This window comes from Rattus norvegicus, chromosome 5, assembly GCF_021556685.1.
Source record: "Rattus norvegicus strain SHRSP/BbbUtx chromosome 5, alternate assembly SHRSP_T2T, whole genome shotgun sequence".
In the NCBI taxonomy this organism is placed as follows: Eukaryota; Metazoa; Chordata; class Mammalia; order Rodentia; family Muridae; genus Rattus; species Rattus norvegicus.
The window spans coordinates 148,756,354-148,827,172 of NC_141538.1; the positions used below are offsets into that span (position 1 = coordinate 148,756,354).

At 49.7% G+C, this 70,819-nt stretch overlaps 1 protein-coding gene and 1 long non-coding RNA gene across 2 annotated transcripts; one reads left to right on the forward strand and one right to left on the reverse strand.

Moving 5' to 3' along the window:
• Positions 1-1,186: 1,186 nt before the first annotated feature.
• On the forward strand, positions 1,187-46,323 carry Nkain1 (Sodium/potassium transporting ATPase interacting 1). The gene is made up of 7 exons (NM_001427136.1): positions 1,187-1,552; positions 37,389-37,526; positions 38,973-39,053; positions 42,204-42,401; positions 43,739-43,799; positions 44,261-44,342; positions 44,495-46,323. Exons 1-7 carry the CDS (start codon positions 1,499-1,501, stop codon positions 44,502-44,504), a joined length of 624 nt encoding a protein of 207 aa, NP_001414065.1. The 5' UTR covers positions 1,187-1,498; the 3' UTR covers positions 44,505-46,323.
• Positions 39,354-44,653, reverse strand: LOC134479033 (uncharacterized). The gene is made up of 4 exons (XR_015621158.1): positions 44,523-44,653; positions 44,245-44,370; positions 43,864-43,899; positions 39,354-42,594 (listed from the first exon to the last, which is right to left on the reverse strand). It is a non-coding gene; the product is annotated as an uncharacterized LOC134479033 (long non-coding RNA).
• Positions 46,324-70,819: the final 24,496 nt, after the last annotated feature.

Below are 70,819 nucleotides of genomic sequence, written 5' to 3' on the forward strand. Positions count from 1 at the left end.
GCTGAGCAGAACACCGTAAGGAGAGAGACAGCATGTGTCCAGTGCTTGGGTCGTTGAGGGCTGACTAATCGTCCATAGGAGTCTGAGCACACTGTCAGCATAGAAGAGGAACTGGCCCAGGCTCGCCGGGAAGCGCCAGGGGATCCCACAGGGGAACCAGTCTACCCAGGCTGGATCTCCATGGTCTGGCTTTTCTTTTGTGGGAAACAGGACTCTGGAGACTTTGATAAAAGCTGGGGCCCAGTCTCCACAGAAAGTTATGCTCTGCTTATTGTGTTAGGGACTTCCTGGACAGACTCCGGGAAATCTAGCTAGTCATGGAAAATGGTTAGACACGGCTGCCATTCCCCACCAGTGGCTGAGAAGATTCTCTACTGCTATCTCAGTTGCTACGCTGCGGTGTGCGTGTCTGCGTGTGCGTGTGTGCATAGTGCGGGGGAGGTGTTCTGAGCATGTGCGATGGTTGACTCTGGAAATAACCTAGGAGGCCTTTTGTTTTGTCATTGTTGACAGTACTAGGGATCAAATCCAGGGTTTTTATGCATCCTTGTCTTGCGTGTTTTAAAACTCGTTTATCGCCCTGGGTTCGGTCCCCAGCTCCGAAAAAAAGAAAAAAAAAAAAAAACAAACTCGTTTATCTGGGATTTGGGAGGCTGAAGCAGGAGGATCTCCGCGAAGCCAACCTGGAGGTCAGGTTTGTCCCGTCCCTGACGTTCATGAAGATTCATGAGAACGTAAGAGTGTTTCAATCGCACTCTGGCTTCCAGAAACCCAAGATATATCAGGAGAAGGAAAGAAAGAAGAAAATGTGGCCAGGAAACCAGGAGGGCTGGCGAGCTGGGCTGAGAGCCCAAATGAAAATAAAGGGCAAAGTTAGAACTCTAGGACTCTCCAGGCAGGGTGGTTCCAACTCCCTCAGCTGGTCAAGCTAAGGGCTAACGCTCGGTTTACAGGACTGCCTCTACAAGGGACTTTTATCCTACTTTGTTCCTGAGGCTCCCGGTGGGGTGGTCCAGAGAGGTAATGTGATCTGCCTAAGGTGACACAGCTCGAGAACAGCAGTCTGGACGCGACCCAGAGCTGCCAGCGCGCAGGACCCGCACTCTTCCACTTCGCTCCACGCCCCTCCCCTCCCCCGCCCCCTCGCTCTTCCGCCCCTCCCTCGCCTCCCTCCGGGGTGGCGGCCGAGCCACGTGGTGGGCCGGGAAGCGGCGGCTGCCGAGCGCCCGGGCGGCTGCCCCAGCTGGGCAGTGCTGCACCGCGCCGCGCTCGGTGCCTGCGGGGGCCGCTGCGCGCTGGCCGGCGCCGCGGGCGGGAGGTGTGCCGACGGCCGGCCGCAGACAAAGGAGGCGCGGCGGAGCCCGCGCGGACCGGGCGCACCATGCACTCGGGGTGCGGGCGGCCGGCCGCGGCTCTGGGGACCCGGCCCTAGTCGCCGGCCCCGCCGCCCCGGGGCGCCATCGGGACGACGCGGCCCCGCGCGGCGCGAGGAGGAGCCATGGGCAAGTGCAGCGGGCGCTGCACGCTGGTCGCCTTCTGTTGCCTGCAGCTGGTGAGTCGCGCGGAGCGGGGTGGGGCAGCGGCGGTGCGTGGGCGCCACCCGGGGTGCGGGGTGGCCGGGCGGAGCCTGCCCCGCGCGGGCTGGCTTGTCCCTTTGTGTGCGCTCCTCGCCTCAGCCCCGCGCTCGCGCGCACGGTCCAACGCTCCCGGGCTGCACGCGTCCGTTCGCACTGTGTGCGTGAGCTCCCGCTGGGGGCTGAGCCCCGGGACTGTGGCTCCCTTGGGGCTGGGGGTGTGTCCGAGGTTGGTCTGTGCACTCAGCGAGGTCCCTGCCCGCATATTCCCCTCCAGATCTCTGGTTCCATGAGTACCTCATCCCTCTGGGCTCCGCCCCTGCGAGCGAGCGTCTCACATAAAGTCTCTTTCTGCCCCTGTGTATGTCTCTGGAATGTTTTTAGATCTCTGACCATTTCTGCTTCACGTTTGGGTGGTGGGACCTGAGACTCTTGAGAACCATCAGCCGTCCTTTGTGCTGCTTTCTTGCCTCCCAGAACCCTCCTGACCGGGTGGCCTGGGATGGAGAGCTACCTCCTTGAATAGAGTAACTAGGAATTGATGTATCTTGGGTCAGCTTGGGGCAGGCACCGGACCCACTCTGTAGCTTTAGTCTGGCTGCCGAGTCCTCCAGCGTCCCATGAGCCATCTGTTCTAGCAGCAGTGGGGTGGGGTCAGGTAAAGAGTTCTCTGGTCCCATTGGATGAGGACACTTGAGTGTCCTGGGAAGAATCAGAGCACCTGGGGGCTCTGTGCTGGCCCCAGTTTGAAGAAAATGAGGTCTTTGACTGGAGGGCAGCAGAGTGAATCCAGAGGCTAAGAGTAACTGGGGTCCTGGCCTATGTATTGGGAGGAGGGTGATAGAGGAAAGACAGGGAGGTCTCCTGGAACTGTGGTCCAACATGGCTTTGCTTCTCTAAACAGCATGAAGTCTGAGGAGGAGCCTGGGGCACTTGGGCCTCACTCCTGTGGATCCCATGATCTGGATCTGCCTTCCGGCCTGCACTTGCCAACTGCTCCTCTCCACAGGGGCAGAGGGTGGTGGGGAAGCTTTGAGTGGAGCAGGTGGCCTCTGTCTTCCCACCCTTCCTTGAGCCACCAGCCCCACGCCTGCTAGCCACAGCATTGTCCTCTTGGGCCACACCAGAACCTCCTCTCCCCCCGCCCCCATATTGGTATCCTGATGATTTCCCCCTCACAAGGCCACCTGGTCTGTCAGGCGTCATTCTCAAGGACGGTAGAGGGGCTTAACCACCAGGTAGGATGAAAACACCAGAAGGGCAGAGGTAACTCATTTTGTTCCTGCTAAATCTCCAGCAGCTGGACAGTGCTTGACACCTCATTAATATCTGTAATCTAAACAAGAACCCGTTATTTGGCAGATCTGGGCTCATCGTAGAAATAGTCTCCTTTATCTATTTTCAGGACCGTAAAATGCCAAGAAATCTTTAAACTTTTTAGAGAATTCCTCTTCTTTATTCTTTTTTAACGTATTATTATTTTTTTTTAAATCTTGGTGCATCTGTGTCTGCATGTGTAAGTGCAGGTGCCCAAGGCATCCTGAAGAAGCCATCCTGCCCGCTGGAGGTGGGGGTTACTTACAGGTGCTGTGGGCTGAGACTCAAACTCAGGACCTCTGCGAGCGAGAGCAGAGCCTTCTTAACTGCTGAGCCGTCTCTCCAGCCCCCAGGATGTCTCCCTGTTTTTTGTTTGCTTGTTGTGTTTATTCTTCTCGCTTGTTTGAGACTCGTTCTAATTTCGGTCCAGGCTGGCTTTGAACCTTCAGCCATCTTCCTGCCTCAGCCCCCTGGGTGCTGGCTGGAATTACAGGAGGTCTAGCTTAACTTTGAAACTACATGTTTTTGTTTGTTTGTTTGTTTTATTTTGTTTCAAGACAAGGTCTCTCACTGTGTAGCCCTGGCTATCCTGAAGTTCATTCTGTAGACCAGGCTGGCTTCCAACTCACAGAGCTTTACCTGCCTTTGCCTCCCAAATGCTGGAATTAAAGGTGTGCACCTCTACACCCAGCTTAAACTTCATTTTTTTTTTTTTGAACTTATGAAACGAAGAGAGTATGTTATGAAGTGAATGAGTACTCAGAGAATGGAGAATGGTGAGTTTTCTTCTCTCTGTGCCTGTAAGCAGTTTGTCCCTGGCTCACTCTCGAGTGCTGTTACTAATTCACTGGGTGCCAGCTACTCTTGGGAGTGCTTTTCCCTGAGTTAACTCATTTAACCTTCATTGTGACCCAGTGATGTAACTTGCTCAAAGGGATCCAGGAACTGAGAATCAGGCATGGGACCAGCCAGCCTCCTCTGTTGCCTTAGCTACAGCCTAAGTTGCTCTGGCCTTGGTACACTGGGGCCCGTAGGGAGATGCTCACCCACCTTGGGAAGCAGAAGTGGTACAGGGGGCTCTCCCAGCCTCTAAGCATTCCCAGCCAAGCGATGGCAGCTCTTCCACCAGCACAGAGCTAGCTTAGGCAGAACCTGGGTGGGATTCCACTTCTCCCACTCTTTGCCTGGGTGGCTTGGGCAGCTTGTGCAGGCTACATGAGACAATTTAGGAAGTGCAGGGGGCGGGGGCGGGGACTTGAAAATTGGTCTCTTGGCTCTGTTGCTCTGTCTGAGCTGATGGCAGAGAGGGTCCTTCCAGCTGTCACTAGTCCCCCAGAGCCCCCTGCAGCCTGGCAGCTTCCAGAATGCGCTCTCAGGATGGTGAATGTGCCAGCCTAAGGGGAGAAGGAGGCTCAGCTTCCTTACCCAAAGGGCTGAGGTATTAAGGAGGCAGTTAGATATTTTTCAGCTGAAAGCGTTAAGAGAAAGGATCGTTTTCGTTTTCTGATGGAGTTTAGGCATTGTGACGAAGCAAGCCAGTTGCAAGCCCTTCCGTACTGGGGTAGACTTGTTTGGGGCAGAGGGTAGAACATGGGGGATGAAGCATTGGAGGGAGTTGATCAGGACTGTGCCACTGATGTGCACAAGTACGGGGGAGTAATTGAGGTTCTGGGGTTTGAGCAAAGCCACCTGGGTTCCAGACTTCTCTGTCACCTAGTCACTTCCTGGCTGTGTGATCATGCATAAGTGTCTGTCTGTCTGTCAGTCTCTCTCTCTTTCCTGCTTGGTGTTGTTTTTTAATTGGTTTATTTAGTGTATGTGTGCAGACGCCACCGCATGCACGTGGAAGTTAAAGGATAACTTAGGGGAGTCGGTTCTTTCCTTCCACAGATCAAACTCAAGTTGTCAAGCTTAACAGCAAACACCCTTAGCCTTCGAGCCATCCTGATGGCCTGTCCTTGGGGTTTTTTGGGTTTTGTTTTTGTTTACTTTGTCTCAGCGTTCCTCTGTGTAGCCCTGGCCATCCTGGACCAGGCTGGCCTCCAACTCAAGAGATCCCCCTGCCTCTGCCTCCAGAGTGCTGGTATTCCAGGCCTGTGCCACCACCACCACTCTGTCATGAACAGTTCCTCTGTGTACGTGTGTGTGTGTGTGTGTGTGTGTGTGTGTGTGTGTGTGCATAAGAGTGCACATGTGTATGTACTATAAAGGCCAGTTGGTGATCTCAGTGCACCCCTAGCCCCGTCCACATTTTCTATCTCATGGTGTCTCTCATTGACCCTAGATCTCACTGTATTGCTAACCCAGCAGGCCAGCAAGCCCCAGAGATGGCCCCGTCCCTGCCTCACACACACAGCTTCCCCTAGATTTTTCTTTTTTTTCTTTTTTAAAGAATTGTTTATTTTATGTATAGGAATACACTGTCGCTGTCTTCAGACACACCAGAACAGGGTATCAGATCCCATTACAAATGGTTGTAGTTGTTGGGAATTGAACTCAGAACCTCTGGAAGAGCAGTCAGTGCTCTTAACTGCTGAGCTCTCTCTCCAGCCCCAGATTTTTTTTATGTGGGTATTGAGGGTTCAAATCCTGTCCTTTCACATTTGTGGCAAGCAGTCATTGTATTAGCTGAGCTGTCTCCTGACCTCCAAGTTCCTGATTCTTGGGGTTACTTATAGGGGCTGCCACACTGGAACTATGCCTCAAGCATCGCAGGGGTCATGTGTGCCTTTTGCAGGAAGTGGCAGGTACTGGGACCATGAGCTGAGGGGCAGGAGGATTGGGTTCTAGCCCAGCTCTGACCTTGACTTTGGCGTGTCTGTGCATCACCCCTCCACTGTGTCTCCTGCTCTGTTTAGTTTTTGTGTTTTCCCCATCTGTGAGGTGTGAAGAACTTGAAGCTTGGCTCCTGGGCTCCCAGCTCTGCCTGACTGGGGGACCTGAGAGGACATCTGAGCAGGTGTGAAGGTTTTGTTCTCAGAACCTCCCAGGACCTTTGGCTTCCTGGGTTCTAATCACTGTAGCTCGATGACCTTATTAATACGGCTCACTCCCAGATTCTCGCTCATTTGCATATTTCTTCTCCCTACTCTCCTCCTTCCCAGGCTCCCATGGCCACTCGGTTCTTCCGGTAAGGGAATGGGATGACCGGGGACGTTTGCCCGGGAGACTCAGTCATCGGTTTCTTCATCATCATCATTACGGTTGCGGTTTCAGGAGGCCTGTGCTAACCACTTCGTATGCATTACCTCATTTAAGCAAATGAGCTTACATATGTAAAGTGCTTGGCAGAGTGCCTGGTACATGTTAAACGATCAATAAACGCTAGCCATTTCCCTGCCTCTACCCTTCGCATTATCGTAATTCCGAGCCGTGGGATGGATGGCTTCATTATCCCCTTTTCCAGATAAGGAAATTGAGGTGCCCACGGGTGAGGAGGTTTGCCTGGGGTCACCAAGCTAGTGACAGAACTTGAAGGCCAGCCCTCTTCTACCTCTTGGGAAAAGCTCACTATGTCTACAGTCCCAGTTCTAGTTCCTCGTCTTGAATGAGGTGTTCCGTGGTCTCCAGCATAGCGCCCCACGGTGTGCTAACAACAGCTTCCTACTGCGGTGGTTCTTGTCCCAACCCTGTGTGACCTTGGACTGATTTGCTGTCCATGGGCCCCAGCCTCTAAGTCTCCTTCCCACCTCACAGAGTGGTAGAAAGGCTTTTGATTCCAGATGCCAGACACACAGTAGGTACTCAGAAAAATATTGGCAGCGTTAGCTCTTTTTTTTTTTTTTTTTTTTTTCGGAGCTGGGGACCGAACCCAGGGCCTTGCGCTTCCTAGGTAAGCGCTCTACTACTGAGCTAAATCCCCAGCCCCAGAAAAATATTGGAACCATCCTTCCCTCTCCCCCTTCCGGAAAGCCATTCACTTTCCAGAAGGTGCTGGGTGGGTGAGGGGAAATAACTCGACTTCCAGCTGAGCCGAGAGTAATGGTGTGAAACACGGTCCAGCTGATGGATGTCGTCATTAGCGGTAGTGATGGTGAGGATGGGGGGAGGCGGCTCTGAGGGCCTGGGCTCCACCACAGCAGCAGCTGTGAGCTCTTGGCTCCTTCTAAGGAGCCGACTCTTTGCCTGAGGCTTGAGGTCCTTGAGCTGGCTTCCGAGTTGGGGGTGTGAAATTGTCCGGGTCACTTCTGTTCTTTAGTCCCTCGTGGATGGAATGGAAGTTTTGGGAGATGGAGATGGGAGATGTACTCCCTTGAGCAGATGGACAAACTGAGGCCCTCCCTTCGAGGGGTAGGAATGGCAGGAGTCGAGAACCAGGCAAGTGTTGCTGCCACCCTCTCACCTATAAAGTAGTTAGGACAGCACTCTACAGCGTGGCAGTCTGGGGATGTGGTGACGGGATGTGGTGACAGTATCCTGTGCGAACCCGGCTGGGACCTGGCGGGAAAGCGCACTGTGCACTCTGATGCTATTTAGCGGGTCACTTGGCTCCATCTCTGCCCAGATCCAAGGTTTTAGTACTCAAGGTCATTCCCATAAATGATCCATGTTTATCCAAGTTTGTCACGGTCCTCGACAGCTCTCTTTTCCTTATTTTCGGGGGGGGGGGGAAGGGTTGAGACAGGGTTTCTCTGTGGAGCCCTGGCTGTCCTGGAACAAGCGCTATAGAGACCAAGCTGGCCTCGAGCTCAGAGTGCTGGGATTAAAGCCACCGCTGGCCGCTCACGTTCCTCCCTTTTACCTTTTAAAAGATTTATTTTTAATTCTGTGTATGTGTGAGTGCAGGTGCCCTCAGAGGTCAGAGGGGTCAGATCTGCCTACGGCTGGAGCTCAAGGATGTTGGGAGCCACCTCGTGTAGATGCTGGGAATCTAATTCAGATCCTCTGGGAGAATAGCAAGTGTTCTTAACCACTGAATCATCTCTCCAGCCCTCTTCCTCCTCTTCCTCCTCCTCCTCCTCTTCCTCCTCTTCCTCCTCTTCCTCTTTTTCCTCTTCCTCCTCCTCCTCCTCTTCCCCTTCTTTCTCCTCTCCCTCCTCCTCCTCCTCCTCCTCCTCCTCTTCCCCTTCTTTCTCCTCTCCCTCCTCCTCCTCCTCTTCCCCTTCTTTCTCCTCTCCCTCCTCCTCCTCCTCTTCCCCTTCTTTCTCCTCCCCTTCCTCCTCCTCCTCCTCCTCTTCCCCTTCTTTCTCCTCTCCCTCCTCTTCCTCTTCTTCCTCCTCCTCCTCCCCCGTCCTTTCTCCTCCTCCTCCTTCTCCTCTTCTTCCTCCCCTCCTCCTCTTCCCCTTCTTTCTCCTCTCCCTCCTCTTCCTCCTCCTTCTCTTCCCCTTCTTTCTCCTCTCCCTCCTCCTCCTCTTCCTCCTCCTCCTCCCCTTCCCTTTCTTTCTCCTCTCCCTCCTCCTCCTCTTCTTCCTCCTCTTCCCCTTCTTTCTCCTCTCCCTCCTCCTCCTCCCCCTCCTCTTCCTCCCCTCCTCCTCCTCCCCTCCTCCTACCCCCTCCTCTTCCACCTCCTCCTCTTCCCCTTCTTCCCTTCCTCTTCTTCTCCCTCCCCCTCCCCCACCTCCTCTTTCTGTGGTTTTTTGTTTGTTTGTTTGTTTGTTTTAATTTCGTTTAGTTTGGTTTTTTTGGTTTTTCAAGACAGGATTTCTTTATGTAGCTTTGGCTGTCTTGGAACTCACAAGCTGGCCTCAAACTCACAGAGATCCTCCTGCCTCTGCCTTCCGAGTGCTGGGATGGTGTTTGCTGGTTTTAAGACAGGATCTCATGCATCCCAGGCGGACCTTAAGCTCTGATCCTCTTCTTTCCCTGTCCCAAACGTTGGTGTTATAGGCATGCACCATGCCCAAGTTGATTTCCTTACGTGGAATCTGTGGGACTTGCTGGGGGAATAATTCTATGTGGTGTCTGCCCTGAGTCTGAGTCTGGCATTGTGTTAGATGCCTGTCCCTTGGCGTTATCTGGTGTATTCATGACTACGCCAGTAGATACATGATAGGTCACGACTATAAACTAGCACTCAAGAGGCTGGGACAGGAGGATTGTTGAGAGTTTTAAGCCAGTCTGCTCCATATCATAAATTTCAGGCCAGCATGGGCTATGGAGTAAGATCCTGCCTTAAAACAAACAAACACGGGGGCTGGAGAGATAGCTCAACGGCTAAGAGACTGACTGCTCTTCCAGAGGTCCTGAATTCAATCCCCAGCAACCACATGGTGGCTCACAACCATCTGCAATGGATGTTCTCTTCTGAAGTGTCTGAAGAGAACTACAGTGTACTAACATATAAATAAAATAAATAGGGGTTGGGGATCTAGCTCAGTGGTAGAGTGTTTGCCTAGCAAGCGCAAGGCTCTGGGTTCGGTCCCCAGCTCCGAAAAAAAAGACAAAGGAAAATAAATAAATAAATACATACATACATACATACATACATACATACATACATACATACATAAATAAATAAATAAATAAAAACCAAACAAACAAACACACGCACGTGCGCCAGGTGCGCCACCTGCCTTTAATCTCAGCACTGGGAGGCAGAAGCAAGAGGCTGAGTCTGAAGCTACAGAGTGAGTTCCCAGACAGACAGAGCTACATAACAAGACCCTGCCTCAGAAAGCACCAAGCAAAACTCGACTTGATGGTACATATCTCTAATCTTAGCATTCTAGGAGACAGAGGCAGGAGGATCTCTGTGAGTCTGTAGCATAGCCAGCCTGGTCTACGAAGTGAGTCTTGTGGCTCCATAGCAAGACCCTATTTCAAAAGGAAAACAAGACAACTATAGAAGAGGCCAATAGGATTCCTCAGCTGGTAAAAGATCCCCAGTAACCACATAGGGGTGTCGAGAGAGAAATTAATTCCACAAAGTTGTCTTGACTGTCATTTGTCCCCCATGGCACATATGCCTCTCCCATCACGTACATACACACACACACAAATATTATTTTATTCTGTGTGTATCGGTGTTTTACCTACCTGTATGTATGTCTGTGAACCATGTGTGTGCTTGGTAACCACAGAAGCCAGAGGATGGCTTCAGATTCCTGGAACTGGAGTTATAGATAGTTATGAGCCACCATGTGGGCCCTAGGAGTTGAACCCACATCCTCCGGAAATGCAGCCAGTGCTCTTAACCGCTAAGCCATTTCTCCATCTCCTACAATAATAGTATTTCTCACCAGGGGCCAGTGACATGGATCGGCTGGTAAAGGCATGTGCTACCAAGCCCGCTGTCCTGTGCACATGAAGCCTTGGGTTCGGGCCCAGCACCATATAAACTGAATGTGATATGCTTTGCACACTTCAGGAAGTTAAGGTAGAAGAATCAGAAGCCAAGGTTATCCTTGACTGCCTCTGAGGCTAGCCTCGGAAGAGGAGGAGGAAGAAGAAGAGGAGGAGGGGAGGAAGAAGAGGAGGAGGAGGAGGAAGAGGAGGAGGAGGAGGAAGTGAGGGGGAAGTGGAAGTTCCAAGCCATGGAGTATCAATGAGTGCCTTGTGCCTGACTTCCCCCGGCCCTGACCTAGAGAGCAACGGGGCAGTATTCAGAGACTGATACAGCGAGCCTCAGTACACACCTGCTCTCTGGGGACACTCACTTCTTCCAGCAGGGTGGGAGATTGAACACAGACAGAGGCTGTGGAATGAGCTGTTGGCCATGGGTGTAAGTTTCCGTCTCCTGGTCCTGCATCTCAAAGCTTGTGGATGTAAGGGGACAGCTATGGATTCGGGGAACACAGGCTTGAGATCAGTCTGGGCTCTGAGTTCCAGTCCTGTCTTTTTGTAACCAAGGGCAAGACTATCTCTGAGCTTCCACCTGTACTGTTCTAAACTGAGGTAATCATGACGTGGCCTCTGTGCCCTAAGGAAACCCCTTTGAGTGCAGAGAATCAGAGGCAAAAAGGCTCTGCTAGTCTGAGGTGCCGTGGGGCAGAAAAAGCCTGTGCCCGTTCTTGACGGTGGAGGAGCAGGATGGAGGAATGGCTCTATTTGATCAAGTGGACTTGCCGAGGCGCTGCCTCATAGGACTGCAGGACGAGTAGGACCTGAAGTGTGAGTGCATCCTCAGCTGGGACCTGGAGTCCCGGTCTGTGAGATTGGAAATTGGAAGAGGGTATTGGACTTCATAAGTGTTTTGAGATTCAATGGAAGCCCAGCTGGAGTGGACAACTGTGGGTTCAAGGGCAGCCTGGGCTACCTAGACCCTACCTCAACCTCATCCTATGCTCTTCCCAAAAGAAGCCATTGGCCGTCTGGGTAGGGGCTGGTAGCCAGTTGGTGAATAACTTGTCTACAGTGGTGATTGAGAATTTGTGTGCAGAATGGGTAACTTCCTGGATATATATGTGTGTGTGTGTGTGTGTGTGTGTGTGTGTGTGTGTGTGTGTGTACACACGCACACATACTATTGTTTTTCCAAGACAAGATTTATCTATGTATTCCTGGCTATCCTGGAACTCACTCTGTAGACCAGGCTAGTCTCAAACTCAGAGATCCACCTGCCTCTGCCTCCCAAATGCTGGGATTAAAGATGTACGCCACCATCACCTGGCCTGATATATATTTTATATATATTGGATATTGGATATGTAAAAAAAAAATCTAAAGATGACTCGGATTTCTGGAACCACCAGATGTTGGGTCTCGAGAGGACAGTACCAAGTAGCATAAAATCCCGTAAGAAATAGTGAGAAGTACATTCTTAGGTCCCTGAAGCCGTTTCTTCCTGACCCCTCTCTAACTCGGGGCCTGGTGGAGCTCTGGACTGTGGAATCAGAAGTGTGGACTTTTTCCCTTCTGCCTGAGAAGAGGGAACCCGGAGGTTCTCGGAGTCAGGTTAGCTCCTAAGTCTTCTTTGCTTTGGGGGGGGGGGGGGGGACATGTTCTGCAGCCCCAGCCTGAACCAGAGATGTGGGTTTTCAATTACACAATTAAATGCACAATTAGGCATAATTACCAGTGCTCCGAGCCCGAGACTGCTCATAACAGGCGTGTAATCTACTGCAGCCTCTGTTTATACTACGCCTCGCGCTCCCTAATGATGCTGAGATGCCTTCACACCGCACTGTTGCCATGGAGATGAGCCTGCCGCCACCATGCAAAGCTGACAAATGGTACTGTAGTCCCGGACCCCTGGATGGTTTCCACAGCCTCTGCAGCCACCTTGGAAGTGCAAGGGCTAGCTAGGTGGGTCAGGAGGGTAGGTCAACTCTTCCTGTCCTCTAACAGTCCTCCCTGTACAATCGAGCATTGGATCCATCAGGAGATCTCCAGTGGCCCTGAGCCACTAGGGAACTTCAGATCCCCTCCAGTCCTCCAGCCATGAGCAGGATGATCCAATCCTGTGGAAATCGGCTCTGGCATCTCTGAGTCATTGAGAGGCCAAGGTCTGGACAATCCTGATGTCGTGGGCTTTCAGATTATCTGGCTCTTTGAACTTAGACAACCCCCTACCCTTTCCCTGGGGCTCTGTTCCCCCATATATGAAATGAATCACAGGGTCTCTCCGTAGAAGTTTACCAGGCATTTAGGACACACCGTGAGCTGTAAGTACACTAACTGCTCTAGCCCATGGATCTATGGTGCCATGCACGGTGGACGCTGGCATCCGAAGACTACTGCAGCCACACCGGGCAGCAGCAGGGCTGGGATCCAAGGCCAAGGCCTCGGGCTTCACCAGGGCCATGTCAGGTCATCACTGCAGCTTTGTTTTCCCAGATCAGAATTCTATGAATGGACAGAAGCACAGAGCCGCATCTGCCTGTGCCCAAAGCGGGGATTCCACATGGTGGTTTCTTCTTTTTTAAAAAAGATTTATTTATTTTATGTATGTGAGTACACTGTCACTTTCTTTAGATACACCACCAGAGGAGGGCATCAGATCCCATTACAGATGGTTGTGAGCCACCATGTGGTTGCTAGGACTTGAACTCAGGACCTCTGGAAGAGCAGTCAGTGCTCTTAACCACTGAGCCATCTCTCCAGCCCCACATCATGGTTTCTTAAAAAAACCACCACCAACAAACCACGTGGGTATGAGCCTTTTACCTGTGTGCACCACTTGCATGCGGCGTCTGCAGAAGCCACAAAGAGGAGTCGGATCCTCTGGAACTGGAGTTACAGATGGTTGTAAACCACTATGTGGGTGCTGGGAACGGACTCGAGTCCTCTGGAAGAGTAGCTCTTGCTCTTGACATCTGAGCCATCCCCCCAGCCCCTTATACTGTGGCTCTTAGCAGAAGTAAGAATAGGTTTGAAAGATTTCCTTCCATTACCGTGTGCCGAGGATCCCCTGGCCCAGCTGCTGCGAAGGTGAGACACCCAGCACTGTTCGGTGATCATGGAAAAGAAAGTGGATGTAGTTATCCTCCCAGCCTGCCCTCCCTAGGTCACTAGAAGCAGAGCCTCTTTGTCTTTGTTGAGACGGAGTCTCCTGTAGCCTAGGTAGCCGAGGGTGACTTTGAACTCCTGATCGGCCGCCTCCTGCTCCCGCCTCCCAAGTGCTGGGCTTACAGGTGTGTGCCACCACACCTGGCTTTTCCTTTGGGTTTTGCGTTCGAAGCATTATGATATATTTATTGTTATTGCATGTGCGTGTGTGACATGTGTACATGTGTGCCACAGTGCACGTGGGTGGAGGTCAGAGGACAACTTTATGGACAACTGATTCTCTCCTTCCACCTTTGTGTGGCTTCAAACTCAGGTCACCAGACTTTTCCTGCAAGCACCTCTTCCTGCTATGCCATTCACTGGTCCAGGAACGTGTGTGTGTGTGTGTGGGGGGGGGTGGGGGTGGTTCGGTCCCCAGCTCCGAAAAAAAGAAAAAAAAAAAGCTAGCTCTCCAGCCTCCTCCCCACTCATAATATTATCTGTGAGCACCTACTAGGTGCTAGCTCCTAGGAACACAGAAGGGTTAGACAAAGTAGGTCACTTAATTCACGGTGTCGTATTGATCAGAGCCTTGAATCGGTGTAACTTGGATAGGGTATCGTTCGTTTATTCTGTTCTGGGTTTGGTTTTGTTTGTTTGTTTTCTTTTGTGCTGATCACTGAGGTAGACCCTGGCTCTACCTGAGAGCCACTCTCCCAGCCCTGCCCCTTAGTGACCTGGTCAGTAAAGCAGACAGCTGTTTGTTGCTTGCACGGTGCTGGTGGTGTTGGCGGTGTTGGCAATCCTATCTGGCGCTGGATGCTGGGTACTAGAGTGAGGCTTTCCTGCCCTTCTCTCAAACCTTCTCCACACATCCAGTCATTCCCACTCAATAGATGGAGCAGCTTGTGGCCCAGAGGCTTAAGCACTCTGTTCAGGGCCTCATAGCCCCTGAGGGGCAGAGCAGACATCCAGTGACCATGTCTCTCACTCCACCAAGGCGCCATTTCTCAGGAACATCCTGTCAGCTTCCCCAGAGAACACAGCGTTTGGTTGGAGGGTCAGTTGCCCACCTGGCAAAGATCAGGACTGTTCTAAATTTATAAGTTCCTAATAGGAACATGAAAAACTGATCTGTCTCCCTCCCTCCCTCCCTCCTTCCCTCCCTCCCTCCCTCCCTCCCTCCTTCCCTCCCTCCCTCCCTCCCTCCCTCCCTCTCTCCCTCCCTCCCTCCCTTCCTTCCTTCCTTCCTTTCCTTATTTATTTTGGAGTGGCCACAAACTCCATCCCGGTGCTAAGCAGGAAAACCAAAGCCTAGAGATGATTTGTGGTCTGCCCAAGACTGCCTTCTAAGTTAGGGGTAGCACTGCAACTGGAACCCAGAGTAACACTAGGACACTTGTCTGAGCCGTCTTTATAAGCCCTTCCAGTTTGCTATAAGATGAGAAGGATCTGTTGTTTGAGATGTAATGTTCTGTAGCCCAACCTCAAACTCGCTGTGGGTGACGATGACCTTGAACTCTCGATCCTCCAGCCTCAGCCTCCAGAGTGCTGGGATCGCTGGTACAGCCACCATCAGTCTATTACAGGGAAAGAGGAGTCTGTCACAGGGAAAGAGGAGTCTGTTGTCAGTGGTCTATGTGCGTGTTTGTACACACGCCAAGCTGCCCAGGACTGCAGACTGAAGCATTCGTGGGGCAGACTCTGGCACGGAGAGATTTGTGGATCAATAAACATCCTTTTTTGCTTCCTCCTTCTTCATTTATTCATGAACTCTGAACTCCCAGGCTCCCAAGAAACTGCCTGGAAGAAAGCAATTAGGACGGAATTAGAGCCACTCCTATGGCCAGCAGGGGTGGGGCAGCCCTGGGAGTTCCCTGCAGCCCGTGCAGTGCAGGCTCAGCTTCAGCTCACCCAAAGAGAGGAAACACCCTCGGCAGGGACGAGGACTGCTCTCAGAGGAACTAAAGCACTCAAGTGCTGCTCTGGGCTCGGGAGGAGGGCTCTCTGCATTGCCGTGCATCTCTGATGAGGCATCTCCCTACCGGTCTGTGTGCTGAGCTCCTGGGCTCACCCTATCAGGGATCCCCAGCCATACATTGCAAGGAAATGTAAAAGCCCCTTAGCGCCTACTTTCCAGCAAGCCCGCTTAGCACGCCATAGCGGATGAGGACTGCCAGGATGGCAGGACATTATGAATCGCCTGGAGGGAGCCATCTACCAGCCAAGGCTCCATTCACTGCCAAATGATTAATATTAATAATAAGCCGTGTGTGATGGTGTAAGCCTATAATCCCAGATCTCTGGGGACCAGGGCATGAGGATGGAGAGGTTGAGGCAGGTCTAAGCCATATAGAAAGACCTCGTCTCAAAACCCAACAGAGGTAGAGCTTAGGAGGTGGGAGCAAGAAGACCACTAGGCAAATGCCAGCCTCAGCTACGGAGAAAGTGTGAGGCCATCCTGGGCTTCATAAGACCCCGTCTCTAAAGCAAACAGTTATAATTATAAATTGGCCAATACTTACTGAGCTTTTTGTTGTTCTTATTGTTTTGTTTTGAGATAATGTCTGGTGCTAGAGAGATGGCTCAGCGGTTGAGAGCACTGACTGCTCTTCCAGAGGTCCTGAGTTCAATTCCCAGCACCTACATGGTGGCTCACAACCATATATAATGAGACCCAATGCCCTCTTCTGCTGTGTCTGAAGGCAGCTACAGTGTACTCAAATAAATAAATAAATAAATAAATAAATAAATCTTTGAAAAAAAGATTGTGTCTCACTGCTTAGTGATGGCTGGCCTAGAACTTGATATATAGACATGGTGGCTTCAAATTCCCAGGGATCTGCCTGTCTCTGCCTCCCTAGTGCTGGAACTAAAGACATCGAATACCATGCCCAGCTTCTGAGACATTTCTGAGTTGAAACATTTCAGCTTCTAGGACATTTCATCTGCTTGTCACCTACACGGTGGCCCATTGGCGAGGAGAAGCCACCAGGATTCCATGCACCTACTCTGTGAGGAACAGAAAGACAAAGACAGAGCTGGCTGGCAGGACTGGCTCCATTTTCTCACTTTTCTGGAACCTTGGGTGATAGCACCATTGTGTAGACATTGACTCCGATAGACAGATGGGGAAACTGAGGCTCAGGACATGACAAAAACTGACGGAGGTTGGACCCCGAGCTTCCTTGCTGAGGGCCTTGGACTCTGTTTAGTGTGCCCTTCCTTGGGACTGGCACATCCCTGTTCCACTTTCAATGCCTGGTGCCCCACCTCTGGCTTGAGTCACCATCCCCAGGCTGGCCGCTACCCTGACCCCAGCACTCTTGGCAAAGGAAGGCCAAGGCCTAGAGGATGAGAGTCCCTGGCCTCTTGAGGGGTGGTCACCATGGCTACCAAGGTTGTAGCCATGGAGATAGCCCCCCTAGCCCATGGTCGGAGACCAAGAGGTTATTGCTTCCTGATGGGGAGAGAAAGGAGCCACCTGGGACCTAGATGGACAGCTCAGGTAATGAGCTGGATGGACTCGGGCTGGTAGTTAGTGGATTTCCTTTTGCAAATGGAAGGCTATGTTGGGACACTTGGAGACAAGTAGCCTTTCTTCTCTCCTTTCCCTTACCTACCTTAGGGGAAATTGCCATGACAACCAGCTTCCCATCATTGACCTCTCTGCGAGACCCTGCCCCTTTTCTCTGAGTGACAGGTAGTCACCCTGGCAACAGGCCTTATGCCCAGCAGGGGCTGTGACTTGCCTTGGCCCCTCCCTTTCAAGTAGAGAGCTGCAGGACAATCTCCAGATGGCTAGCCTGGGCTACATAGAGTTCCAGGCCAGCCAGGGCTACATAGTGAGATCTTGTCTCAAACAAAAGATTTCTAGATCCTATCCCCTAGAGTTCCTGGTTTAGTAGGTCTGGAGTGGGACCCTTCCTTCTGCACTTCTAACAATTTCCCAGGAGGCAGTGCTGAGGCTCAGGTCCAGATACTAATCAGAATCAGGAGTCTGGACTGTGGTCCACCCGGGCTGTCCCGCTGAGCCGCCTTCTCCATTTACTTAGTCTGAACATGCTGGGGTGTGTTTGTGTGTCTAAGCTAATGTGTGCTCTCTGTGGCTCTGCTTGTGGAGGCCAGAGGACAACTTTAGCCAGTTGCTTCTCCAAGCATGTGGGTTTCGGGGATCCAACTCAGGCTGTCAGTCATTCTGTCCCGACAGCACGTGTCTCTATCTCACACCAAGCCATCTCCCTGGCCCTGGACTCCAGTCTGCACCTCCCACCATATCCCTGTCCCCACGTTCAGCTGTGCTCATCTGACCACAAGGTCATCTTGCCTTCGCCATCCCTCGATGTCCCCTCCTCATCTGCTAGGCCAGCCAATCCGTCTTTTTCTCCTCGACTCCCTGTTCCTACCTCCTCCCCAGGTTTAAATGGGATCCTTTCCCAGAGCCTTGGCACCAAGCATAGCCCGCTGAGTGCCTTTGATGATGATGGGGTCTGTGAGTGAAGGGCTTCATGGATCGTTTGGCTGGTGACTGACACACTGGCTGGTCACACTCTGTGCCAGGTGCCGGGGCTCAGAGGTGCCAATGATAATGTGGAGATACCCTGAGTGCTGGACCAGGAGAGAGAGGGATGCGGGACAGGGAATGTAGCTCAGGCAGGAAGGTGCTTGCAGCATAGCATCAGTGGTAATCTTAGCTCTCAAGTGGGGGAGACAAGAGGTTCAGAAGCTCGGGGTCATCCTCAGCTGCAACCCAGTGAGTTCAGACCCAGCCTGGGCTTTGTGAGACTGCATCACAAAACAAAACAAAGGGCAGGCAAGATGGCTTAGTGGGTAAGGATACTTGCCGAGAAATTCTTGTGTGCCCCCCCCACCCTGTAGTTAGGTTCCTGGAACCCAAGTACAGGTGTAAAGAGAGAGTCGATTTTACAAAGCTGTCCCCTGACTTCCACATGTGTGCCGTGTCACACGCAGGTGCCCTTGTACAATTTTGAAGGAGGAAACATGGAAATGGGAAGGGCTTCTTAGATGCTTGGGATGGTCCTCGTAGGACCAAGAAGTCTGTATGGAAGGAGGGCATAGACCCTCTCAGGCCATTGTATTCGCTCCTTGGACCAACCATGGAGCACACTAGACCATACAGGAGTTCTCTGGGCTGTACCTGTTCTGGGGTGGAGCTGAGACTTGAACTTGGTATTCCTGATGCCAAGCCCCAAGCTCTTCAAACCCTGCACTGCCCCCATGTAACCTGAGACTCTCCCCTGAAAGTGTCTCTGTGCTCTTGGCAGACATCACAGTCCTTACAGGGGACCTGGGCATTAGAGGAGACCTCCTCTGGCCATGCCCCTTGCTGTTCGACTAGGGCCTACTCACTCAACAGCAGAGCCAGCTCAGTAGAGGCAAGCCAGCTGCTAGGGGGTGGGGCAAGTCACCATTGCTGACAGTCGCCCTGTGTATGAGGCTCTTTCCAGAAGTGGCAAGGCTGCCTGAGACTGTTCTTCCCCAATATCCAGAGATGCTCCTTCCCCTGGGGCAGGACTCTACAGCTAGAGAAGTGGAGACTGGGCCTGGCTTTCACACAGTCTGTTGTCTTAATTCGTTACTTTTATTTCGGTTGTTTTATTAGAAAAGGGTCTTGCTATGTAACCCAGGCTGGGCAGGAACTTAGAATGAGGCTGGTCTCACACCTGCAGCGATCGTCCAGCCTATGCCTTCAGAGTCCCAGGATCACCGGCATGGTCCATTCCACCCCGCAGTTTGTAACCTAAACGTTCAGATACAAATAAATGTGTGGGCCTCTGTTGCTAGTCTTCCCCGAGACGTCAGGGAAGGGCTGGACTTGGGGGTACAGTGCAGGCATAGGCTCTCCCAGGGGCTTGATCAACCTCAGGCACTGCCAGCTGCTCAGCCTGTCACTGCCTGTCTGCTGGCCAATGGCCCTATAAGCCTCTGAGTGGACTGCTGTCCCCGAGCTGCCACAAGCTGTCATCCCCAAGACAGGCCACCAGGGACAGGCATCCTCTGCTGAAGTGAGGAGCTGTCTGAGGCTGTGCTTGTGGGAGCCTGGGTTCATCCAACAGGAAGTGGGCATAGCAGGGATGGAGAGGCATGGTCTATGAAGGCTCACTAAGGTCCAGTGCTGGATGAGGGACCCACATGTGCCCCTTCCCCTGCCCAGCTTCTGCTCTCCCCATCCTCCATGAGTGGCAGTCTTTGTTCAGCCTGTCTGAGCTAGTTCCTTGTCCATCAAGTGGAGGGGCTGATTAGCCACACCTGACATCTAGGTTTTTTTTTTTTTTTTTTTGGAGCTGGGGACCGAACCCAGGGCCTTGCGCTTCCTAGGTAAGCGCTCTACCACTGAGCTAAATCCCCAGCCCCCTGGGTTTTTTTTTTTGTTTTGTTTTGTTTTGTTTTTTTGAGCTGGGGATCGAACCCAGGGCCTTGCGCTTGCTGGGCAAGTGCTCTACCACTGAGCTAAATCCCCAACCCCCGACACCTAGGTTTTTGTCTCTTTGATTCAGTGGTTTTTGACTTTTATATTTATTTGTTTGCTTGCTTGCTCGTTTCGTATTGTTTTCAGTTAGGTTCCTGGTGCTGTAGTAAAACGCCATGACCGAAAACACCTCGGGGAGGAAAGGGTTTATTTGGCTTATACTTCATCACCAAAGGAAGTCAGGACAGGAACTCAAGAAAGGCAGGAACCTGAAGGCAGGAACTGATGTAGAAGTCACAGAGGAGTGCTGCTTACTGGCTTCCTTATAGAACCCAGCTCCACCAGCCCAGGGTTACACTGCCCTGAGTGGTCTAAGCCCTTCACCAGCAATCACTAATCAAGAAAATACTCCACAGTTTGCCTACAGCCAGATCTTTCCTCTTTAACTTTTTATTATTTGTGACTTTCACATCTTGCACCCCAATCTCACTCATCTCCCCGTCCCTTCATATTCACCCTCTGCCCTCAGAATGCCCCCCAAAAAAACGACAGGAAAAAAATCTCATTATGAAGCTGAAGTGTGTCACAGTGTGTCCCACAGAATACCATTTTATCCACGCTTTTTTACTTGCAAATCTTATTGCAATGACTCCTTGGTCTGGAGAGCCTGTGGCTTTGGGTTTGTAAGACAGGCCCTTGCACATGCTCCGACAGATGGATAGATGTTGGGTGGACCAGCTCAGAGCCCTGGATCTGGGTCTAGGTGTCAGCTGAGGTCAGCCCACCAGCTCTCCTGCACCCACACCACCAGGGGGAGCTCTCCAGCACTGCCCTGGTTAGCTCACCCAGTGCTGCAGCTGGCAAGGGACAGGGGCAGCTCTCTCACTCTCATACCCTCAGGGCTGGCTCACCCACACCCACACCACCCGGGGTCAACTCTACTGTGTTGCCCAAGCAAGGTAGAGGGCCACTCCCCTCACCACTGTAGGTGGCCAGGGGCAGACCCAGCTCTCCCTCACCTCAGGGGCCAGCCCTCCCATCTGCTGCCTGACTACCGCAGGTTGGGGTGGGGCATCTCTCCCACACCACAGCACAGCAGAGGAGAGAAGGCCATCTCACCAGCACCCTTGCCACCAGGGCCAGCTCCACTGTGCTACCTGGGCGAGGTGCAACTACATAGCCAGGTGTTGTGGAGACATTTTCTCTGTTGAGTTTCCCTCCTCCTCTCATATGACTATAGTGTCAAGTTCTCTGTGTGTGTGTGTGTGTGTGTGTGTGTGTGTGTGTGTGTGTAAGAGAAAAGGAATGTGTCATACATGTCATGGTGCGTATGTGGAAGGAAGGTCAGAGACAAACTTGTACACATTGATTCCTCCTCCGTGAAGGTCCTGGGAATTGAACTCGGATCATCAACCTTGGCAGCAGACACTGCCATTTCTGAGCCATTTCTCGGGATGGAATTCTGTAGCCCAGGCTGACCTCTTGCCTCAGCCTCCTACGTGTTGGGTTATAGATGTGAGTTACCACGTCCAGCTGGCATTTAACTAAGGCTTTGCAAACAGTGCCTAGAGTAATCTTGGCCTTAATACACCATCACCACCAGGCTCTCTGAGGTATGTCTGTGAAACCTGTAGTCATGACTGCTGGATAGTTTTCCCAGGCACAGGGTCCTGGGATACAAGAAGGATCCGTGACACCCTGACAGCATCCCTGTAGCACAGGCCCAGAGAAGGGGACAAGATCCACCCTTTTCTTTTCCTCATTACTCCAGGGATGATGAGGGCCCTGGCATCAGGGATCCCTTAAGGACTGTCCTAGAAAGTTCATGCCATTTCTTTTTTTTTTTTTCCCGGAGCTGGGGACCAAACCCAGGGCCTTGCGCTTGCTAGGCAAGCGCTCTACCACGGAGCTAAATCCCCAACCCCTGTTCATGCCATTTCTATTGGAGATCCAGTTAAGAACACAAATTCAGACAATGACCTGAACAGTGGAAGCTCTTCTGGACGACTGGGCAAGAGTCTGCTATTCAACCTTACTATGTGGTCTTGGTGTTCCTGGGAGGGTTCGTGGGGAAGGGCAGGTGATCCACAGCCAGGAAGTCTGACGAAGAAGTCACAGGATCATAGATATTCCAGGGATGGAGGGCTCCAACCCACTGACACCTATGAACCCAGGAAGGGATTCCTGCAGGGAGAGAAGCTGGAACAGCTCACAGGGCAGTGAGTGTGATAAGAGCTGGGACTTCCAGCCAGAGACCCTGGTGGAAATCCTCAGAGCCCTGTGACCTTAACTGGTGACTCTATGTTTCAGTTTTCCCAAGTGCAAAGATCAGAGTCTGCCCCGCATGTCTGCGAGAGTTAAACGGACCAAGGCTTTCTAGAACCAGGAAAACATGGCATAGGGTGTTGGCTGTTACTGCCTCTTCTTGGCATTCCACAGCTGTAGTACAGTGCCTCGTGCAATGAGCCCTACTCAGTGTTAGCACACAATAGGCTCATGAAGTAGGCCTCCCTTACCTGCCTCCCTTTGGCCTCCTGTATAGCCAGCTACTTCCCCCACCTCCAAACAGCACTCTGGCTCAGGGTCAGGAGCTGATTGCAAGAGGTGGCTGGGCTTTGTCCTGTTTGCCCCTCTGGCACTCCTCATCAATCTCCAGGCCTGCCCAGGGCAGATTGTAGGCGTCTGGTTAAGAGTTTGGGCTCAGGGCACACCACCTGGCTGGCTGAAGATTGCCTCTCTTAGCCCTGAGATCTCAGGCTAGAGCCTGCCCTCCGTTGAAGGGTGGGGTGACGACCCTTCGTTTGTAGTTGTGCGGGCTGAACCAGACAGATAGGGTATGCAAGCGCTTGGCACAAAGCCTGATTCCGGCAGCGCGTGCAGAATCTTAGCCTCTGTCATTACGCTGTGTTCAAGTTCAAAGCGGAAATCTGTCAAGCCTTCTCAGTGGGATATCCCCTTGGGATGCCCTGTGCTGCCCTCCCTTCTCCCGCAGCCGCATCTCACACTTGTGCACACAGACCCCAAATAACTTTTCACAGGGCCAGACTGGAATGAAGCACCCCACCCCTCTGGCAGGTAGATAACCAGGGAAAGTCGCTGTGGGTATGGGGGACACTCCCTCCGTTTATTCATGATTGAGTCCTTAATGCTAATGATTCGAACACCTATGCAAATAAGTCTTCAGCCTGTGGAGGGTAAGGGCTGTGCAAAAGAAAGGGTGCCAAGAGATTAGGCTCGCTCATCCCTTCAAGTCTCCACGCCGCTGTCGTCCACAGGGCTAATACTAACGTGTCCCAGAGCATCGGAACCTACAGTCTGCACCTTCAGGGCTGTCCAGATGTTGGTGTCTGCTGGGATCCCAGCCGGGGCTGAAACCATTACTTTGGCATCCTAGGGTGGAGGGACTTTTGTGTACCTTTGCCTGCCGGCTCCTGACACCCAGTGCTGTTGCCGGGCAGAATTCCCCACCTGGCTCTTAGGCAGAAGTGGTTGCTGTTGCCATAGCAGTGAGGCTGGTTTTCATCAGCATCTCCTTCCTGGGAGCCTCAGCCAGGGATAGGGCGCTTTGTTCCCCTGCTCAGGTCATGGGAAGTGTGTCAGCCAGGAGGGGTGACCCCACACCAGGTGACTGATGTTTCCAGAGTGGCATTTAGCCCCAGACCCAGGCTGCTTCTGTGCTCTGCCAGGCCGGTCCTCCAGACACAATGGCCCTTCCCATTGTGTGTGTGTTCTCTATGCCCCCGGCTCTACCCAGGTGGGTGTGTTCCAGGCTCTCCACAGGACCTCAGTGTTAATCCATTGCCACCTCACTCAGGCAAGCCAGCCTTCCTGACCACGCCCACTGCAGCTCTCTTCCTGAACACTCTTCCTTCTGAGCACTGAGCAGAGTCATTTTGCTCACTAGGTGTGTGTGTGTGTGTGTGTGTGTGTGTGTGTGTGTGTGTGTGTGTGTGTGTGTCCCGTGTGTGTCTGAATCTGTGATGAGTCAGGGTATTTCTTTGTGTAGCCCTGATTACTCAATTTGTAGAGCAGACTGGTCTCGAACTCACAGAGATAGATCCACTCTACTTCTGCCTCTGGAGTGCTGGGATTGGGGGGTGTGCGCTGCCGCCCGCTCATTACATATTTTTTTCTTTTTTTTCGGAGCTGGGGACCGAACCCAGGGCCTTGCGCTCGCTAGGCAAGCGCTCTACCGCTGAGCTAAATCCCCAACCCCTCATTACATTTTTTAAAAATGTCTTTTGGGACTGAGAATCATATAGCCCTGGCCAGCTTCAGACTGACTCTGTGGCTCAAGGGGGCCTTGAACTTTGCATTCTTCCGTCTCAGATCCTGTGAGTTCATTTTTGGCTGCTTGTGACTTGGGTATCCTAACAAAGGATCTGTCATCTAATCCAAGGTCACACTTTTGTTTTGTGTCTTTTGAGATAGAGTTACCAAACTCTGGCTGTCCTGGAATTCACTCTGTAGACCAGGCTAGCCTCATACTCACAAAGGTTGGCCTGCCTCTGCCTCCTGAGCGCTGGGATTAAAGGTGTGTGCTTCCGGGGGTTGGGGATTTAGCTCAGTGATAGAGCGCTTACCTAGGAAGCGCAAGGCCCTGGGTTCAGTCCCCAGCTCAAAAAAAAAAAAAAAAAGGTGTGTGCTACCATATCTTGCTAAGCCTATGTCTCTTGTACCCGCCCCTGGGAGTGCCCAGTGCCACACTGCTGGGAGGAGGCAGGGCAAAGTCTTCTGATACAGGGGAGTACACCGTGGTTTCCAGGGGCGTCTCTGGGGACTGTGGGGGTCTGAGATCTATGTTTTCCCTGGTGCCATGCAGAGAGGAGGCAGAGAGGAATCTGGTCTGATTGAGAGCAGAGAACTGGAGGGGCTGGCGGAGAGAGCCTTCCTCAGGAGTCTTAGGCTCGGCCCTTTCGTAGAAGACCTTCCCCTTGGTGGTCCTCAATGAAGCAGCTCTCTGAGACAATCCTGTTGTGGTGGATGTAAGCACATACACTTTATTCAGAGTGAACCAGGGATTATGTGTAGGTTTATGGCCCTGCTCTGTGCGCTCAGTTCTCTCCTCCCACCTTTATGTGAATGTCAAGGCTTGCGCTCAGGCTGTCAGGCTTGCGTAATCTGGCGGGACACATGACTACCTGCTAAGTCGTCTTGCCAGCCTCAATTTTGGTCTTTTTGAACACTAATGTTATTTAGGCTTCCTTAATACCCATACGATCTTTTTTTAAAAAGATTTACTTATTTTATGTATAGGAGTACACTGTAGCTGTCTTCAGACACACCAGAAGAGGGCATCAGATCTCATTACAGATGGTTGTGAGCTGCCATGTGGTTGCTGGGAATTGAACTCTGGACCTTTAGAAGAGCGGTCAGTGCTCTTAACCACTGAGTCATCTCTCCAGCCCCCCACCTCTCCCAATATGGTTTTTTTTTTAAATCATTCATTTACTTTATTTATATGAGTGCATTGCCACTGTCTTCAGACACACCAGAAGAGGGCATCGGATCCCATTACAGATGGTTATGAGCCACCACGTGGTTGCTGGGAATTGAACTCAGGACCTCTGGAAGAGCAGACAGTGCTCTTAACCACTGAGCCAACTCTCCAGCCCCCCAATATGGTTTTTAAGACCAGTGTATCCACTTCTTTTATTTTTTGAGACAAAGTTTCACCGTATAGCTCTGGCTGGCCTGGAACTCACTATGTGCTGCCTATGCTCTGGACCACCCACTGGCCGGCCCTGTTTGCCCTTGGGGCTTGGAGGCGAGGTGGTGCAGAATCTACAGCACAGACTCCAGAAGCAGTGAGAACATGGAGCAAGCCCAAATGAATTCCACTGCAAACTTGTTTAATAATCCAGACGGGTGCCCTCTATGCCCTCACCCGTGTCCCATTGGTCCCAAGCAAACATCTCTTCCAAGCAGCTGTCCCTGATTGGCAGGCATTGTCTCTGTCAGCCATTCTTAGTCTCTCAGGCAGTCTTCAATTAGGTCCTCCTGCAGGAGTTGCCTCTGCGGCTGCGTGCCTCCCCTCTCCCCCCAAACCCCGTTTATGTAGAGGTGGTCACCACCATTCCTTCTACAACTTTGTAGACCAGACTAGCCTAGAACTCATAGAGATCCACCTGCCTCTGCCTCCCAAGTTCTGGGATTAAAGGAGTGTCTACCACTGCCCAGCTCCCTGTCCGTTTCTTTAAAAACAAAGGTTATGGTGTTTTAATGGAGACTGGGGAGAGTGTGCAGTTCAACTTGGAAAATAAGCCATCATAAGGCCATTAACACACCCTCCCAGCCATGTTCGATGGCCGAGATGTGTTTTGCTAGCTCTAGCCATTTACTGGCCATGTGGCCTCTGGCAAGTGTTAAAACCCTCCCTCGGCCTCCATTTCTCATCTACAAAAAGGAGAAATTTAAAAACTGGCCATTTTTGTTCCGGGTTTCCCCCACCTCATCTCCACACCACTTACGGCTCCTGCAGTCCTAAACTCTGCCATAATTAATTCTGTGCCTAAGTGCCAACTCCATTAAGGTACTTTCTGTCAGGAGTTTTTGGCTTAATTATAGGGTGGTGCGCATTATACTTAGTCAGAGAATCTGATTAATCACCGTTTTATTTATCTGAATGTTTGTCTGTAGCCAGCATCTCTTGGGAGGTCTTTGTGCTGAGTTTTCCTGGCTTAGAAGATTCTCCCACTCCCCCTGCCTTCAGGGCTCCTCTTCAGAGGAGCCTTTCCTGCCTGCCCCAGAGCCTGCTGGGAGCCTGCATTTGGAAGCTGAGCCTTGAGAGTCCTCATAGTCTAGTTATAGGAAAATAAGCAATTGTGCAACTGCCGGGAATGGAGAATTCTGGGAGAGTTGGACCCCAGACCTGAAAAAGAATTCTGTATGTTGTTGTCCTCAGCTTTCCAAGAACACCCTACACCTGTTCATCCCATCTCCCATCTCCAGTCCAGCCTCCTCAAAAGCCCTAACTTCCTTGGCTGTCTGCTTAGAATTTCTCTGCCCCCGGAACAGATGGCTTATGTCAAGAGAACACGTTAGGTTCCCAGCGCCTCCGTCAGATGGCTCAAAGCAGCTTGTAATTCCAGCTACTGGAGACTGACGCCCTCTTCTGGCCTCCATCAGTACTGCACTCACATGTGTGCAAACATACCTAAAATAAAATCTCGAGGGAAAAGGTTTCTCTGCCCCTTAGACTATCAGATGAGCCCTTAGCCTGAGGTCCAGCCTCAACTTCCCCTTCTTGTGACCTCTTGTTGCACCCATCCAGTTAGCTATACTGTCCCAGTGTCATCCATACTATTCCAACTTGCCCGGGATGTCGTTTAGCTCTAAAAGTGCTTTGCCCCAAGAAACCCCATGATCCAAGGTAATCTGGAGCGGTTGCTGCCCCTGCCTTGGGTTCAGGGATTCACCGGCAAATGCTTGTCATCTATTGCTTTCTTTTTTTTTTTTTTAAAGATTTATTTATTATATATAAGTACACACTGTAGCTGTCTTCAAATACACCAGAAGAGGGCATCGGATCTCTTTACAGATGGTTGTGAGCCACCATGTGGTTGCTGGGAATTGAACTCATGACCTCTGGAAGAGCAGTCGGGTGCTCTTAACCGCTGAGCCATCTCTCCAGCCTCCATCTATTGCTTTCTTAATGTCATGCCCTATTTTTGCTTCCTTATGCAAGATCACCCCTCAAAAGAAAAACCTTGCAGACTGAGCCTCAGACCACACCCCTGTCTTCCCTCTTTTCTCCTCTACCCAGAAGTAGCCTCATACTGCCTATATATGTCTGCAGCCTGCCTCCCATCAGGCACATCCCGCCCTCTTCTCAGACCCTCTTGTAATGGCTACACTGTATCCTGTCATGTACAAGCATGGTGCTCCACCAAATTCAAGTGCCATCTCCCTTCTGAAGCCTTCTTGGACTCTCCAAAGGGGTTCCAGGGTTTTCTCTTTCCGGCCATGGTCCTTTCATTGTGTGGGGCAGTCAGAGGTGTTCAATCTCAAGTGTTTCCTAAGGCCCCGTCTACCTTGTCTGTTGCTGTTGATTTGTTTGTTTTAATATGATCTCCTTTTTAAAAAGTTTTAGAGGTGCCTCGTTAGCGCAGTAGGTAGCGCGTCAGTCTCATAAAAAGTTTTAGGAGGTTTTCTTGTTTTTATTTTATGTGTATGGGTGTCTTGCCCATGTACAGGTGCACCATGTGCATGCGACACCCTCAGAGGCCAGAACAGAGTGTCAGATCCCTTGAACAAGAATCCCAGACTGTCGTTAGTAGTGATGTGGGTGCTGGGAATTGAACCCAGGTCCTCTGGAAGAGCAGTCGGTGCTCTTAACCACTGAGCTATCTCCCTAGCCTCCTACCTTGTTTTTTTGAGTCGGGGTCTCTCACTGGGACTTGAGGCTCACTGTTAAGGATGGCCCTCGAGCCCCAGGGATCTGCCTGTCTCTACCTCTTCAGCCCTGGAATTGTGAGTGTGCACCGTTGGACCGGAGAGATTGCTCAGTCGCTGGGCTCACAACTAAAAGGGTGAGCATTCGCCAGGATGCTCAGCTGTCTACATAAGTTCTGGGCATCAGACTAGGTCTTCATCCCTGTGAAGGAAGGACCTTCTAGACTGAGCTATCCCTACCCCACCCCAACCCTCCCTATCACCATCTTAATAAGAATGTAGTGAATTCATTTAATTTTGCAACTCCAAGAAGTAGGGAGGCCAGAGGATTGAGAAGCTGAGACTTACAGGGGAAAATGAACCCGGGCTCACACAGCGGGCATCAGAAACCGGAACAGTCTGACTTCAGAGCACCTTCTGCCTCTCGCTGTCACAGTAAACTGCTTCCTGCTGTCCAACGTTAGTGGTGCTGCAGCCGGAGCAGAGTTAGGGCCCTCTGCTCCATGGGTGTGGGGGAGGGGTGGTAGCGAATGTGCTACCTCCAAGGCAAAGCCCATAGCAGGTATCCAGGAAGAAGTCAAACACACAAGTTGGCAGTCAGGTTTGAATCCATCATGGCAGTACCTGGAAATGAGGGTCCAGGTCCAAGCAGGAGACATCCAGGCGGGAGGTAGGGGCATTGCAGCTCCAGATTCCGATGCGAGCTGTATAGGGCTTCTGGGGGCTTTTCCAGGTACAGAGTCAGTGACAGAGGTGACAGTTGGGTAGTCCTGGAGTTGGGAAGTGAATCTAAGCGCTTCGAGGTGTGTAACCTTTTCTCCATCTCCAGAGGAGGAAACTGAGTCACAGAGGCAAGTCTAAAAACCCTCTGTGCTACCTCCCTCTACGGCCTCTAAGGGTTTACCAGATGGTGAGTGAAGAAACAGGCCCCGTGAGGATAGGGAGGGGTACTTTGATTTTTGTCGCTTTTCCCCTTACAGTCCTGCCCTGGGCTGTTCTAGGGTTTATGTAAATTAATGTAGATGTATGTTAATTGTATCACTACCAGTCTGCATGCTCTAATGGAGCTGCCAGCTCAGAGATATAGTGAGGCAGAATTGTCCAGAAGGGGCCTAAGAAGCCCCCCAGCTGAGAACGGGGTACGGGTCAGTGGCCACTGAGATGAAGGGCTAGGGTTGCCATGGATACAGAGGCCAAGGCCCTGCCTCTTGACAGAACCAGACTGGCCAGATCAGCCTGCTGGGCCTCACAGAAGCTCCAAGCTGGTCTCTGAGGATTAATTATCTGGAAGGTGATGGCCAACTGCTTTCTAGCTCCCCCCTGACCCAGTCCAAGTGGAGGACTGGGCCACAGCAGGAGGGCCAGAGGACAGACAGATGGCCGTCCAAGGTTTGGATACAGAGATCTGAAGTGAGAAAGAGAGAGCCTATTTCCAGAGCAGAAGGACCCCTCCAGCAGGCCTCTTAAGGCGCAGGATTCTAAAGGCTGGAGCGGATGGGCGGGCTCAGTCGCTAAGCCCAGAGAGCCTGTAGCACAGAAGCTTAAGCCAAAGAGTGTCTAGACCTGAGCTTTCTTTGGTGTCTTCATATGTGAGCCTTCCACAGCTCTGGGGCCTCAGTCTTCTGGTCTGTATCTTGGGATGGAAATGTAACATGGACATGAAGATTAATATACACAGCATCGGGCTGCAGCTCAGTGCGTAAGAGCACTGGTCGTTCCTCTAGAGGATATGGGTTCAATTCCCAGCACCCACATGGCAGCTCACAACGGTCCGTGACTCCAGTTCCACAGGATCCAAACCCCAGGTGTGCATGTGGTGCACATAACTGTGCATACAGGCAGAATACATAGAACAAATAAATCTTTTATATATGTGTGTACATATCTGTATAACATGTGTATATGTGTTATGTGTGTGTGTATTATACATACATACACAGCAGGTACTTAATAAAGTACTACACTAAGGTACACTCTTGAGGTTGTCTGTCCTGGAGTCTTTGTCCCTTTGTATGAGGACACTACATTTGTCCATGGTCCTCAGTCTCTTTCTCTGAGTTTGGACATGTGGTACTAGTGTTCTTAGAAAAGACATGAGCAGTGTCCCCAAGATAGGAGCTGAGCTAGGTTTTCTCCAGTGAGTGTCTAGGACTTGGCCCACAAAAGGCACCGAGCTGGCCCAGCAGGTCATGATGCTTCCTGCCAAGCTTGGCAGCCCATGTTCGATGCCCAGGAGCCTACATGGCAGAAAGTGAGAACTGATCTCTGAAAGTTGTCCTTTCTTACACACACACACACACACACACACACACACACACACGCACGCACACACGCACACACACACTCTCACACTCTCACACTCACACAGAAAGAAAGGAAGGAAGAAAGGAAGAAGAATTGCAATATTAAAAAGTAAATTTTTAAGGGGCTGGAGAGATGGCTCAGCGGTTAAGAGCACTGACTGCTCTTCCAGAGGTCCTGAGTTCAATTCCCAGCACCACATGGTAGCTCACAACCATCTGTAATGGGATCTGATGCCCTCTTCTGGTGTGTCTGAAGTACAGCTAGAGTGTACTCATATACCTAAAATAAATAAAAAGTAAATTTTAAGGACTGGAGAGATAGCTCAGTGGTTCAGAGCACTGACTGCTCTTCCAGAGGTTCTGAGTTCAATTCCCAGCAACCACATGGTAGCTCACAACCATCTGGGATCCGATGTCCTCCTCTGGTGTGTCTGACAGATACAGTGCACTCATATAAAAATAAATAAATTTTTAAAAAAGTAATTTTAAGGCCAGGTGTGGTGGGGTGCACCTTTAATCCCAGCACAGAAGCAGGTGAATCTCTATGAGTTAGGGCTAGCCTGGTCTACAAAGTGAGTTCCAGGACAACCAGGGCTACACAGAGAAACCTAGGAAACTTAGTCTTGAAAAAAAAACCAAATAAATAAATAAATTAGAAGAATCATCTATAGAATGGATGGATGGATGAATGGATACCATATACTGTGCCTTGGGAACAGCGTGTCTGGAGAAGAGCGACCGTTAGTGGCAGGGTAACTCAGGAGATGTACTATGGTCTGTCTATTCTGTGGCCTTCCCAACACAGTCCAGAAAAGCAGTGGATGCAGGAGCAGCATCTAATGTCAGCCACCACCTGTCTGAGTAACTTGGGAAGATCTGAGTAGCCTGCAGCTCCTCAAAGAGAGGAGGGGGATGAGTCTGAAGGAAGTCAGCCTGGAGGAGGCAGAGCTGTGAAGGCCAAGAAGACACTGGAACAGGCTGGTTGCAGTCACGTGACTAGACTTAGCAGCAACCACTCTACCCAAAGAGCCGTCGATGTCACCAGCCCAGCTCATTTGTTTTTTTCAAACAAAGTCATATATATGTAGCCCAGGCTGGCCCCAAATTCAATATGTAACTAAGGCTGCCCTTGAATTCCTCATCCCCTTCCCTCTACCTCCCCAGTGCCACGATCACAGGTGTGTACTACTATACCTGGCTTTTTAGAACTTTAATCTCAGCACTCGGGAGGTGGAGGCAGGTGCTGAGTTCTGGGCCATCCTGGTCTACAGAGTGAGTTCCAACACAGCCAGGGTTATACAGAGAGACTTTGTCACTAAAAAAACCAAACCAAACAAACAAACCCCTTTTGTGTCAGTGTTGGGATTTGAATCAGACTTATACACAGTAGCTCTGTCAGTCAGGCATCTCTCGGGGTTTCACTTTCTTAAACACATATCTTAGTTGGGAGCCAGTTCACAGCTCAAGATGTGTGTGTGTGTGTGTGTGTGTGTGTGTGTGTGTGTGTGTGTGTGTGTGTGTGTTTAGAGCCTCCAGTCTCCTGTCTCTGTGCTCTGCTCCCCTGAGACAACCCCTCCTACGTGTTGTCTTTCCCAGCTCCTGATACTGCTTTTACTATCACAGACTTTTTTTCCCCCCACAGTGGACTTGTGTTGTTCTGTGGCCACCTTTTTTCTTTACTTAACAGTGTTAGCCTGGGCTGGTTTCTAGTGGGATCTGAGCTGGGAGGAGGGCTGCTGAGATTCTGGAAAGAAGCAGGGGACATGGTGTATGCGCATCCAAGCGCCAGGAGTCCCCAGAGGTCAATGGACACAGGGGAGAGAGATCTCTGTATAGTCGTCCCCAAAGTCAACCACCAGAGGCCCATGACCTGTTTCTCTTCTCCCTTCCTTCCTTCCTTCCTTCCTTTCCTTCTCTGTCTGTCTTTCCTTTCTTCCTTCTCCTCCCTGTCCCCTCCTTCCTTTCTTCCTTCACTTTCTTTGAGATATGGTTTCAGTATAAGGCCCAGGCTGACATAGAACTTACAGTAGCTCCTCCTGCCTCTGTCTCCTAGGTGCTGGGATTACAGGTGTGCCACCATAGCTCCTTGGGCTTGGACCCCTGCTTTCACTCCTGCACATCCCCCTGTCCCTAGCCCAGGGGCCAAGCACAAAAGGTGCTTAAGAAATCTATTCATGGATTAAGTCCTCTCCAGGTCCTTGTTAAAGACCCTCCTGGTCTCCACAGTCTCCTTTTGAGTCAGCTAAAATATTCATTCAACTGACACACAATGGTGCTGGCCCCAGGTGGAGCCCCGAGGTGGGCCCATCTTTGGAGTTGGGCAGCCCCCTCCCCTCAGGCAAGTGGCTGTCCCTCCCAGCTGTCACTGTGCTGAGCCCTAATGAGGGCTGCACCAGCCGATCTCCGGGGCTCCTTCCAGCCTGCGGCATCAGCTCCAGCCCACCCCCTCATTTCACGGATGAGGGGCCTGAGTCGAGTGTAATTTCGTCAGCTGCTTCAGAAATCCACTGGGAAGGGGGGCTCGGAGGCACATGGAGGGCTGCCGCCTCGTACGGAGGACCAACTATGTCAGACACCCTGCCAGATGAGTGCTTTATGAGACAGGACACATCACCAGCAAGGAAACCGAGGTTCAGAGAGGGAGAGGAACCTGCCCAGGGTTTCGGGTCTCTGAGGCTTCCACTTTAGTCAGCAGGACCCCAGAGGGGGAGACTCACACCTCAGTCAGTCAGAGACCGAATTGGACTGGACTTTCCATTCCTCCCCGATCTTCAGGGTGCTGCCCTCCTCTTCCTCCCCCAGACAGCCAGACTTCGGCAATGAAGGCATATGGTGGCACGCTGGAATATTGGCCAGGGAAGTAGTTAACTTGTAAAATTGATGGGTAGGAGCTGAGGTACCAGAGGCTTCTTCCTGATAAGTTCCCTTTGCCCTGCCCCTTCCCGGCCTCTGCCTTAGCCAGCTTCTGGGGCTGGGGTGGATCTATCCGTATCATCCCCCACCCCCACCCCGGCTCCCACCTGGGATTGGGCTCCTGGGGTTGAAGTCTAGACAGACAAGAGCATCCTACTGAGACCAAAGGGAGCCCTGACAAGGGGCTGAAGGTTCCCATAGCAACAGCATCCCCCTCAGCTGGCAGCCACCTGATAAATAAATAATCAGGGTTTGGGGGTGGGGAGCTAAGGGCAGCCAGGCAGACTAGGTCTTCACTCTGGAGAGGAGATGGGGGGAGGGAGTACTCAGGTGTCAGGCTTCTAATAGTCGAAAGAAGAGGATTGGAATGGCCAGGTGAGAGAGAAAAGATGGATGTTGAAAGGTCAGGTGGGAGATTTGTCCCATTAGTGACCCCTGGACTTGGGGACATTAGCGAGCAGGCAGAAGCTTGAGTTAGAACTGAGGTTTCTAGTTCTTGCATCTGGACACATCAGGGGAGTGGACCCTGGAAATGGACCGGGTTAATATTATGCATGGTGGCATAGGTTTGTAAGCCCAGCACCCTGTAAGCTGAGGCAGGAGGATCTCAAATTCCAGCACAGTCTGTGCTCCATAGAAAGACCCTGTGCCCGGGGCTGGGGATTTAGCTCAGTGGTAGAGCGCTTACCTAGGAAGCGCAAGGCCCTGGGTTCGGTCCCCAGCTCCGAAAAAAAGAACCAAAAAAAAAAAAAAAAAAAAAAAAAAAAAAAAAAAGAAAGACCCTGTGCCCGCCCCAGCCCCCAAAAAAGCAAAATTGTTTTCAGAGATGGCAACATGGCCAGCAGAGAAAGTGGTGAGGTAGCCTCGGGGCAGCATGGGAATCCAAAGATGGTCAGTGCCTCTTGAGGCCTTAGGAGCATGGGAGGAAAAAAGAGAAATAGATTTCCTCCTGAAGAAGATGCTGAAAAGGTAATGTGAGAGTAGGGGGTGGTGGAGGGCCCAGGGCAGGAGATGGGAGAGGCCTTGTCAGGAGGTGCATGTGACCCCATGGACTCAAGAATCGGGAAGATGAGGTTTTGAAGTTTGGGTGACTTGTCCTTATCTGTGATGTGATCACTCTGTCCTAATACCAGGGCACTTGTCCTCTGTGGCTGGGCTCCTGCATGGCCTTAGTGACATTAGTGTTTTTAGAGGTGTTAGAGGAGGTTGTGTGAGTCACCCCAGGGACCTGCCTTCTGTTTCCATAGGAAAGGTTCAGAAGGCTGTTCCACCCGGCTAGTAGGCTGGGCTGACCACATTAGAAACACCCTTGGCTAGGTGAGGAGGTGCATAACGTCAGGAGGTAGAGGCAGGGGGAACTCTGAGTCTGAGGCCAGTCTGGTCTACAGAGTTCCAGGACTCCAAGAGGAAACACCCTTGAGGCTAGCTTTTCCCTTAGCACTCACTCATCTGGAGTCGTTGGTGAGGGATGGGGTTGCAAAGTAACAGATACAGAGAAATTGCTTAAGGCTTCTTTCTGGTCCAGTAGCCTTCCCTGCCTTCCACCACCGTTAGCTGTATAGAGCAACAATTTGGTGGCACACACCTGTGATCCCAGTATCTCTGAAAGGAAGTCAGGACTGGAACTCAAGCAAGGCAGGAAGCAGGAGCTGATGCAGAGGCCATGGAGGGATGTTTCTTACTGGCTTGCTTCCCCTGGCTTGCTCAGCTTGCTTTCTTATAGAACCCAAGACCACAAGCTGGGCTTGTGCTGTCAGGTTTCTGTCCCTCTATTTCCAAAGGGTGGGGACCTTGGAATCTGCACAGAGGTACACTAACTGTTCTGAGATGTAGGGACGTGAGTGGACAGAACACGCTAAGGTCAGGCCAATGGTGAATTGGTCAGAGCTGACTGCTGGAGTGGATAGGGACGGCCCTGTGGGGTAGGGGCAGCAGCATCCAGAGGTAGGGATAGAGCCACGGGGGCCTCTGACCTACGGAGGGTGAGATTTGAGGTGCGTGCCCATAACCTAGGAGGGCTTGGGGAAAGGAGAGGAACTGGAGGGTCCAGTTCCAATTTCAGTTGCTCAAAGGATAGACATCAGAGGACAGCAAGATGGTTCTGCACAATCACCTGAGACCAAGCCTGACAACTGAGTCTTCTCCCCAGGACTGACTCCTGAAAGTTGTCCTCTGACCTAAACACACACACACACACGCACACACACACACTCACATGCATACAGACACATACACCTACACACACATATACATATACTCACACATACCATACATGCATACATATATATACATATACATACACCATACACAACACATAAATGCATATACACGGGGTTGGGGATTTAGCTCAGTGGTAGAGCACTTGCCTAGCAAGCGCAAGGCCCTGGGTTCGGTCCCCAGCTCTGAAAAAAAGAAAAGAAAAAAAAATAAATAAATGCATATACATATACATATACACACAGGCATACATACATATACATACATCACCCACATACATGCATACATACACCACACAATGCATATACACACATACATACACAACCCCTACACATGCATACACATGCGTATACGTACACCACACATACATGCATACACACATGCATACATACATATATCCATATACATATACCACACACATGCACTCAAACACACACGTTTTTGTTTTTAAAGGCAAAGAGTTCACAGTAAGGAAGAGTACAACAGAGCGTTCTCTCCCCAAGGTCAGCGAACCACCCGTCAGGGCTGGATTGTGGAGTCCACTGATCATTGTGTACACCTGAGGGAGCCTAAGACCCAGCAGGGCAGGTGACCCTTCCAAAGTCCCCCAGCAGACAGCCACGCTCCCGACTCCACCTGTGCTCCTTGACTCCTCAGCCAATACCCGCTGGGAAACACGGTGCCTTGGTACGCAGATGAGACAGGTGGCAGAGAAAGATCGGTTCTGCCACCTGCCTGCTGTGTGACCTTGGGCAAGTCATTTGTCCTCTCTGAACTCCATGTTCTCTTTCCTCAAGATGACGTAACGGTGCCAGGGCTGCCTCTCTGCCAAGGCATGTGCAGGGAAAGATGAACGTGGGAAGCCTCTGACCATCTGCCCGGCCCTGTGAGGGTTGTCACCAGCAGGAGGCAGATGGGAAGGTGCCAGGCTTGAGCCTGGCACTACCAGGCTCCCCTTGTGTCCTGCCCAAGCCTGCAGCTTCTTTGGTCTCTGCCCAAGCTGTGCCATCTGTGTGGTGGCATCAGCCTGTACCTTCCTTCTGCCCTGGCAGGAAGAGCCCCTGGGATCTCTCACTTGACCCAAATCCCCCCATACCCGTGGCTGAGCAGACCCTCTGCTCCGCCTTGAGGGGTGGTTGTCATTGTTGTTGTTGTCGTTGTTGTTGTTGTTGTTGTCGTTGTTGTTGTTGTTGTTGTGTTTTCAGTGCTGAGATCAAACCCACAGCCTTTCTCATGCTAGACAAGTGCTCTTGCACTGAGCTCTATTCCAAGTCCCATTATAAAATAATTACATTTATTTATTTTGAGGTAGCACTTGGGCTGATTGGAGGACACATTGTGGGATCCAGTTCTCTCACCTTCTGGGTGATCTTAGAGATCAACCTCAGGGAGCGGGGTTTGGTGGAAGGTGTACCTTTACACACACACACACAGTCACACACTCACACATAAACACACACTCACACACACACACACACACAGTCACACACACACATACACACATACACACACACATACACACATACACACACACACAGTCACACACTCACACATACACACACACAGTCACACACACACACACAGTCACACCGAACACCCGGAACTGTTTGTTCTGAGAGATGATGTCACTTGGTTACCCAGGAGGGGCTGCCCAGCAGGGAGGAGAAGAAGGCAGGACCCTGACTCAAGTTCTCACCCCTCCCCCAAAGCTACTACCAGGCTTAGAGGCCTTTGATGTCCTCCTTGCCTTGCCTGTCCCTTTGGGACCCGAGAGAGTGGATGGCTTCAGGTCAGTGTGTATGAAGGTTGCTGTGGTAGGAAGGATGAGTCTCTGTCCTGTTGGGTGGCGGCTGTCTCAGCCTGTCTCTTCTACAGGTGGCTGCCCTCCAGCGGCAGATCTTCGATTTCCTGGGCTACCAGTGGGCTCCCATCCTGGCCAACTTCCTGCATATCATGGCTGTCATCCTGGGCATCTTTGGCACCGTGCAGTATCGGTCCCGGTATCTCATCCTGGTATGTCTCTTTCTTGCCCCTGTCTCTCCAGACATAACTGTTTCCTACCCATAAAGCCCAAAGGGACACAAATACCCAAAAGTCCTAAGTATGCACTCAGAACCAACCAGAGTACTGTGTTTCTTTAGAGACTCTTCCCAGAGGAGGTGGGCTGGGCAGACGGCGCAGTTCTACATCTGTTTGGCACCATTACAGCAGCCCCACCACCTCCTCTGTGCAATGAGGGAGCGAGGCTCAGTGTGGTTAAGTCTTCCTAAGGTCACACAGCTAGGAAAGGCAGAGCCAAGCCTGGAGTGAGAGCTCCTACACTGTCACCATCCTGCTATGGGGACAAAGAAAGAAAGGGAGGCAAGGGAGCATCAGGAAGTCTTGGGTTCTGTCCCTACTGCCTGGCATTCACTGAGGACATGGTCTACGAGGCATAGTGATGCATATCTGTAATCCTAGAACTTGGGAGACAGAGACAGCATCATCGTGAGTTCAAGGATAGCCTGGGCTACACAGCGAGACCCTCCCTATATTTAAAAAAGAAAAAAAGACAACATGGTCTGAACGTACTTGTAGTGTAGCTTTCTCACCCCTGCTAATGGTCTTCTGGACACCTAATCTCCCACATCCTTGGCCTGCTGCAGTTCCCTGCTGGCCCTCGGTGCCTCTTCAGGGGCCACATCCAGGCTGCTCAGCAGATTACCCAGCATCCATACATGGTGCCTGCAATAGGACAGATGCAGGATGACCCACTCATGCTCATTCCACGCCAGCCATCTCTCCACTCCTAAAGGCTCGGCTCCACCTTGCTAGTTCTACTGGCAAGTGCTCTTACCTGCTGAGCCCCTGCAATTAGCATTTTTAAGATTTTGTTTATTTATTTTTTAATTACGGAAGGGATATACTTGAATGTGGTTACCTGAGGAGGCCGGAAGAGGGCATTGGTTTCTCCTGAACCCGAGGTTACAGGTCTGTATTTGCATGGGTGCTCAGAACATGTCATGGCTGAGCCATCTCTCCAGCCCCAATTTGTAAATTTCGGAGGCGGGGGCGGGTTTCAATACAGGGTTTCTCTGTCTGTCTCTGACAGCTCTGGCCATCCTGCAACTTGCTCTGTAGACCAGGCTGGCCTTGAACTCAGAGATCTGCCTGCCTCTGCCTCCAGTGCTGGGAATAAAGGCGTGTGATACCACTGTCCAGCCCCAATTTGTATTTTTAGCAAACTCCTCAAAGTAACTGCAATGTATGGAGAGGAGGTCTCTCCCTCTCCAAGGACCTGGGCTAAGGCCCTGACTCCTAGCTGTGTGATCCAGAGAAGCTCAGCCTGCCCTCTGTGTCTTAGTGGAGGGTTGTGAAGGATGAGTGTAACCTCCACTCTCCCTTGAAGTCCGTCTCCACTGACTGTGCCCCATCCCCACCCCCGCACCTCCCCCCTTTACTCACCTCTGCTTTCTGCAGTATGCAGCCTGGCTGGTACTCTGGGTCGGCTGGAATGCCTTCATCATCTGCTTCTACCTGGAGGTTGGACAGCTATCCCAGGTAAGCCTGGGGCCTGGTGGTGTGCAGAGCACACACTACCTAACCTTTGCCATCTCTACTGGGGGCCGGGACATCCTCTTTTCCACACCCCTTTCTCCCTCCGCACACTCCACTAATCTGTGCAGCCCGCTTGACACACACCCCCCATTTTTGTTTTTGGCCTCTTCTGTGCTTCTTAAAAACAAGGATGGCCCGGATGAGGCTAAAGGGCATTTGCTGGGAAGATGAGCCCAGGGCTGCATTGACCACAAGCTCAGTGAAAACCGAAGTGTATGCCAGCACACGATGAAATGCTCAGAGGAAGGTGAAAATGTCCCACACGCACGTTTTATTGCTTATACACAGAGACACACTGGGTCCGAGGCCGATCGATATTTTTCAGAAAGGAAAGAGACTAGGGTGGCATTTGTTCAGGGGAGAATGAACAAACTGTGTCGTGTGGAGAAGCAGCTAAAGAAAGCAGGGGTGTGTACCTGGAAGAGGAGCGAGCCCAGAGAGGCACAACTTCTATTTTTAGATACAAAGGAGGACAAATACAGGAATAAAAACTTTGGCATCGTGGCTTGACCCTGCTCCATTTAAGTCTCAGCTGTAATGCTGCCCAGCAGTTGGACACTGGGCGAACGGCCTGTTCTCTCTGAGCTTCAGTTTGCTCTTTCTTTAGATGTGTTTTTACTTATTTACATGTAGGCCCGTGTGGTGGTTATTTTTTTTATCGCTGTGATAAAATGCTACAACCAAGGCAACTTATAAAAGAAAGCATCCGACTCGGGCATCAGTTCCATGATGGCGGAACAAGTGCTTGGCAGCCGAAACAGCTGAGAGCTCACATTGTGAGCCATACCCCCAAGGCAAAGAGAGAGATCGCTGGGCTTTTGGGACCCCAAAGTCTGCCCTCCTACCCCATGACACATCTCCAGTAAAATCACACCTTCTTTTTTCTTTATTTTGTTTGGTTGCTTGGTTGGTTGGTTTTTGTTTTTTTTTGAGAAAGGGGTTCTCTGTGTAGCCCAGGCTATCCTGAAACTTGCTCAGTAGACCAGGCTGGCCTATAACATAACTCAGAGATCTACCTACCTCTGCCTCTTGAGTGCTAGGATTAAAGGTGTGCGCCACCACAGAGTGAAGCCACACCTTTGCATCCTCCCCAAGCAGTCCTACCAACCGGGCACCAAGTATTCAAACACCTGAGCCTACAGGGGTGGGGCAGGCATACTCCTTCAAACCACCACAGGGTGCATGGTCTGCATGCATTTCCCTGCACCATGTGTGTGCAGTGCTGGCAGAGACCAGAAGAGGGCGAATGAGCCCAAGGAACTGGAGTTACAGACAGTTGTGAGCTCCCATGTGGGTGCTGGAAATAGAACTCTGATCGTCTGGAAGAGCATCCAGTGGTATTAACCACTGAGCCATCCCTCCAGTCCCACCTCTTTTTTTTTTTTTTTTTTTTTTTTTTTAAAGACAGGATCTCTTGTAACCCAAGCATGCCTCAAGCACTATGTAGCTGAGGGTGACTTTTTGAACTCCTGCTCCTCCCAAATGCTGGGATTACAGTTATGTACCACACATGGTGCTAGGGAGGGAATCCATGTTAGACATTCTACCGGGTGGTTCAGTTAGTCAGAGTGCCCGCTATGCAAGCATGAAGCCCTTGAGTTCAGATCCCCGGCACCCACATAACACTTTCTAGTGGCATGAATCTGTAATCCCAATACTGGGAGGGGAGCTGGAGGAGAGAAAGATTTCCTAAAGATTTTCAAGCTAGTGAGTCTAACCAAACTTGTGGACTCCAGGTTCCCTGAGAGACCCTGTCTCAAAAAAAAAAAAAAAAGGCAGGGCACAGAGGTAGCTCAGTGAGTAGAAGTGTTTGCTTTGCAAGCCGGATGACGCAAGCTCAATCCCAGATTGAGAAGAAAGAAAGAAGAAGAAGAAAACAGAGCTAATTCCCAAAAGTCGTATTCAGACCTCTGGACGTGTTCTATGGCTCATGTGTACACACAGGCACACACATACACCACCACCACCACCACCATCAACAACAACAAGAATTAAATTTTAAAAAAAAAGGTGGAGGGTTGGGGATTTAGCTCAGTGGTAGAGTGCTTGCCTAGCAAGTGCAAGGCCCTGGGTTCGGTCCCTGGCTCCAAAAAAAAAAAAAAAAAAAAAAGGTGGAGGCTGGAGAGATGATTCAGCGGTTAAGAGCACCTGACTGCTCTTCCAGAGGTCCTGAGTTCAATTCCCAGCAACCACATGGTGGCTCACAACCATCTGTAATGAGATCCGATGCCCTCTTCTGGTGTGTCTGAAGACAGTGTACTTATATATAATAAATGAATAAAAAAAAAAGGTGGAAGGGCAATTAAGGAAGCCACCCAGTGTACGTACACACACACACACACACACACACACACACACACACACACAAACACAAACACAAACACACACAGAGAGAGTAGAAGCTTTAAGACCAGCGTTTTGGAGGCAGAGGCAGGCAGATCTCAAAGCCAGACTGTTTTACAGAGCAAGTTCCAGCATAACCAGGGCTATATAACACAGAAGCCCCGGTGGGGTGGGGGTGGGGATTGGAGGATGGACCACAGCAACTCCATGTGGTTACTCGGGCGATGACGCTTGATCACAGGCCTGTGTGCTTGGTTCCTGGTCAGTGTGGCGAGTCTCAGTCTGACTGAAGGAGTGAAGGTGTTGTTGGGTACAGGGCTGCACACTGTCTAAACACTGACCTAGCCCAGCCCCTTCTCCATCTAACAAAAGGGAGAGTACAGACCGAGGAGAGGAGTCACATGCAGAGTAATGGGAACCCATTGGGTTATACGGGAGCTTGTATTGCGGAGTTCACCGATGCCTGGGGAGTTAGATCCTGTCTCTGTTAGTGCTCTTTTAAGTCTGAAATTCAGAGGCTCCAATATAGGCTCAACTCGAACCCTCTCCAGCTCAGTTGATAGCAATGTGACGTCTATGTGATCGTCTGCTGCCACCTGCTGGCCATGTTTAGACTTGCAGGGGCCGTCATTTCCCTTACAAATCAACCTGGAGAAGAGCAGACTATGTGAATCCACATGGTAGTGGGCACCTGGGGAGTCCTCCTATCCCTCTCCACCGCTGAGTATCCCAGGCCCCTCTGCCCCCCAGGACCGGGACTTCATCATGACCTTCAACACATCCCTGCATCGCTCCTGGTGGATGGAGAACGGTCCAGGCTGCCTGGTGACTCCTGTTCTGAACTCCCGCCTGGCCCTGGAGGACCACCATGTCATCTCGGTCACTGGCTGCCTGCTTGATTATCCGTACATTGAAGCCCTCAGTAGTGCCCTGCAGATCTTCCTAGCTGTGAGTCCTATTCATCACCCAACCCCATGTCCCCCGAAGTGCAGATTCCAGACCATCCATTCTTTATCCCCGTTGGAGAGATGACAGGCCATATATAGACCCACAATTCCAGCAGGCAGGAGGCAGAGGCAGGAGGGTCAGGCTTACAAATTTGAGATCAGCCTAGATTACATAGTGGGTTCCCTACCCAACCCTGTTCAGAAAAAGAAAAAGAAAGATAAACCTATGTATTCTGACCTCCATTTGCTCCAGCATCCTGTGACGCCTCCCTCCTCCTTCCACCACCCATCTCCCATCCCCCAAGAAGGGCATGGGTAGGTTTCATGAATGGGATGAGCCTTCAGGCCAAGTCCCGCTGAGCTTAGAAGTCTAATACACCCCTGGTGTTAGCATTCTGTCTAAGCTCCACCTCACAGTTACCTGGAAACAGCCAGCTGCTTGCCCCCCTCCTCTGTCTCTTGCTCTCTCTTGGCTTCCTGCTCCCGCTCTCCCCCCCTTCCCTTCCCCCCTCCATGTGCTCATGGCCAGCCTCTACCTCTCCCCCCTCTCTGCCTTTCTCTGTCTCTACTACCCTTTCAGCTCCCCTCCCCCATGCCCTAATAAACTCTATTCTGTACTATACCATTGTGTGGCTGGCCCCTCACGGGGAAGGGATGCCTCAGCATGGGCCCACCGAGGCACCCCCTTCCCCACACCTCACCACACATTCAGCAAAACATATCCCCCTCTCTCTTTATCTTTTTATAAACACATCACCTGGGACCTTGGACAAGTCATTTGTTTTTCTCAAGCTCCCTTACTTTTTGCATACGAAGGACAGTGCCAACCATACAGGGCTGAAAGAATAAGAAAGGAGATCCAGCCAGGCCTCGGTGGCACAATACATTTATCCCAGCACTCAGGAGACAGAGATAAGCCGGTCTCTGAGTTCGAGGCCAGCCTGATCTACAGAGCAAGTCCCAGGACAGCCAGGGCTACACAGAGAAACAATCGAACAAGAAAGCAAAGCAAAGAAGGGGGTTCAAAATAGGGGTCACAGCCAAGCATGGTGGTACGCCTGTAACCCCAGCACTTGCAAGGTCAAAGTAGGAGGATCCAGAGCTCAAGGTCAGCCTGGGCTACTTGAGACCATTAATGGGAGGGCCAGCCCTGTCTTAGGAACTTTACACAGGCCTAAGTGGGAAGCTTGGGGCACAAAGAGGTGACCTGCTTGTCAGTCACAGCCTTTTCAAGCAGAGGCATTTAACGTAAATGTTTGCTTAGACAAGGCTTTGAGTCGGTGGGTAGAGGGGACAGGGACAACTCTTTCCCTTCCTGATTGTTATCCCCTCTCTCAGCTGTTCGGATTCGTGTTTGCCTGTTATGTGAGCAAAGTATTCCTGGAAGAGGAGGACAGCTGTAAGTGTCTCCCCCTCAGAGAGATGGCCGGGGGTTGGGGTGAGGGTGGGGGTGTTTTCAGTACCTTGGACAGGGCCGCCTCCCCTGGGGCTGGTTTGTACTGGAAGAAGAGAAGCCAGGGATGAATGGTTAAGACCCAGATGGCTAAGTACTCAGCCCAAGGCCCCAGAACCGCTTTTTTCCCCCATACTGGATCTAACCCTATAGTTCAGAGCCTTAGGGCTTTCCTTCCACCTGACCGCCTGCCTCTCTTTGCCTGCTGAAGGAGGACAGGAGCAACACTTAACCTTACCCTCTCCTACTCCTATGCACAGCCCCGCCCTCGGGTCCACATCCTGGGCGTGGCTGTTCCCGGCCCTACCCACCCCTTCTCAGGTTGGGCTACCCAGGAATGGGTCTGTGTCACGAGGTTCTTCACCTTCAAGACCCAGCCTTCAGTACTCACCTCTTCTCTTTCGCAGTTGACTTCATCGGTGGCTTTGACTCCTATGGATACCAGGCGCCTCAGAAGACGTCGCATTTACAGCTGCAGCCTCTGTACACGTGGGTCCTTGGCGGGGACTGGGTGTAACTGGAGGGTGTAACTTGGTGTTGGTGGAAAGAAGTGCATGGAGAAGGCGTGGGCATCCGGGTCTCTCTGACCACCTACTCGCAGGCCTGCAAATACACTTCTAACCTGCTTTTGTTTCCTGCAGGTCTGGGTAGCTTCTGTTCCGCACCCACCTCGTAAAGCTCCCTGGACCTCTGGAGCCTGAAGCAGCGCTGTCCGGAGGCTTGGATCACGATGAGCAGGCGCGCCCCCTGGCGGCGCTTAGGCTAACTGCAGCTTGTACAGCCTCCTGGATCTGCAGCCCCTGGAGCAAATGCGGACTCACTTAGACTTGAACTTGGACCTGACCCTAGCCGGACTTCAGGGTTGGGGCAGGATGGGGTTGGGGGGAGGGGGAATCGCTGGGTTTGTATTTTTTTTAATCTCAGCCTTGGTACGTGCCAGGGTCTTCCTCTTTCTTCAGCTCTACTCCTTACCTAGTATCTTGCCCTCAGTCCAAACAGCAAGACAGACGAACTCACCCCATCTCACCTCTCATTCACCTGCCCTGGGGAAAGATACTGTGAACTAGAAGCAGGAGTCCTGGGCTCTATCACTGGCATCCTGTGTGACATCGGGCAGAGTCTTTGCTCTCTCCGGGGCTCAGTTTCCCCACCTCAAATAATTAAAATAATCCCTTAGCAGATGATACTCCTAGCACTCTCGTTTGACTTTTCAATTCCCTGGGCTATGGGGCAGATATGGAAACTAAGGCCCAGAGATGTGAGGCGACTTGCTTGAAGCCGCACAGTAAGGTTTTAGCAGAGGCAGGCTTTGAATCCTGTGTGTTCTAGTTTGAGACTCTCCAATCCAGTATCTGGCCTCTGGATTTGGTTTCCAAGCCCCGCTTCTAGCTCGGGCAATCCCGCACACTCACATATCACCACCACAACACACCAGCTCCACTCTTAAAGCAATATACCAGTTCGTTCTCTTGGGAACCAGGCAAACAGAGCCTAAAGCCTTGAGTTCAGCCTGACCCACAGGAAGCCTTTGTAGACTCAGCCTGCTCATCTTTGGTAAACTTCTAAACCTCGTCCTCCACAAAAGCAGAACCACTACTCGTCCGCCAGATCTCTAAGCTGGGGTCCACTCCCCCCAAGCAATCCCAAGCAAACCCTCCATTCTTCCACCTACTTCACCGTCATGGTCCCTGAGGGAGAGAGGATGGTGATCCAGAAGCAAGCCTGGGAATATGAAGGGGCAGAATGAGTGTGGATGACTCCAGTCAGGAGGACTAGAACCCCACCCTTTCCTGAGAACAAGCAGAGAGGAGGGCTTTTCTCCATCTTCTTCCTCCACAGAGGCCCTAAGAACCCCGTGTCCTCAGTAGGTAGGGCTTGGTGAGTTACGTACAGAGAGAACAGACATCGGTGCCTCCGATCTGTGAAGCGGAAGCAATCGGAAGGGCAGCTAAGAAGCAGAGGGACCTAGCAGGGAGCTTGTGCGGGAGAGACAGTTTACACCGCACCGAGGTGAACGCGCAGGGGAGACAGTTCACACCGCACCCAAGGTGAACACGTCGAGGTGAACACGTCGCTCTCCAGTCTTTCCTGAGCTAGAGCGGCAAGCCCCACTCCACTCCAACCAGTGTGCCACACAGAATAGCCACGCCCAGGAGTTCCTCTGGCGATCACAGGTCCCTGGGTGGTGAGCCTAATCAGAGAGGGATACGTTTCCTTTAAGTCAGGCTACCTCTTGCCACTGGGTCACTTCCCACCAGCAACACTCACTTCTCCCATCCCTTCCCGCAGGGCTCTCTCTACTCAAGGGTTTAGCCACGGATGCTTCGAAGCCTTTTGGTTTTATAAGCTGGGTTTTACAGGGGGAATCTGGGTTTGCTTCTCAACGAAACCTTGTGGGCTGAGACCTCCCAGGTATCCATGCAGGTTGGTTGATTAAAAAAAAAAAAAAAAAAGTGTTTTCTTCACTGTGTGCCTGTCTTGCCCTCTTGATCAGAAAGGTTTCCTAAGAGAAAAAGGGGGGTTGGGGATTTGGCTCAGTGGTAGAGCGCTTGCCTAGCAAGCGCAAGGCCCTGGGTTTGGTCCCCAGCTCCGAAAAAAAAGAATAGAAAAAAAAAATGGGTGCAAAACTGAGTGGCCATTTCATTTTTAACATATTACATACATTTATTGTTTGTTTGAGACAGAGTCTTGCTATGTAGACCTAACTGATCTAGAACTCACCGTATAGCCCAACTGTGGCCTTGAACTCATAGAAATCTACTTGCCCAACATTCTGAAGTGCTGGGATTAAAGATGTGAGCTACTGCACTTGCCCCTCCTTTTAAAAATATCTTATTTATAATTGTTCTGGGGGGTGTGTATGCCACACAGAGGTTGTGGAGGTTGGAAAACAACTTTGTGGTGTCTGTGTTCTCTGTCCACCTTTTTTTTCCTTTACTATATTTATTTGTGTGTGGTGTGGGGGTAGGGATTGAACACGCATGCCAGAGAGTACACGTGGAGTCAGAGAACCATTTGCTGGAATCAGTTTTCTTCTACCATTTAAGTCCTGGGCATCGAACTCAGGTTCCCAGGCGCCTTTGCCACTGAGCCAACACCCCTCTGTGTGTGTGTGTGTGTGTGTGTGTGTGTGTGTGTTGAAACTAGGTTTCACTTTGTAGCCCGGTCTGTCATTTGTAATCTTCCTGCTTTAGCCTCTCAATGTTAGATTGTGAGTGAGCACCACCCTGCCTAGCCTTTATCATATATTCCTGAAGCCCTGGCTTGTGCCTTAGACTGGCTTCATGGCTTCGGGCAAGCCACTATCTTTTCTTTCCTCAAAACAGCACAGGGGCTGCTGGGTAGTAGTGGTGCACACCTCTAGTCCCAGGATGGACCCGGAAGGCAGATAGAAGTTTGAGGCTAGCCTGGTCTACAGAGTGAGTACCAGAACAGCCAGGGCTACACAGAGAAACCTTGGGGGCAGGGGTTTGGGGGGAGGGATGCTAAATGCTCTCTGTATTATTCGCTCTCTCTGATGATGTTTCTGGGTCTCTTACATCTTGGCTCTTCTCTCTTCTTGACAACTGTCTTAGTCAGGGTTTCTATTCCTGTACAAAGACCGAGAAGCAAGTTGGGGAGGAAAGGGTTTCTTCAGCTTACATTTCACATTGCTGTCCATCACCAAAGGAAGTCAGGACAGGAACAAAACAGGTAAGGAAACAGGAGCTGTTGCAGAGGCCATGGAGGGATGTTACTGGCTTGCTTCCCCTGGCTTGCTCAGCTTGCTCTCTTATAGAACCCAAGACCAGGGATGCCCTCCCTGCTTGATCACTAATTGAGAAAATGCCTTACAGCTGGATCTCACGGAGGCATTTCCTCAAGGGAGGCTCCTTTCTCTGTGATGACTCCAGCTTGTGTCAAGTTGACATACAAAACCAGCCAGTACAGCCACTGAGTCCCTGGCTTTGAATGATCCGAGTCTCAGTTACTGTTCTATTGCTGTGAAGAGACACCATGACCACGGGAACTTATTAAAAAGAAACCATTTAACTGGGGGCTTGCTTACAGATTCAGGGGGTGAGATCATGGCCCTCATGGCTGGGAGCATGGCGGCAGACAGGCGGGCAGGCGTAACACTGGAGTGGTAGATAACTTATATCTGATCTGTAAGTTGCAGGCAGAGAGAGTGAGATCGGGCCTGGTGTGGACTTCTGAAACCTCAAAGCCCACCCCAGTGACATGCCTCCTCCAGCAAGGCCACACCTCCCAATCCTTCCCAAATAGTCTATGGACTGGCAACCAAACGTTCGAATGGATGAGCCTGGGGGGGCTGTGCTCATTCCAACCACAAGGTGTCGGACAGTGCTTTCCACATAGATTCCTCCCTCCTGCCCTTGACCTTCTGGATCATTCTGGTGACATAGCTCAAAGAACCAGTATTTCCACTGTGAATCATGGAATCCAATTAATTGATTGATGATTAAGTTAAAGAAAGTTGGGGCTGGAGAGATGGCTCTGTGATTAAGAGCATTGACTGTCCTTTCAAAGGTCCTGAGTTCAATTCCCAGCAATCACATGGTGGTTCACAGCCATCCGTAATGGGATCTGATGCCTTCTGGTGCATCTGAGGACAGCTACAGTATACTCATATACATAAAAATAAATAAATCCTAGAGAGAGAGAGAGAGAGAGAGAGAGAGAGAGAACTGACTACTCTTCCAGAGGCTTCCAGAGGTCCTGAGTTCAATTCTCAGAAACCACATGGTGGCTCACAACCATCTGTAATGGGATCCGATGCCCTCTACTCGTGTGTGTGAAAACAGTGTACTCATATAAATAAAATAAATAAATCTTTTTAAAAAAGAAAAAAGGGGGGTTGGGGACTTAGCTCAGTGGTAGAGCGCTTGCCCAGCAAGCGCAAGGCCCTGGGTTCGGTCCCCAGCTCTGAAAAAAAGAAGAAAAAAAGAAAAAAGGAAGTTAAGGAACCATATGCTCCCAAAACAATATTTTCTGTTTCTGGGGTGCCATGTCATTAGACCGGTGCACTCAGGTCATCAGGACAGCTTCCCACCTTAAGCTCACTCATCACATCTGATGTGTCAGAGTGGTCCATGCCTGGGTTCCAGGGATTGAGTAGGGAAGGGCACTCTGCTTCCACAGGGAAGGAACTCGTCCTAGGTTATACAACCCCAAGTGTCAGATAGAACCAGGGAGGGCAATGGGATACCATCGAAGAATTCTGCTCACAGACTATCTGAAAGGCACGGTCCCTTAGAGATCCAGCAGGGCTTCCCAAGTGAGTTAGAAGTGTGGAGCAGTGTTATGTCTGTAGGAAGCTAATCTGTGCTGGAGATGTTTATATGTGATGGCAGCTCCTTACGCATAAACGGGAGAGCCACCAGCACAATGGTGGCCAGCATGACAAGCAGGCAGGTCTAGGTCCCCAGTGCAAGGACAGAACTGACCTGCTAAGGAAATGCAGTACAGTGTCATCGATGTCCATCCCAGGCTGTCACTCTACATATCCCAGTAGCCCAGGTACAGCTCCTGGAGCGTGGCTCAATTAAAGTGCTTGCCTTCCATGCACCAGGTCCTGGATTTGATTGCAAGTACTGTAAAAACTGTGTGCCAGGCACACTTAGCATTTGCCTGTTATCCCAGCACTCAAGAGGCAGAGACAGAAGAACCAAAGTTCAAGGCCAGCCTGGGCCACATGAGACCCTGTCTCAAAAGGAGTGGGGGGTAGCTGATGAGATAACTCAGTGGATAAAGATGTCTGCTGCTGGACTGGAGAGATGGCTCAGTGGTTAAGAGCACTGACTGTTCATCCAGAGGTCCTGAGTTCAATTCCCAGCAACCACATGGTGGCTCACAACCATCTGTAATGAGATCTGATGCCCTCTTCTGGTGTGTCTGAAGACAGCTACAGTGTACATGTATAAATAAATTAAAAAAAAAAAAAGATGTCTGCTGCTAAACCTGACAATGTGACAGGATGGAAGGGAGAACTAACTTCTTCAAGTTCGTCCTCTGACCTCCACATGTGCACTGTAGCACAAGCAGCAGACGCTCAGCCTCTCCTCTAACCTGTGTCCACTCACTCTCCCCCTATGACCTTAAGATTTGAAAGCTCGGGGACTGGAGAGATGGCTCAGTGGTTAGGAGCACTGAGTGTTCTTCCTAAGGTCCTGAGTTCAATTCCCAGCAACCACATGGTGGCTCACAACCATCTGTAATGGGATCTGATGCCCTCTTCTGGTGTGTATGAAGACAGCCACAATGTACACATATACATAAAATAAATAAATCTTAAAAAAAAAAAGAAAGAAAGAAAGAGAAAGCTTAAGACCTGGGCATAGTGGTGGTGAATGCTGTAATTACATGCCATCATCCCAGCACCCCTGAGGTAAAGCCAAGAAGATCAGAGGTTCAAGATATATAGTTAGAGGGGTTGGGGATTTAGCTCAGTGGTAGAGTGCTTGCCTAACAAGCACAAGGCCCTGGGTTCGGTCCTCAGCCCCGAAAAAAAAAAAAAGATATATAGTTAGAGACTAACCTGGGCTACATAAGACCCTGCCTCAAAAAGAAAAAAAAAAGGAAAAAAAGAAGGAAGGAAGGAAGGAGAGAGAGAGAGAGAGAGAGAGAGAGAGAGAGAGAGAGAGAGAGAGAACCTGGAGTATATTCTTCCTGGTGAATGTGGTTCATGGATGGAGATTGGGGTGACATAGCATCCCTTAATAAATGCTTAGGGAAGAAACTGCTGGAGGGATTGCTGTAACCAGGCTCCCAGGTTCATCCTGGAGATGTGTACTGAAGTCTTTGTATGTCCTCTAAGCAAAGATGGAGAGGCTGTAGTTACAGTTAACCTGGCTCTGGAAAAGCCAGCCACAGAGTAAAGCAGGGGGTAATCGGAACATAGATAAATAGTCTGTATCTCCAACAAGGACATGTTCAACACTCATGCCATCCCACTGAAGAGCTCTGAAGAGGCAGCATAGTTCTCACCCTATCAGCGGCAGCTGGCCCCAGCCTTACCTTTAGCATGCATAGCTTCAGAGGGACCTCTTGGGCAAACCACAGGAAAAGGCATAGATTTCTCCTGATCAGAGTTTTGCAGACTCCAGACTCGGCACTGACATGCTGGGTCACCGTTAGTTGTGATCAGCTGATCTGTTCACCAAGGATACTTAGAATCATCCCTGGGTGCCACTCACAAGATGTGCCTCCCCAGTTATGACACAAATTATCTATGGGCATCGCTAATGTCACTCCCAGTCAACACAGAATCAAGTGAGTCAAGTCATTACAGGGAGACTTTGAACAAATAAATTAAAAAGTAAAATATAGGGGGCTGGAGAGATGGCTCAGCGGTTAAGAGCACTGACTGCTCTTTCAGAGGTCCTGAGTTCAATTCCCAGCAACCACATGGTGGCTCACAACCATCTGCAACAAAATCTGATTCCCTCTTCTGGTGTGTCTGAAGAAAGTGACAGGGTACTCACTTATATAAAATAAATAAAGTCTTAAAAAAAAAAAGTAAAACATAATTTTATTTTATGTGTGTTTGTGTACATATGTGCGTAGTACCTGTGACAGCCAGAAGAGGGAGTCAGATCTCTTGGAACTAGAGTTACAAATGTTTGTGAGCCAGCATACGGATGTTGGAAATCAAACTCCCGTCCTCTGGAAAAACAGTCACTGTTCTTTACCACTGAGCCACTGTACTGACTGGTTTTGTGTGTCCACTTAACACAAGCTAGAGTCACCAGAGAGGAAGGAGTTACAGTTGAGGAAATGGTCCCATGAGATCAATCAGTGGTCAATGGGTGAGGGCCCAGCCCATTTTGTGGGTGGGGCTACCCCTAGGCTGATAGTCCTGGGTTCTATAAGAAAGCAAGATGAGCAAGCCAGTAAGCAGCATCCTTCACAGCCTTCTGCATCAGCTCCTGCCTCCAAGATCCTGCCCTGTTTGAGTGCCTGTCCTGACTTTCTTCAGTGATGAACAGCAACGTGGTTCAACTCCTGATGGCATCCTTTGGGATTAAAGAGGTAATCCAAGTTAAGAGCACTTGCTACAGAGGCTCCAAGTATGGTTCTCAGCACCCACACGTTGGCTCACAGCCATCTGTAACTTCAGTTCCAGGGAATCCAATCCCCTTCTCTGATTTCTACCAGCACCAGGCATGGAAGTGGTACACAGGCACACATGCAGGCATAACACTCATAAAAATAAAAATAAATTCAAAAGGAAAGAAAGAAAGAAAAGAATACCTTGTTAGGCAAGGTAGCATACACCTTTAATCCCAGCACTCAGAAGGCAGAGGCAGGCAGATGTCTGTGAGTATGAGGCCAGCCTCAATTACCAAGCAAGTTTCAGGACAGCCAGGGCTGCTACAGAGAAATCCTGTTTCTAGGGGGAAAGGTTATCAGGTATTCTCAGAAGCCCTGTCTTCACACTGACCTCGTGTGGTGGTTTGAGTGGGAATGGCCTTCATAGATTGGTGGGTATTGATATGTTTGAGTACTTAGCCATAGGGAGTGGCACTGATAGGAAGTGTGGCTTTGTTAGAAGATGCGTGTCACTGTGGAGGAGGTCACGTATGCTCAGTGTATGTCAGTGTGGCACACAGTTTCCTGCTGCTTGCTAACCAAGATGTAGAACTTGGCTCCTCCAGCATCATGTCTGCCTGCACACTGCCATGCTTCCCACCATGACAATAATGGACAAAACCTCTGAAACTGTAAGCCAGCCCCAATTAAATGTTTTCTTTTATAAGAGTTGCCATGGTCATGGTGAATCTTCACGGCAAAGAAACCTTAGCCAAAACTCTGTGTGAAGCAACTGCTGTGTATACTTCCCCTCGGACAGAAAGGAAAGGAAGCCCAGGAATAATGATGTGGGTGGTTAAGTTCTTGGGAGGATAATTCCTGCTATATTTTCGTATGCTCATAGTTTTGGGGCTGGAGAGATAGCTCCTGGGTTGAGAACCCTAGCTGCTCTTGCAGAGAACCCGATTTTGGTTCCCAGCACCACATCGGGCAACTCACTGCTACAGCTGCCTGTAACTTCAGATCCAGAAGACCCAATCCCTCTGACCTCTATGGATACCTGAATTCACTTGCATAAGGCCACAAAGAGAAACGTAATTAAAAGTTAAAAAGAATAAAATAGGGGTTGGGGATTTGGCTCAGTGGTAGAGCGCTTGCCTAGCAAGCACAAGGCCCTGGGTTCGGTCCCCAGCTCCGGAAAAAAAAAAAAGAAAGAAAAAAAAAAGAAAAAAGAATAAAATACATTTTAAAGTATATGATTCTACATGGGACCTTGAACACTCGAGGACTTATTATGCCTCTGTTTCTTTTCCTTTCTACATGAGAGGAAGTATACATAGTAGTTGCTTCACAAAGAGTCTTGGTTAAGGTTTCATTGCTGTGAAGATTCACCATGACCTCGGCAACTCTTATAAAAGAAAACTCTCCAGGAGACTTTGGACACTCAAGACCTTAGTGGGGCCTGCAGGGCAGGAGCTTCCGTCCAGATTCTTCCAGGCAATCTGCTTGCTCTGGCCTCCCTCCTGCCCTTCCCCAACACAGAGTCACCCGGATCTTTGAACCTCTGGGTCTTATCGCTCCCAGCCTCAGTCTCGCCCATCAGGCCAATTTTCTTCTCTCCGAGTCTGTGCCTCCTTAGTGCAGAGATCTAGGCTCCCGCCCACCTGTGCCTCCGAAGACAGAGCACCATCCTCCAAAAGCCTCTCTCGATCTCTCGTAGGTCCCTACCCTAGGACCGCTCCAAGAATGGAGGACACAGACAATTTCAGGCCCTGGGCTCCAAGACTGTTCAGCAATCAAACCTGTTTCATCTATCTTGGCTCCGCCCATGGCGAGGCCCCGCCCGTCTGTGTACAGCCACGCCCCCAATCAGGACCGACTATCCAATGCACTCGCTAGTTTATTAGGTCCCTCCCCCTTGGCCCGCCCACGACCCCTTCTCATGGCCCCGCCCTCTGTGCGGCTCCTGCTCGCCCCCTGGCTCCGCCCCGCCTAGGCCCCACCTCGCTTCTTCTTTGTTCCCGCTGGGAGCCGCGCCTTTGCAGGGAAATGCGGAATTCTCAGCTTGGCCGGTTAGAAGTCCAGTTCTCGCTGGACGCCCCGGTGCGCTCTGTGTAAAAGGTGTGTGCGGGCGCTGGGCCAACACTTCCTTTGTTCCCTGCAACATTCTTTTGCCCAGCCCTCCTACCTGTGGAGTCCGGATTATGCAGCATGGAAACTGAACGCCTTGTGACCCCTGGCCTGAGCCACTTGCTTCCAGCTGCAGGTGGGGGCAGAGAACCTTGTCCCGGAACCCAATGTGCTGGCTGCCGGCTTCGACCTTCGCAAGATCTCTGTGGAAAAAGCGAACTCCTGCCCTACGCCCCCACATGTCCCTCATTGCACCTCCTCTCACCCCACAGTTTATGTCCTGTCTTTGTCTCACCCCCTGTCCTTGATTTCTCAGACGTATCCACACCCTTACTCAGTTACCCTGAATTCGCTTCTGAAATAATCCCTTACCGGATTTTTCCAATTACTGTTTTAACAATCGAGCCATAATTGGACTGGAAAAAAAATGCTCTGCGATTAAAAGCACTTGGTGCTCTGGCAAAGAAGCCTGGTTCGGTTCCCAGTACTCATGTTACAGGCTCAGAACATGATTATGCGAGTTTTCCCCTCCCGGGCACTTTGTAACTTGATTTCTCTTATTTTTATTTCTAATGTCTGAGGTGTTGGGGTTCATACCCAGGGACTTATGAATGGACTCACATCGCTGAGGTACATCCTAGCCCCATTTTTCTTCACTTTGTGCATTCTTTATCAAGGGTAGGTAGGAAGCCAGAAGAGGTGTCAGATACCCTAAAATAAGTAACAGACCCTTGTGGATGCTGAGAACCAAACCCTGGTCTTCTGCAAAAGCAATAAGTTTTCTTAATTGTTCAGCCATGTCTCCAGCCCTCACTCCTGTTTTTTCTATTCTTTTTTTTTTTTTTTTTTTTCCCGGAGCTGGGGATCGAACCCAGGACCTTGCGCTTGCTAGGCAAGCGCTCTACCACTGAGCCAAATCCCTAACCCCTCTCTCACTCCTGTTTTAAAAGTGTAATTAATGCATTGCACATGCCTGTTTGTAGGGTGCAGTGGTATCTCAGTACACACATATATCATGAGTTTTATGAATTCTTTACAAGTGAAACTTCCTATAATTCGTGCCCTTATAAAAAAAAATACAGGAAAATATCCAAAAATTAAAGTAAATAAATTACTTGGGGCTGGATAGATGACTGAGGTTTGAATCTCAGCTGCACGCATGATGTGTCTTTAGTTCCACTTCCAGGGGATCAGATGCACTTTTCTGGCCTTCTAGGGCACTCCATGTATGTTGTACACACACATAAACACCCATCCACATAAATAAAATGAAACCTTAAGATCTCTTCTCAGTGACTCTGCACCTCCATCCCCTGCTACTCCTCCAATATGTCACCATAGGATAAGTTGTCTTGATTTTTTTTTAATTTATTTATTATATATAAGTACACTGTAGCTGTCTTCAGACACACAAGAAGAGGGCATCAGACCTCATTACAGATGATTGTGAGCCACCATGTGGTGCTGGGAATTGAACTCAGGACCTCTGGAAGAGTAGTCAGTGCTCTTAACCACTGAGCCATCTCTCCAGCCCGTCTTGATTTTATTTTATTTTATTTTTACATTTTTGCGACAGAGTCTCTCTACATTACCCTAGCCGTCCTGGAACTCACTATGTATGTAGTTCAAAGTGGCCTCAAACTTGTAGAGCCTGCCTCAGAATGCTGGAATTAAAAATGTGTATCACTAGGGGTTGGGGATTTGGCTCAGTGGTAGAGCACTTGCCTAGCAAGCGCAAGGCCCTGGGTTCAGTCCCCAGCTCTGAAAAAAAAAAAAAATGTGTATCACCATAACCAGCAAGTTTTTTTGTTTTTGTTGTTTTTTTCAAAACAGAGTTTCTCTGGGTAGCCCTGGCTGTCCTAGAACTCAATGTATATGTAGACCAACCTGGCCTCAAACTCACGAAGATCCACCTGCCTCTGCCTCCTGAGTGCTGAGCACTGGGATTAAAGATGGAGACCACCACAGTCCCACTTCGAGTTGTATCTTTTTTTTTTTTTAAGATGTATTTATTTCATGTATGTGAGTACACTGTGGCTCTCTTCAGACACACCAGAAGAGGGCATCAGATCCCATTACAGATGATTGTGAGCCACCATGTGGTTGCTGGGAATTGAACTCAGGACCTCTGGAAGAGCAGTCAGTGCTCTTAACCACTGAGCCATCTCTCCAGCCCCAAGTTGTATCTTAATATAAATGGAAAGGCAGATGTTTTAAGTTGGCATGGTAGTGTCTGCATAGAACCCCATCACTCCTGAAGCCAAAGTAAGAAGATTTTCAGTGTAAGAACAGTCTAGTCTACATAGAAGGATTACTCAAAGGAGGAAAGGGGAGATTGGGGTGGGAAAGCTGGAGAGATGGCTCCAGGGCCCTTCCAGAGCCAGCTGACAAGCATCTGTAACTCCAGTTCTGAGAGATACAACACCCCTTCCTTGTCCTTCAAGGGAACCTGCACCCCTGCGGCATTTTTCTCACGTGGACACACACACACACACACACACACACACACACGCAAAGTTTTGTTTTGTTTGTTGTTTGTCTTTTTTTTTTTTTTTTTTTTTTTTTTTTTTGGTTCTTTTTTTCGGAGCTGGGGACCGAACCCAGGGCCTTGCGCTTCCTAGGTAAGCGCTCTACCACTGAGCTAAATCCCCAGCCCCTTGTTGTTTGTCTTAAATAGGCCTGGAGAGATGGCTTGTAGATTAAGAGAATGTAGTCCAGACTGGAGAGATGGCTCAGCGGTTAAGAGCACCGACTGCTGGGGCTGGGGATTTAGCTCAGTGGTAGAGCGCTTACGTAGGAAGCGCAAGGCGCTGGGTTCGGTCCCCAGCTCCGAAAAAAAGAACCAAAAAAAAAAAAAAAAAAAGAGCACCGACTGCTATTCCAGAGGTCCTGAGTTCAATTCCCAGCAACCACATGGTGGCTCACAACCATCTGTAACGGGATCCGATGCCCTCTTCTGGTGTGTCTGAAGACAGCTACAGTGTATACATATACATGAAGTAAATAAATAAACAAATAATTCTTGAGAGAGAGAAAGAGAGAGAGAGAATGTAGTCCACTTGCAGAAAGCTCATGTTTGGTTCCCAGCACCCACTCAGTCAGCTCACAACTCCCTGTAACTCCGGCTCCAGGGGCAGCAGCGCTTACATGCACAAACCCACAGACAGGCAAACAGACAAACAAGATAGATAGATGCGTATTTAAAAGTGGTAAAGCTAAATCTTATTTAAAAGTTGCTTTTTATTTCTCTTGCACAATAGCAGAAAGGCTGGGTCATGGGGTAATTGTGTGTGGTTTTGTCAAGAGCTGCCAAACAGCTGTCTGAAGTGACTGCCCTTTTCCAGGCTCAGCAGTGCCTGACTGTTCCCTTTGCCAACACCCTTGTGAGCAGTTGGCATTGCCAATCTTCTTTCAGCAGTTCTCCTGGGTGCAGCTAACTCTTGATGGCATTGGTTTCCTTTCTCTTTCTGTCTGTCTGTCTTTCTATGTGTGATCGGTGAGTACACATTCACCTGGGTATATGGACACCTGCGTTTATGAAGGCCAAGGGTCGACGTCAGTCGTCTTCCTTGCTCTCTGCCTTGCCCTTTCTTTTCTTTTCTTTTCTTTTCTTTTTTAAATTACACTTATTTATTTATGTTTAGGGATGGGACCTGTGCCAGAGCACGAGTCCTGGAAACGTGATCAGGTCATGAGGGCAGGATTATCCACTGCACGGTTCTGCTACCCATCTTATTTTTCTGTGTCTTTGTTGGTTTTCGAGACAGGGTTTCTCTGCGTAGCCATGGCTGTCATGAACTCACTTCGTACATCAGACTGGCCTTGAACTCATAGAGATCTGCGCCTCTGCCTCCAGAGTGCTGCAATTAAAGGCATGTGCCACCCTGCCCAGCCTCATCGTATTTCTTGAAACGGCATCTCCTGTGGAACCTGGAGTTCATCCTTTGGGCTAGACGGACTAGCCCATGAGCTCCTGGGATCCTCCTTCCTCAGCTTCTCCAGCTCTGAGTTAGGAATGCCCTCAATGCCAGGCTTTTATGTGGGTAGGAGGATTAGAACTCATGCTTGTGTGGCAGGCACTTTACCAATTGAACCCTCTCCCCAGCCCTGGCATTATTTTTAAAAAGACGATTAATACAGGCCTGCAACTGCAAGTGCAAAAGCAAAAAAACAAACAAACAAAAAGAAAACTACTCTAAAAATGGCTCCCCCATCCCCCCACACCCCCAAAGGTGAGTTTCAGGAGACTTCCATTCCATTAGAAGCCAGCTTTGTCTTTGGCTGTCAGTCCTTCTAGAGCCCCAGGAGGAGAGAGACTGCCTGGGGTGTTCACAGCTGCTCTTCTCCACAGCTAGTGAAAGCTAATAAACATTGTTGAAAAATGTTAGGCACCATTCAGAAAGTCTCAGCTCCTAGTCTTTATTTTATTTTATTTTATTTTATTAGATACGATCTCACTGTGTAGTCTTGGCTGAAACTTACTATATGTAGAGCAGGCTGGCCTTGAACTCACAGAGATCAGATCTGCCTGCCTCTGCTCCCCAAGTGGTGAGATTAAAGGCATTCACCAGTTCATGGGGCCTTTTCCCCAACCTCTTTCTATCTATCTACCTGCCTACCTACTTACCTATCTATTGATTTAGAGACAGGTTTTTCTCTAGCTAAGCTTGGCTTTGAACTCCTGATCCTTCTGTTTCTATCCCCTGGGTTCTGGGATTACACACACCACTTTATTACATTTTAATTCAAGAGAGCAGCAGATCCCTTTGGATAAAGCCCGCAAATGAATGATATCAATAAAAATTTGTTAAATGAATAAACGACGGTGAAGGAAGGTCCTCAGGGGCTCCCACAGGCAATGCATGCTGATTTATTTCTGCTGGTTTTTTTTTTTTAAACACTTCCTGTCTGTCAGCTGCTGGGCAAACACTGAAGATGCTCATCTGTTATTCTTGTTGAGCAGCATTACCTCACCCTTCTGGTAACAGAATCCCCATCTTTCTCAAGGGGATTGTCTTTCTCCACTCAACCCACACTTCCATCAGCTCCAGGGCTGATGACTCAGGCCAAACCAGTCAGAATGTGTCAGCCCCTTGGCAACAGTGACTGGATGTTCCGGGGAGTGGCGCGCCAGGGTAGACCAATGAAAGCCAGCCCTGGATTTGTGTGGTAAGAGAACTCTGTGAGAATGGCCGCTTACAGATAATGTCCAAAGGAACTGAGTGAAGGGGAGGAGTTAGCCACCAGTAATGGAGAGACACCCCCATCGCACTGGAGGAAGACGGTAGGAGAAAGGAGGAGAAGCTGTGCCATGAAGGATTATGGAGTTCACAATGAGAAGCTATGCCGATGTTTTAAGCAGAGGAGGAGTAGAGGCCGGGAGATCTCCAGTACAAAGCCAGCCTGGACTACATAAGGGAGTTCACGATCTTTGTTTGCGAAAGAAATGCAAACAAAGGAAAAGGAAGCTCTACCAGGAATCCCGACCCTTGGGCGGATCAGAAATTCAAAACCATCCATCCTCCAGTTGCATCCATATACGTTTGGGGCAGTGCTGTCATAAGATCTGATCCACTTTGTTTGAGCTCTTTGTGAGGGTGTGGAGATGACTCAGCAGTTAAAGAGGCTTGCAGCCAGGTCTGATGATGACCTGTGTTTGATCCCTGGGACCTTCAGCACACAGTAGAAGGAGAGTACTTACTCCCTAAAATTGTCCTCTGCCTTTTATACTTGTCTCCCAAATAAACACATGTTTAAAAATTATAAAGGGGTTGGGGATTTAGCTCAGTGGTAGAGCGCTTGCCTAGAAAGCGCAAGGCCCTGGGTTCCGTCCTCAGCTCCGAAAAAAAGAAAGAAAGAAAAAATTATAAAATAGAGCACTGTTTGAAGATGAAATTGGGAACGAGGAGAAGGGGGACAAAGGCCATGGCCATCAATGAAGACAGAGAAGATCAAACTCTGATTTGGTCTAGGGTTTTAGCTATGGTGACAAGGAATTTGGCATGGCCTGTTTGAGAACAGAGGGACAGCTAAAGAAAACAGTTCAGGGAGCAGCTGCTGCTGACGTCATTTGAACACCTGGATCCAGCTCTGCCTGAGGCTGTTTCTCCTAGTTTAACGAGCCAATACTTCATTATTTTTAAATTTTATTACACTGGGTTACATAGGTCATTTTCATGCACATACACATATATACACATATGTGTATATATAAATTTCCTTTTGTACTTTTTGTTTATTTTATTTTATTTACTGGTTGTTGTTGAGACAGGGTTTCCTTATATAGCCTGACTGCTATAAAACTTGCTACGTAGACTGGTCTTGCCTCTAACTTGCTCTGTAGCTAAAGATGGCCTAGACCTCCCTCTACAGCTCTGACTGAACCCAAACTCATGGGAATTCCCCTGACTCAGCCCCATCCCACTTCCTGAGGGCTGGAACTACAGGTCTGTCCAACCACACCTGGCTTATGGGTTCGTTTGGGAATGAGATCTTTGGGTACATGTGTATTCGCATGACCTGTCAGGGAGAATCAGTGCCACAGTCAGTGATTTAGAAGGATTAGAGTTGGGGGTGGGGGGGACATGTGCATGTGCTTTGAGTGTGTGTGCTGTCATTATTGCCCTTCGATAGTGCTGATGACCTGATGGTGTCCCCCCCCAGAGCTACTCAAATATTTCTCTTTCTTTCTTTTTTTTTTTTTCTTTCTTTTTTTTTTCGGAGCTGGGGACCGAACCCAGGGCCTTGCACTTCCTAGGTAAGCGCTCTACCACTGAGCTAAATTCCCAACCCCAATATTTCTTTTTCTAATAATGGAGAATACGTGTCGCACTCAGTGACTGGATTATCGCTCATTTTATTGTCCTTTGCGACTCATCAAAACGTATTTGAGCAGAAAGAAAGAAACTGAACTGGGAAGTGGATTGCAGCATACATTAATTAATTTATTTATTTAGGATGGTTTCTTTGTGTAGCCCTAGATGTTCTGGAACTCTGAATGTAGACCCAGGCTGCCCTCAAACTCAGTGATCTGCCTGCCCCTTCTGCCTGAATGCCTAGCCACACACTTTTTTTTTTGGTTCTTTTTTTCGGAGCTGGGGACCGAACCCAGGGCCTTGCGCTTCCTAGGTAAGCGCTCTACCACTGAGCTAAATCCCCAGCCCCCATACTTTTTTTAAAAAAGATTTATTTATTATATATAAGTACACTCTCTTCAGACACACCAGAAGAGGGTATCAGATCTCATTACAGATGGTTGTGAGCCACCATGTGGTTGCTGGGATTCGAACTCAGGACCTCTGGAAGAGCAGTCAGTGCTCTAACCACTGAGCCATCTCTCAGCAGAATAAGGCCCCATCCCAAAAAGATGGAGAGGAAGAAGAAAAGATTGAATTCAGCTTTTCCCTTGAATTTTTATATAAATTAGAGTGTTAACACAGGTCCTAAGTTCAATTCCCAGCAAACACATGGTGGCTCAAGGGTGTGTTTGAAGACATTGACAGTGTACTCATATACATAAAATAAATAAAGTGGCAGGCCTGGCGGGCTCGAGGCGAGGCGGCGGTGGTTGCCTGGAGCCTGGCCCAGTCTCACCGGCCTGCAACCTGTCTGGCCTGACCCCAGCCCCGGCCTGACCCGGAGTGCCAAGACCTCGCTACACCTTGCCTGGGTCTGGAGCCTCCTGAGGGAGAGGCTATGCCTGCTGAGAACCCAGGCCAGGCCATCGCCAACTTTGAATTGGGCATCCTGTGGCTCGGTCGGGTAGGAGGTCCCAGGAGGCTTGCACAGAGTCATGTCTAAACAGGCAGAGTAAAAGTAGAATCATCTTTGTGGCCAGTCTCTGCTCCTCAAATCCCTGCTGTCCAGCCTTTTTCTTTTTGAGACAGGGTCTCTCCTGAAAGTTCATATGTAAACCAGGCTGACCTTGAACTCACACATCCATCTGCCTCTGTCCCATGAGGCCTGGCACAACTTTTTTGGAAAGGCACTGATTATAATGAAACTTGTTTTAATGAATGGACTGGAAAGACTCACCATCACTCCAGGTTGTCCTCTGAGGGCAGAGTGTGTTAGCAGGGAGTGCAAGGGAGGCTCTGTTCTCTCTGGCGGCAGGTGTCCTGGAGTGTTCCAGAAGGTTGGCTACTTGTCTTAGTTTCTATTGCCGTGATATAATACACGAGCAAAAGCAAAAAATTAATTAATTAATTAAAAGTCAGGGTCTCAGCTTTTTTTTTTTCTTTTTTTCAGAGCTGGGGACTGAACCCAGGGCCTTGCGCTTGCTAGGCAAGCGCTCTACCACTGAGCTAAATCCCCAACCCCAGGGTCTCAGCTTTTAATTGGGTTATTATTATTATTATTATTATTATTATTATTATTATTATTATTATTTTGGAGTCTAACTTCTTGAGCTTTTTTTTTTTTTTTTTTTTAAAGATTTATTTATTTAATGTATATGCACTGTCACTATCTTCGGACACACCAGAAGAGGGCATAGGATCTCATTACAGATGGCTATGAGCCACCATGTGGTTGCTGGGAATTGAACTCAGGACCTCTGGAAGAGCAGTCAGTGCTCTTAACCGCTGAGCCATCTCTCCAGCCCTTTTTTTTTTTTTTTTAAATATTTATTTATTTAATGTATATGAGTGCTCCTTCTGCACGTACACCTGCTTGCCAGAAGAGGGCATGGGTTCTCATTACAGATGGTTGTGAGCCACCATGTGGTTGCTGGGAATTGAACTCAGGACCTCTGGAAGAGCAGATAGTGCTCTTAACCACTAAGCCATCTCCAGCCCGAGCTTTTTGTATATTTTGGATATTAGCCCTCTATTAGATGTAGGGTTAGTGAAGATCTTTTTCCAATCTGTAGGTTGCCATTTTGTCCTATTCACAGTGTCCTTTACTTTACAGAGCTTTTCAGTTTCATGAAGTCCCATTTGTCAATTGTTGATCTTAGAGCCTGAGTCACTGGTGTTCTGTCCAGGACAATTTCCCCTGTGTCAATGCATTCAAGGCAATTTCCCACTTTCTCTTCTGCTAGATACAGTGTATCTGGTTTTATGTGGAGGTCCTTGGTCCACTTGGACTTGATCTTGGTAAATGGTGATAAATATGAATCATTTAGCATTCTTCTACATGTAGACTACATGTTAAACAGTACCATTTGTTAAGATGATTTCTTTTTTGGTTTTGGCTTCTTTGTCAAACATCAAGGGTCCATAGGTATGCGGATTTATTCCCGGGTCTTCAATTCTATTCCATTGATCAACCTATTTGTCTCTGTAACAATACCATGTGGGTTTTTTGTTTGTTTGTTTGTTTTTTAATCACTATTGCTCCATAGTACAGTTTGAGGTCAGGGATGGTGGAAATGCAGGGACAAAAATGGAGCAGAGACTGAGGGAAAGGTCACCCAGTGACCAGCTCAACTTGGGATCTATCCCATGAGCAGGCAACAAACCCTGACACTATTACTGACGCCATGTTGTGTATGCAGACAGGAGCCTAGCATGGCTGTTCTCTGAGAGGCTCTACCAGTAGCTGACTGAGACAGATGCAGATACTTACAGCCAACCATTGGATTGAGGTCAGGGACCCCTATGGAAGAGTTAGGGGAAGGATCGAAGGAGCCGAAGAGGATTGCAACACCATAGGAAGACCAACAGTATCAACTAACCTAGACCCCTCCCAGAGATCAAGCCACCAACCAAAGAGCATCCATAGGCTGGTTCATGACCCCACATAGGTAGCAGAGGTCTGCCTCGTCTGGCCTCAGTGGGAGAGGATGCATCTAATCCTGTAAAGACTTGATGCCCCAGGAAGAGGGATGCTGGCCTGGGTGAGGTTGGGGGACACCTTTCAGAAGTAAAGGGAACTAGGATGGGGTAAAGAACTTGGGGGTAGAGACTAGGAAGGGGGACAACATTTGGAATGTAAATAAATAAAATAATTTAATAATACAAACAAAACAAAACAGGGTCTCAGTGTGTAGATCTGGCTGGCCTGAAACTTGCTATGTAGACCAGACCAGATTGGCCTGGAACTTACAGAGACCTAACCACTTCTGTCTCTTGAATGCTGGGATTAAAGTCATGTGCCACCACAACTGGGGGGAAAAAGAGGTTTTAAAAGAAATTTATTTGGGCTGGCTGGAGAGATAACGCCCATGGTTAAGGGACTTGGTGCTCTTCAAGAGGGCCAAAGTTCATTTCCCAGAACCCACTTTAGGTGGCCCGTGACTCCAGCCGTGGGGGATCCACTGGACTCTTGTGTTCTCAAGTATCCACATGTATATAGACATCTGCAGGCACACAATACACATGCAAATAAAAACATTTTTAAAGTTTTTTTAAATTAAAAAAATATATATATATAGTGTGTGTGGTATGTATGTGTGTGTGTATGTGTGTGGTGTGTGTGTGTGTGTGTGGTGTGTGTGTGTGGTGTGGTGTGTGTGTGTGGTGTGTGTGTGGTGTGTGTCTGTGTGTGTGGTGTGTGGTGTGTGTGTGTGGTGTGTGTGGTTTGTGTGTGGTGTGTGTGGTGTGTGTGGTGTATGTGTGTGTGGTGTGTGTGTGTGGTATGTGTGTGTGTGGTGTGTGTGTGTGTGGTGTGTGTGTGTCTGTGTGTGTGGTGTGTGGTGTGTGTGTGGTGTGTGTGGTGTGTGTGTGTTGTGTGTGGTGTGTGTGGTGTGTGTGGTGTGTGTGTGTGTGGTGTGTGTGTGTGGTATGTGTGTGTGTGGTGTGTGTGTGGTGTGTGTGTGTGTGGTGTGTGTGTATGTGTGTGTGGTGTGTGTGTGTGTGGTGTGTGTGTGTGGTGTGTGTATGGTGTGTGTGTGGTGTGTGTGTGTGTGGTGTGTGTGTGTGGTGTGTGTGTGGTGTGTGTGTGTGTGGTGTGTGTGTGGTGTGTGTGTGTGGTGTGTGTGTGGTGTGTGTGTGGTGTGTGTGTGGTGTGTGTGTGGTGTGTGTGTGGTGTGTGTGTGTGTGGTGTGTGTGTGTGTGTGTGGTGTGTGTGTGGTGTGTGTGTGTGTGGTGTGTGTGTGTGTGTGTGGTGTGTCTGTGGTGTGTGTCTGTGTGTGTGGTGTGTGGTGTGTGGTGTGTGTGTGTGTGTGTGTGTGTGTGTGTGGTGTGTGTGGTGTGTGTGTGTGATGGGGGAGGGGCACATGTTCCACAGGATGAATATGGAAGTCAGAGGACAACTCTAAGGAGTTGGGTCTCTCTTTGCACCTGTATTTGATTCTGAGAATAAAACTCAGGTCGAGAGGTTTGTGTGCAGTCCCTTTACCAGCTGAGTCACCTGGCCAGCCTAGAAAAAGAGGTTTGAAGGAAGAGGGGCAAGGTAATAAAAGCCACCCATGAGAAGGGGAAGGTGACTCATGGAGGTGGAAGGGTACTGGGTAGGGAGAAGCTAACTCTACTAACTTGTATACTAATTGGAAAATACAGTAAGTAGGGCCAGAGAGATGGCTCAGCCGCTGAGCCAGATGCTCTTCCCGAGGACTTGACTTCGATCCCCACTACCCACATGGCAGCTCACAATCATTTGTAAATCTAGTTCCAGGGGTTCTAATACCCTCTTCCAGCCTCTGCAGGCAACATACACATAAGATACACAGACATGCTTGAAACTGAAACACCTACACACATAAAAAAAAAAAAAAAAAAAAAAAAAAAAAAAAAAAACAAGCCAGGCACAGTGTTCCACACTTTTAATTCCAGCACTCAGATGACAGAGGCAGGCAGATCCTGAGTTCGAAGCCAGCCTGGTTTACAGAGTGAGTTCCGCCGTCCGGGACAGCCAGGGCTACACAGAGAAACTCTGTCTTGAAAAAGACCAAAAAGCCAGGCTGTGGTTGTTCTCCCCTTTAATCCCAGGACTTGAGAGGCAGAAGCAGGTGGGTTCCTGTGAGTTTGAGACTAGTCTGGTCTACAAATCAATTTAATTAATTAACTAAATAAATCTAGATAAACAGCCAGATTTGGTGGCACACCTTCAATGCCCTAACTTCGGAGGCAGAGACTTATTTATAGGCCTGCCAGGGCTAAATAGAGAGATCCTGTCTGGAAAACAAAAACAAAGAAACAAAATCAACCAAAGACGTTGCTATAAAAACTCGGTGTTAATAGGAAATCACTTGCATATAGTGTGCTCCTTCAGTAATCGTCCATGAGGAGTACCAAAGCCACTCCATGGCATCCACACTCTGTGCAAGTTCCCGGGGAGATCCGCTGGATGGAAGGCATTTTCTCTTTGGGGACAGAGTGTTGTTGGGAGCAGGTGACAGGGTCTTAATTGTCGGTAGCTTCCAGGGACTAAGCCACTACCCAAAGACTATACATGGACTGACCCTGGACTCTGACCTCATAGGTAGCAATGAATAGCCTAGTAAGGGCACCAGTGGAAGGGGAAGTCCTGGGTCCTGCCAAGACTGAACCCCCAGTGAACGGGATTCTTGTGGGGAGGGTGGCAATGGGGGGAGGATGGGGAGGGGAACACCCATAGAGAAGGGGAGGGAGAGAGGTTAGGGGGATGATGACCTGGAAACCGGGAAAGGTAATAACACTCGAAATGTAAATAAGAAATACCCAATTTAATAAAGATGGAGGAAAAAAAATTGTTAGTGGCCATGATGGGGGCAGCTGCAAAAGTTCTTTCCCACAGACAGCAGTAATATTCTGCAGGACTGTCAGGAACTCTGTTCCATCGTATCATGGCTCAGTCAACCTCTGCAGCTGGAAAATCAGAGATGTTGTGGGATAAGAGACAGGGACAGGTGCTGTGCCGGCCTGATCATGCCCTGAGGGAGTCCAGATTCCACACACACAGGAACACTAAACCTTCAGGCATCGAAGTTCAGGAAGAAAATACGTTTACGACAGAGGGTCTGGGTGAAGTGGACACACAATTGGGAAGGCAGAGGCAGGAAGAAGGCTAAAGGTTCTGGAGCCATCTTGGTCCACACAGTAAGTCCAAGCCAGCCAGGCCTATATAATGAGACCACCACGTCTCAAAAACAAACAAAAGGGGATAGGTTGATGGGTTCTTATGACGAAAACACAACTCTAATGTAAAAGATTGATATGTTTCATGGAGAGGGGAAAAAAAACAAACAATAAAACTAAAGTCACGGGGCTGGGGATTTAGCTCAGTGGTAGAGCGCTTGCCTAGGAAGCACAAGGCCCTGGGTTCGGTCCCCAGCTCCGAAGAAAAGAACCAAAAAAAAAAAACTAAAGTCACATCATGCACGTGGCCATGAGGTTGTGGGAGCCACAGCTTAGGTAAGTGATCTACCTCAAAGAAGCAGGGTGTTTATTAATGTAAATGACTCAGAGCTGGGCCTTGGGCACAGATGTGTAGTTCTAACACTCAGGAGGCTCAGGCAGGATGATGGCAAGTTTAAAGCCTGCATGGCCTCCTGTGTCAAACACAGAGAAGGTGAGGTGATTCAGCACCTAAAGGTGTCCCAGTCAACCCTGATGCCCTGGAAGCCACGAGGTGGAAGGAGATAATATTTGAAATGTAAATAAATAAAAATCCAATAAAAAAAAAACAAAAACAGAAACAAACAAAAAACAAACAAACAAAAAAAAAAAAACCCACCACAGTTCCCAAAGCAAAACAAGCAAATGAAAACAAACTCCTGGGGCTGGAGAGATGGCTCAGTGGTTAAGAGCACTGACTGCTCTTCCAGAGGTCCTGAGTTCAAATCCCAGCAACCACATGGTGGCTCACAACCATCTGTAATGGGGATCTGATGCCTTCTTCTGGTGTGTCTGAAGACAGTGACTGTGTACTTATATACATTAAATACATTACATCTTTTTTATTTATTTTTTTATTAAATAAATACATCTTTTTTATTTATTTATTTATTTTTTTTCTTTTCTTTTTCTCGGAGCTGGGGACCGAACCCAGGGCCTTGTGCTTGCTAGGCAAGTGCTCTACCACTGAGCCAAATCCCCAACCCCACTTCAAGGTCCTTTTAAATTACATCCCTGACTCAGCAGTTAAGAGCACCTACTGCTCTTCCAGAGGTCCTGAGTTCAATTCCCAGCAACCACATGGTGGCTCACAACCATCTGTAAAGAGATCCGATGCCCTCTTCTGGTGTGTCTGAAGACAGCTACAGTGTACTCATATATAATAAATAAATAAATAAATAAATAAATAAATAAATAAATAAATAAAAATAAATTCCATCCCTGAATCACACATGGTAAAAGGAAAGAACCCACTTCTGTACACACATGAACACATACACACACACACACACACACAGATTCCCCCACACCACATATACATATCATACCACACACACACACACACACACACACAGATTCCCCCACCCCACATATACACATCATAACACACACACACACACACACACACACACACACACACACACAGATTCCCCCATCCCACATACACATATCATAACACACACACACACAGAGTGAAGCAAAGTAAAACATTAAAAAACAAAAATCAGAACAGCCCACAGAAGTCTGAGAAGGAAAGAGGCAAAGTCCAAGGCTGTCCCCCATGTGAACAGCCAATCCCCATAGTAGCTAAGATCCAAACGGGGCAGCAGGAAAGGTGAAAGGTATGGCAGGGTCTGCACAAGGCGAACCTTCTTGTGTGTGTGTGTGTGTGTGTGTGTGTGTGTGTGTGTGTGTGTGTGTGTGCCCATGCCTGCATGTGCAACAGGCACTTAGCAACAGGTCAGCTCTCATTCTTACCCAGAAGGTTTTGCTTTCCTGGTCTCAAAAGACTTGGTTTTGGGTGGGGCTAGAGGAGGGTAGTGTGTGGAGTCTATGGAGTCTATGCACTGAGGAAAGGCGCTCAGAGGGAGAAAAGAGAACAACAGCACACAAACAAGAACGCCTCACTCAGCGCACTCAGCAACCCAGTCTGTGTTGTTCTGCATCAGGTTTTTTTAAAGATTTATTCAGGGGGTTGGGGATTTAGCTCAGTGGTAGAGCGCTTGCCTAGCAAGCGCAAGGCCCTGGGTTCGGTCCCCAGCTCCGAAAAAAAAGAAAAGAAAAAAAAAACATAAATAAAGATTTATTCATTTATTATCTATAAGTACACTGTAGCTGTCTTCAGACACATCAGATCTCCTTACAGATGGTTGTGAGCCACCATGTGGTTGCCGGGAATTGAACTTAGGACCTCTGGAAGAGCAGTCAGTGCTCTTAACCACTGAGCCATCTCTCCAGCCCTCTGCTTTGGTTTTAAGAGTAACATCATAATGTGTGTACTGGAGTCAGCACCTTTGGCTGTGCTGGATCTGTCTTTCCTTTTTTCTTTTTAAAGATTCTTTCTCTGTAGCCCAGGTTGACCTCAAACTGCTTCTGCCTCCCCAGTGCTGGGATTACCGGCGAGAGCTCCCGCCCTGCCTGGCTCTAGTCAGCCCCTCTAGCCTGCCTGCCTAGTGTATTCCGTGAATCGCTTTATTTTCTACGGAAGATAGAACCTAGGCCTCACACAGGCTAGGCCAGCTCTTTCCACTGGCTGCCTGCAGCCCTGGCCAGTGCTTTAGGAAAGGGAAAATGAACTGAGGAGTTTCTTTCCTTGTTTGCTTTTTTGTTTGTTTGTGTTTGTTTGCTTCCAAGGCAGCCTCTCATTGTGTAGTCCTGGCTTTCCTAGAACTACTATGTAGACCAGGCTGGCCATCAAACTGAGACATCGACCTGTGTCTCCCAAGTGCTCAGACTGAAGGCACATGTCCTCACACTGGGCTAAACCCAGGAATTTCATGATCATGGAGGGATCTACATGGCTCTGCTGATAGTTTGTTCTTTCTCTGGGTTTCAGGACACCTGTAATACTTGGCTTCAGGAAAAGACCCATGCGTTACTGTGCATGCCCCCTGAGGCCCCTCATTCCCTTGGCCTTTTATCACAGAGAGGGCATGGTACAGGGCGAGGCTTAGGGCCTGGTTCGCTTGCAAGGGTGGCTGGATGGGAGCCGTCTGTTAGTTCCAGTTTGTTCCTCAGCTGTTATGGGAAAGGACTTTGTGAACCACGCCTTGGGCAGAAAGTCCACCTGGCCCCGCAGAGGCCTTCTAGACTTGGCAGAAAAACTCCTAAGGACCTAGCTAGGGTTCTCACTTTCATCTAATGATGGGAGTTTGCATGGGGTAGCTGAGAGGCCTAGCACTTGCTTGGCAGGAGTGAGGCCCAGTTTCATCTCCAGCAAAAGTATTCACTCACCCATTGCCTGGATCCACTTTAAGAACTTGGCTGGGGGGCTGGAGAGATGGCTCAGTGGTTAAGAGCACCCGACTGCTCTCCCAGAGGTCCTGAGTTCAATTCCCAGCAACCATATGGTGGCTCACAACCATCTGTAAAGAGATCCGATGCCCTCTTCTGGTGTGTCTGAAGACAGCTACAGTGTACTTATATATAATAAATGAATAAATCTTTAAAAAAAAAACAGTTAAAAAAAAAAAAAAAAAGAACTTGGCTGGGGGAGAAGGGCAAGGAAAGCAACTACCTGGCCTAGAACTTGCTCTGTAGACCAAGCCGGCTCTGCCTCTGGAGCACTGGGATTAAAAGCCTGTGACGTCACTCAGCAGCTGGCCAAGCTGATCTCCCACTGAATTTATGCAAGGCAGGCTGGTTTTGAATTCATAGAGATCTGACTGCCTGTTCCTCCCAAATGCTGGGATTAAAGACAAGCCTATCTAGGCACATTGGTGGTGCACAGATATACATACAGGCAAAATATATGTACACATAAAGGTGAATAAATTGTCAAAACAAATATGCCCATGAAGCTTGGTTCTGTGTATGTGTGTATGTGTG

Coding starts and splice junctions, on each gene's coding strand:
- Nkain1 (NM_001427136.1), top strand. CDS start 1,499: ATGGGCAAGTGCAGCGGGCGCTGCACGCTGGTCGCCTTCTGTTGCCTG. Junction 39,054..42,203: donor AGGTTGGACAGCTATCCCAG/GTAAGCCTGGGG, acceptor TCTGCCCCCCAG/GACCGGGACTTCATCATGAC. Junction 43,800..44,260: donor CCTGGAAGAGGAGGACAGCT/GTAAGTGTCTCC, acceptor TCTCTTTCGCAG/TTGACTTCATCGGTGGCTTT.